This window comes from Prosopis cineraria, unplaced genomic scaffold, assembly GCF_029017545.1.
Source record: "Prosopis cineraria cultivar Desert tree isolate PC_DT_omini unplaced genomic scaffold, ASM2901754v1 PC7, whole genome shotgun sequence".
Lineage (NCBI taxonomy): Eukaryota > Viridiplantae > Streptophyta > Magnoliopsida > Fabales > Fabaceae > Prosopis > Prosopis cineraria.
The window spans coordinates 24876297-24939572 of record NW_026555338.1 but is presented as its reverse complement, the minus strand read 5'-3'; the positions used below and the strand labels follow the sequence as shown (position 1 = coordinate 24939572).

At 29.9% G+C, this 63276-nt stretch overlaps 3 protein-coding genes across 3 annotated transcripts; all 3 read right to left on the bottom strand.

The window, feature by feature from the left end:
• Positions 1 to 16128: 16128 nt before the first annotated feature.
• LOC129316626 (UPF0481 protein At3g47200-like) lies at positions 16129 to 32805 on the bottom strand. The gene is made up of 5 exons (XM_054961035.1): positions 32689 to 32805; positions 25856 to 26344; positions 25208 to 25758; positions 16292 to 16554; positions 16129 to 16214 (listed from the first exon to the last, which is right to left on the bottom strand). The coding sequence occupies exons 2-5, from the start codon at positions 26342 to 26344 to the stop codon at positions 16129 to 16131; spliced, it is 1389 nt and encodes a 462-aa protein (XP_054817010.1). The 5' UTR covers positions 32689 to 32805.
• Positions 32806 to 48751: 15946 nt separating this feature from the next.
• Positions 48752 to 49615, bottom strand: LOC129316625 (UPF0481 protein At3g47200-like). Its single transcript, XM_054961034.1, has one exon. The coding sequence runs from the start codon at positions 49613 to 49615 to the stop codon at positions 48752 to 48754; it is 864 nt and encodes a 287-aa protein (XP_054817009.1).
• A 7818-nt stretch (positions 49616 to 57433) lies between these two features.
• Positions 57434 to 59058, bottom strand: LOC129315101 (UPF0481 protein At3g47200-like). Its single transcript, XM_054958640.1, has 2 exons — positions 59008 to 59058; positions 57434 to 58788 (listed from the first exon to the last, which is right to left on the bottom strand). Exon 2 carries the CDS (start codon positions 58784 to 58786, stop codon positions 57521 to 57523), a length of 1266 nt encoding a protein of 421 aa, XP_054814615.1. The 5' UTR covers positions 58787 to 58788; positions 59008 to 59058; the 3' UTR covers positions 57434 to 57520.
• Between the last annotated feature and the right edge of the window lie 4218 nt (positions 59059 to 63276).

Here is a 63276-nt window from a genome sequence, read left to right as displayed (position 1 = left end):
AGACAAAATCACAAATACTAATAAAGCTTATTCAATACATTTTACAAACTTATTTTTTAAGATAAAAATATAAACTTTCAAAATTTCCCTCCATTTAATAATCCATTTATAAAAAAATATTAAAGAGAAAATATATGAGATTGACAATATTAAAAAAAATATCATCAATGAAACCTTATTTCTATCAAAGTGTGTTATATATTGGAATATAAATTTTTTAAAAAGTATCTTATAATTTGAGACGGCGGCAGTAGTATTTGTAAAACATTTTTCTCATTTTACCCCTTATATATATATATATATATAAATTTAGATTCATGTGCTTGTGAATTTACAACATTTTTCTCATTCACCATAAATTCAAATTAAAAAAGAAAAAATAAGCTTTTATGAGAATATGAATTTTATTGATGTGCGAATTATTTTTAAAATTGTTTATATTTTGAATACAAGGAGCATAACTTTGAATTGGAACGTGAAGAAAGTCCCGCGGGAAAAATGACATTTTTCAGCTTAAAATGTTATTTTTATAATTCTTTGGGAGTAAAATATGACATAAATAAAGAAAATTTACTTGCCAATAATGTTAATTAAAAGAAGAAGATGAGGAGTACAACAAGGATCCTATATATATATATATATAGATGCTCGGAAAAAAAGGTAACATAGGTCTCATTAGAAAATTCTATTTAGGTGCAAGGGCATTTTAGTCATAAAATATTATTCTCGTGTACAATGAGAAGTACAACCTGTTGAATGGCCAAGGGACAGAGGGAGAAAGGGAGACATAAAGGTGTTGGAGGTTGACGAATGGAAGCCCGTTTAGATTTTTATTAGAAAAAATTAAAAAAAATTAATTATTTGATCTTTGATTCAAGTATAACTTAATTCTTAAATTTTAATTTATTATAATTTAATTTTTAAAATTTTAACTTAATTGTAAATTAGTTCTTAAACGTTGCTTTTTACAATTTAGTCTCTAAAATTTTAATCCCTTAAGTATTGATCTCTTTATTTTAAAAAATAAAATTATAAAGATTAAAAATATTTTAAAATTTATTACTAATATCTTAAATTTAAAAATATTTTAAAATTTATTACTAATATCTTAAATTACTAAACTCTTTTAATATTTATAAATGTTAAAAGTTTAAAATATTTTTAATTTTTATAATTTTATTTTTTAATATACAGGGATTAATATTTTATTTTTTAATATTTAAATATAGGAATATTTTATGAATAATTAATTATGACCATTTGTCCCTTCCTAGCCCTCCCTTTCAATATTACTGCTTGCAGTACTTTTTATAGTTTTTTTTTTATTTATTGGGCAAAAAGAGGAACGAAACAAATGAAATGAAGGCCATGTGAATAAAATAGTGAATGGTGATAATGGTGTCTTAAAAAGTCAAGGTCTCTCACGCCATTTTATGTCCACATCGCAAAATGACGAGCACTTAAAATTATACGTTCCGTGGTGGGAAGCGGGATGTCACTTGGCGTGAACATCTGGATTTTTGGGAGAATAACAAAAGCATCGCGTAAGTTAAATTAAATCCTAATGAATTAATTTTAGAATGTCAATAGAGTTTTTCTGGCAGTAAACTACTCCTTCTGTTAAAAAAAATAAAATATTTTTAATTAAATTTCACCTTCAATAAAATAGTTATTTAATCAATAAAAATATTTAAAAAAAACGATAAATATACCTTAAAAAATTAAAAATATCTTATATTTTTTAATATTTAATTCTTCAAAGAATGATTTATATTTTTAAACACGAAGAGTATTAAGTTTTACACCTTCATGAATTTACAAGTTTTTCACTTCTAAGTTTATAATTTTATAATGATACTTTTGTAATTTATTTCTTTTTTAAATTTTGACAACCAATACAAATAAGTTAAAAATTATTAAGCCTAACACCTCCATGGATTTACAATTTCAATTTCATCTCCAAATTTACAACTCTATTATTATGATACATTTACAAATTTTTTCAAAAATTTTTAATAAAAAATATAAATTTACATATTTAATATTAAAAAATATTAAATCTAATAATTTCAGCAATCAGGGAAGACCTGTGTGTATTGAGATTTATAAGTAACGCTATTAATATTTTATTACAAGTTTTGTCCCTCCATTAAATTCCAGTGCGAGAGTTGGCCCAAAAAAAAATAGAGAAAGTGTATTATTAAACTATATATATTTAATAAAAATAAAATTAAAACTTTATTAAATTTTAAAATAAAATTAATAAATTTTACTATTATATATATATATATATATATTTCTTTTTTTGGGGTTACGATGAATGAGGAAATCACGGGCAAAAGACCAAGTAAAGGCCCATTCATGACTCAAAAACAAAGACATATCATCCAATCCTGATTCCTCGGCCATTGGATATATCATCACCGTTGACCCTTGCTACGTGACTGCTGCTCGCCTTGGCAACAATTTTCCGGCTTTGCTCATCCTAGGAAGAGTGTGCTCTGCGCCGGCCCTAGATATGAACCGTTTATATAACATTTAGGGATGATTCAGATTTACTATTTTATTTTTTATTTTTATAAAAATAAAAATTGTAAAAAATTTAACAAAACTTGTTATAAATTTGAATGGTCTAGATTTAATACCAGTGATCTAAATTTAATATTTACATTTTTTATAATTTTTATAAATTGATTATTTATATACACATTTTAAATATTGCCTTAAAAATTTTTATTTTTTTATAAATGCTGTCTTGCGCCGTTATCTTTCTCTATCTCTGTTCCCCTTTTGTCCATTCAATAGGTTGTACACATGAAAGAAAATATTTTATGACTAAAATGTCCTTACACCTAAATGGAATTTTCTCATGGGACCTATGTCCCCTTTTTTTCCGAGCATATATGATCCCTGCTGTACTCCTCGTCCTCTTCTTTTAATTAACACTGTTGGCAAGTAATCTTCCTTATTTATTTTATATTTTAGTCCCAAAGAATTATAAAAATAACATTTTAAGCTTAAAAATGTCATTCTTCCCGCGGGACTTTCTTCACGCTCCGATTCAGAGTTATGCTCCCTTTATTCAAAATGTTTAAAAATAATTCGCACATCAATAAAATTTATATTCTCATAAAAGCATTTTTTTTCTTTTTTATTTTTAATTCTTAATTATGATGAATGAAAAAAAATATTTTAAATTCAAAAATACAAGAATCTAGATTAATATATATAAGGGGTAAAATGAGAAAAATATCTTATAAATACCACTTCTATCTCAAATTATAAGATACTTTTAAAAGAGATTTGATATTCCAAAATATAACACACTTTAACAAAAATAAATTTTTATTAATGATATTTTTTTAATATTATCAATCTCATATATTCTCTCTCTTTAATATTTTTTTATAAATGAAGTATTAAATGGAGGACATTTTTAAAAATTTATATTTTTTCTTAAAAAATAAGATTGTAAAATATATTGAATGAGTTTTATTGATATTTATAATTTTATCTAAAAGTATCTTATAATTTGAGATAGAAAAAAATATTAAGTTACTCATTTTTTGAAACAAGATTAATTAAAAAAAATGTTTGTCCTTTGGACAGAAGGGAGCAAAATTTTATACATTTATTGCTTACCTAACATGTTCTTCGCTGGTGGCAAGTCTTTGTTATTCCCAGCCAGCCAGCTGAAAACATTCATATCTTCAAGAGTTTCAACGAATATCCCCTTATTGAAATCATAATCTTCATTCTCACCATTCTTCAAACCATATTTTCTATCATCAAGAAGTAAAGTATTAGGTTAGTCAAGATAATTAGTGTTAATCAGCTAGTTGGTTGGTGACCTTAAATTCTATATACTTCCTCTTGGTCCTTAATATAAGGTGAGATTTGAAAGCTTCTTTTTTTTTTTTTTGTCTTTAATATAAGGCAAAGTTGTAATACATAATTTTTTTTTCAATTTTATTCTTTATTTATATATTGTAGCTGGACTTCCTAAACAAAAATTTATTATATAGTTATTCATTGTAAAAAAAATTAAAATTTGAATGCTACATATTTTTCTTTTCCAATTTTAAGATTAATAACCATCATTTCTTAATAAGCATGACACTTGTTAACTTTGCTTATATTAAGCACCAAATCAGGGAATAAAAGCAGTCACATTCTTCAAACTGTATTTTATATATCCTTAACTAGTATACATATGATGCTTGTATAAATAATATATAATCTTTTTGTTTAAAAATGTAAGTCATTTTTTGAGGGTCAGATGTTTAAAAATATAAGATATTTTTAAATGTTTTAAAGTATAGTTGTGTTTTTTTTTTCAAAAATTCCATTAATAAACAAACCATTTAATATTTAATTTTAAGTAAAATACCCTATTAAATAAGGCTAAATATGAAAAGATAGTTATTTGGGGTAAATAAGAAAAGTCGCTTGCCAAGGCGTCTGAGTAGATCATAATGTCATATAGGCTAAGTAATTGAAGAGTCAAGCCCAATCAACAACCTAAATGAAAGGGCTAGCTTAGATCTCATTTGACAACAGTGGGAGCGAACTTCCGACGTGCCCTAAATCTCTGTTTGATGTTCGATTGACACGGTCTCGGTGTTTACACAGAACTTTCTCCTAGCTTTAGCTAATGGCACTAGTTTCACACTCAAATTCTTTTTCTATAAAAAGTTGGACATCAAAATTCATTTTTACCACTTTTCACACAAAACACATAACTTTGGTGTCCCAACTCAACTACAAATGTCAAAAGCCTACATCAACCATCCGACCATACTCAATGGATTCTAGTAAACTCATGCAACGCACCATACCCAACCAAAAACACATATTTCTTAAAATCACCATTTAACCTCAATTTTCATAAAACACAAGGGAGATGAAATCATGCACAAAACTATCATTTTCATTTCAAATCATTCAAAATACACATGTTTTTACTTGCACAAGTATTTTGGCTATATCTACAGGTTTACAACTAAAACTCACTAACCCGAGGCACAAAATACACAAGTTGTACACTAAGTTGATACAAGTAGTAACATGTGATCCTAGTTGGCAATTACACAACATTAAAATACACAAAAATAAAGTAAAGAGGCATGAAAGTAGAATTTCACCACAATCCTACGCCTCAAAGTGTTTTTCCCTAACTTGAATCCGATGAGCTAGACCCTAAAAATATTAAGAATTAAGAAGTGAGTACAACCACTCAGTAATCAAGTTTCACCTAATTTATATGCATATCAATTGTAACATATGCAAATAGGCAAACACAATTACAACACGTGAGGAATCTGGCCATGATTCACAATACTAACAACTATGTAACTATGCCCAAAAAAACATACACACACACACACACTCTTTTATCCACACAAAATATATAAATGCACATTCTGGGGTTAAAATAATTCCTAACACTTACCAGACCATAATACTAACAAAGATATGACCGAATTTAAATGCATGATCAAATATCAACCTTATATCCTCTTATTATCTTCGACATGAAAGTGGTGGCTATCACGTGGCTACATCCTTTATGGACAAACCAAGCCTTCTACTTGTGAGAAGCTATTAGGCCAGGGTTAACTCACTCACTTATATAATCTTGTTTTCCCTAATACTAATAACCATGAGGTGTCGTACCCTAATCTAGCCTCCTTATATATCGGTGAAAACTAGTTAGGTTCAAATCCCTCATAGAACAAGTAAGACAGTCCTAAATAAACCATGAGACAAGTGCTACCTCTCAATTCCAACGATCAATGGCAAGACAAGTTTTCAATTTCAACGATCACTGCCAATACCATGTAAATTTTACCCAACTACTCCTCTCCTTAGGTGAACTCCTGCCAACAATCATGCTATGCATATTTATCACATAATATACATTCCAAACAATCAATCAATGGCATATAAACTCACATACTCATACTCAAATACTTCACATGCTCAACACATTACACATCACAATTTTTCACCCACAATAACATACCATAATTAAATTTATAAATCATAAATGGGTGGCATGATAAAGGTTTTCCCTATCCAAAATCATTTCATAAATAAAAGCACATTGTCAAATTGCATCGTTAATTTAAATCATCAACCACATTTCACAAACACAATTAATATTCAATTATAAAAATTAGATTTCTACCGATTATCTCAAACCTTTGAGAAGTCAAAGATTTACCCCTTACACAAAACACTTTCAAAGCTTCTCTTAAGCTTGAATAATGTCAAATTAAATCACACTACAAACACAGTATAAGGATATCATCATTATCCCATTTTATGAGTTTTCCAACATTAATCTCCACCCATTCTATTCTATCAAACCATAAATTACTACCCATTCATATCTAATTAGTTTACTAGATTCTATTGAAGCACATTATCATTAATGAGTCATTAAACCACAATTAATGAATATCAAACTCTCCTAACTACCTTATTAATGACAATTTTTGGACATTAAGTGCTCTACTCAGCAAACTCTTAATAAAATCATTAATATAAGGTTTATCTACCACAAACAACTCTTACTATATCCATTTTAACCAATGGGTTTGGACTCATAACTCCTATGGATTGAACATCACCATCAATGCTTAAACCTTAACTCAAACATTCAAAAATGAGAAAGAGAAATGTAGAAGACAATATATAGATTGTTTACCTTGGGTGTTTGAGAGCTTCAATATATCACCCAAAATGCTTCAACAACAAGCTCTACTAGAGCCAAAGTCGTGCTCTTTGTTTTATCATTCCTCGTTTCTATTCTTCGCATATATAATCGTATTTGATTTATCAAATTTTTTGTCATGTTTTGCAATGCATGATGCCTTCCATTGTAATACATGGCATAAAGAGGCTTGTTGCATTTAAATTTGCCCCTGTGTGTCACGGTGGATTGACTATATGCCACAGCATGCAGTACAGAAGGCTTCACCTTACCTTTTATTCCTCTTTCCTTGCCCGAGTGGCCTACCATCAATTCATACCCACTTCTAGGGCTGTAATTATAATAAATTACACTAAATAAGCCCCTCTAACCGCACACCTCATTAAATCACTAATCACACTCATTAGGTTAATGAATCATAATTAAACTTTCTCGAATGTTACAACAGGGGCTAGAGCCATGAGGGATAAACGGGCTAGTACCATAGGGGTTAGAGCCACAAGGGCTAAAGTCAAACAGGCAAGCTCTACATGGCCCCCAATCTTCAACCATAAGAGTGTCCTTCTAAGAAAGTACCAGATCAACCATCAATCAGAATGGAAACGAGCCGATCCTCCAAGACATACTACTTACACAATGCTTAGAAGTAGGCTTAATAGAAATATCTATACAAAATTGGCCTACGAAGGCTCTAACCAATTTGTATGTAGGGGCATTGTTTGTACTTAAATTGTGAATTTAGAGACCTAGGCCCAACTTAACTTAATCGACTTTAAAATAATAATAAAAATAATATTTATGAAGCCTTAGCTAATAAGTTAAGACCATCCACACTCCACTTATGATGAGTGACCATGATGGAAAAAGTGCTTTCTAAATTTAAGAAAAGTGACAATCATAGGGTTTGGGTACCAAGCTAGGGTCATCTATAAATACAGGAGCTCTCTCTCAACAAGAAGGAATCATTAGCATTAACAAACCATTAGTCTTAGACTCTGTGTTTGCTGTTTTATTTTATTTTTCCTTTTATAAGGTAGTTTTAGTATTTATTTTTCTATTATACAGCTGACATAGCCCATACCTCTTTTTTTAATTAATATATCTCTACTTTCTTACATCTACATTAATTTTCTTCACTTTGTATTCTCATATTTGGTTGAACTATGGTAAAGGAGCTTGGGTTCCTCACGTTTGATCAAAATTCAAGTTTTTTCTTTCTTTTAAAACCCTGCATCTCTAGCACACCTCGTGACACCTCTTTTTATTTTTTCCTCATAATTTCTGGCACACCTGATAAGACCTCTGTAACAAGATGCTGAGGATAAGAAAAGACAAAAAGATTAATGAGACAGGTGTTGGTTCTCATAAGCCAGAAGGAAACTCTACACCCATAAGATTAGAACCATTGATGCTTGAAGCTAAAATGAATGGCAATCGTGAACACTTAATGCCGATGACTACGAGTGGCAGCAGCATAAGCCCTGGGGTAAAATTAGGAAGTGAATAAGTAAATTCACTGATTATATCCAATGGTCCAGTAGCAGAAGTGCTATGAGGAATCCAATATCGTATAGATAGACAACTGAAGGAGAGTCAAAAGTTCTTTGCTATCTCCCTAGAAATGTCAGAGCACAGGGAGAAGGAAAGACAGCAACTCATGATACATGCTTTGCATGATGGAATGAGAAACTTAGTCGCATCACTAAGAAGGAAACCTCTTGAGGCAGGCTTAAACTTGAGACCATACAGAGGACTTTAGACAGGGGCTAACATAAGCACAGGCCCTTGGGGGCGCATGAATGTAATTGACTATTCTATTCCTTAAATTTTTTCTAATATTAACCCTATAAATAATCCCTTATATTATCTACAAGAACTTAGCATGAGTGGCCCGGGGGGCATAGGATTAGTCTCAGAATGTCAACACAAGCCACGAAATTAGCTAGTGAATATGGAAGCTTTAAGGGATGCAATTCAATACATATACAACCCGGGATTGAGGCCAATTGGCTGTCCTACTTTTTCAAGGCCTTACTCTGAACACATTATTGGAAATTGTGCCCTAGGGCTAATCATTATACTATGCACATTGTTATTTAATGAATTTTTCTTTTGTCATCAAAACAATTGCATGTTCAATATGATAACTGTATCCTTAGACAAACTATAGTGATTGTCATAAATGTCTCTGATCAGTCATCTATGAGGGATCATAGATGAAATAAGACTAGCATGACTTTGATTAATTATAGAGATACAAATCAAAGTCATAGACACTTGAAAGAGTATAAGGTGCTAGACCGACCCGCTATGAGAAAGCTACATGATACAATTTATAAGCTTATCTCATATGTAATTATATTACTAAGCCCTTTGACCTGAGATCATCATGAATTCCTACATGATGATTACTAAACTTTGACCTAGTCAAAAGTCACCTTTGATGTCTCATACTTGATCGAGATTGAGAAAGTAACGGTCAAGTAAAGGAGAATGATAATTTTATATCTCATACTTGACCAAAATATCACATGACAAAAGAGATATGATATGATTGCATGATAGGTTACATTAAATCATCGATGCTGGTGTGAATTGGGTAGTTGCAATGTCTTATTAGAAGCCACTTGTGACTTATGGGCTAATAGCGTAATTAGCCTATTGCCAATTTTATATGGGCCTATAAGGTCGCACACAAGAACAGCTCAACTCGAGCTATAATGTCTAAGTTTATTAAATCTAGAATATGTCTAGATTCAATGAATGTAATATAGGGTAAATGAATTATATATATATATATATATATATTTGAATATTTATTTGATAAATATATATATTTTTGAAATATATATATATATGTATATATATATTCATATATATATATATAAATAATATAATATGTATATGTGATATTATATTATATTATATTATTTTTAAATTTAATTTTATATGATAGATTAAATTTAATAACTAACATGACATGAGAGAATATCATGTCAATTTTATAATTTAAATTTATAAGATAAATTTCAAATTAAATGTGATATCATGGATTAAATTTATGAGATAAATTTAATTAAATTTTTGTGGGCTTTTAAGTAGAAGACGAAAACCCTGATCCATATATTATATATCGATAGGGACGTCCTTTATGAAGAAAGAGAGACTTAGAAAAATTCTAACGAAAAAAATATTTTGAGAGCCACAAAACACCCTATAGAAAGGAAAAATAACATTCAAAGAAGAACGGATGTTGGGAGCGCTAGCACGTTGTTTAAGTTAGAGAGCTGTTCGTGTGGATATTGGTAGAGGGAGCAGATCTATGTTGTTAGCTCCTGAGATCCAAACACTTAAAGAGAACGTGCCCTAAGTTCAAAGAATTAAAAGGTAACTCTTCTATCCACCTTGACTTAAACGAGTTCATTCGGTCCATATCAGGATAGGGGCTTTAAAATTTTAATCTTCTACCATGCCTCCTTATCCGACACACGTAGACAGAGATAATCTGTACCCTCAAGGCTACAGGATTTCTAATTTCACCTTCTTCTCAGGAAATGGCACACAGTCCACATTGGAGCATATTGGAAGATTTACTATCTAATGTTGAGATATTTCTACCTACGATAACTTTACCAATCTGAAGCTAAGACTGTTCCCAAACATACTCATAGGCCTTGCATTCACATGGTATACATCATTGCCCCATAATTCAGTACTTAACTGGATGGAAATGGAACAAAAATTTCATATGCAATTTTATAAGGCAAAACCAGACGTTAGTATAGCAAAACTCTGTAAACTCACTTAAGGGGCTGGAGAGGAGAGGTAGTGGACTAATACTTGGTAAGGTTCAAAAGATTGAGAAGTAGGTGCCATGTGCCACTTCCAGAGGGCAAGTTCGTCAAACTAGCTCAAGTAGGTCTGGATATAGAGATAACAAAGAAGTTACCAGGAATGGAATTTAGGGACGTCTATGAGCTTGTAGCCAAGGTTTATGGGTATGAGGAGCTGTTGAGGGAAGAAGACAATCATCAATGAACTACTGTAGGAATATACTTTGGCGAACTTGACATAGCAATTGTAAAGTTAAAGAAGCAGGTAATTACACGTGCCCAACCCTAATAAGAAAGGCCGTAAAAGCCCTCAAAAGATCCAACACAGTGCAATATACCTCTAACACTTTGAAAACAAAAGAAATCTTTGATTTCTTACTCAAGGAGAAGTTCATCTTGCTACCTATAGACTAAAAGATTCCCTTTAAAGAAGAACAAAGAGGGAAGGAGTATTGAAAATACTATCACTCTTAGAGCCAAAGTACTAAGCTTTATTAGGGCTTTAAGAATATTGTACAAGACATGATCAATAAAGGCATCCTAAAATTCTTAAAAGAATAATCTATGGTTGTGGATGAAGATCCATTTCCTTCATTTTCCATGGTCAATATGGTGGACATAGACTCTAACAAGCAGTAAGCTAGGAAAAACAATGATAGACAAGGCAGACAAAGAAATAAATAGCTTGAACATTTAGACCAAGAGAGAGGCAAAACAAGAAAACACAAGGCTAATATAGGATTTCTTAGGAGAACCTACGAGTAAGTTCGAGTTCACTAATTAGCACAAAATAAAAAAGGGCAAGAACTAACCTTTGAGATGGGACATTAGTTCAAGGGGAGAATATATGAAGAGCTCAGAAGGGTTTAAGGTGGTTTGGAATCATTGGTTTAGGGGGAGAACATATGAAGAGCTTAGAAGGTCTAAAGTAGTTTAGGACTATTTAGGGGAACCATCTGGTAAGTTTGATTATTTCATGAAATACTCAGCACCGCCAGGAGTAAGGAAACCATTCACAAGGACACCTTGTGGTGGGATGTAGGCTCTGACAGACTACCTTTAACCATATCATAGGATACTACAGAGCTCCCTTTAATACTAAAGGTCATAAAAAGCTTAAGTAGGTTTGTTACTCTACCTAGTAACGTACCGTCCCTATAATAGAGAGTGTTAAGGCATAAAAATTCTCAGGTGTCTTAACAAGAACCCAAGAATGATGCCTTTAGCACAAAAAGGCTACACAGTGGTACATCTTATAATAAAAGTCTGAGGCCTAAGAAAGTACCAACGGACAGGTTCTAAATAAGTTTAGAAGAAAATCAACAAAAGACTAAGACAAGGAAAATGAGAATGAAAGCCAACATAATAAGAGCATTCATATCAGAGAAATACCTCTAAATGTTTATTGTATGATTTCATTAATACTCCCCTCTTAATTCAACTCTACAAATAATAGGACCCTAGATCAATTTGATAAAACAACCTAAGGGCAATACAAACAAGCTTATATCAATATTGTCCAATGGAACCTAGGGTGGATGAAGATCCTAAACTAGCAAAGATGCAGATGTTAGCAAAGAAAGCTAAAGTAGAGCCCATATGTAGGGTCACTTTATAGGCTATAAAAGGAAAGATGAAATAAGGTATTTTAGAAAAGCCTAGCCTTAAAATGACTCAGCATTTAAAGCCCTTATATATTAAGGCATATTTCGATGGGAGGCCTATGACTAAGGTATTACTAGATAATGGCTCAATAGTAAATATACCGCCAGCTCATGTAATACTCAAATGGGAAGGGAGGAACGAGATCTGATGCCAACAAAGGTATCCATGGTGGCATTCACTAGGACTGCCTTGAAAATTCTTGAGGTAATACCATTACAAGTTGATGTTAAGACTAAATCCTCTCTCATGGCCTTCTTCGTGATTAGTATAACAGCATAATACTAGGCTAGATACATGCAAATGAATGTGTCCCTTCCTCCCTCTACTAAATGCTTCTTATGTGAAAAGGAGAAGAAGTAGAAGTGGTCTGAGCCAAAGACAAACTTTTCATGACAGTCATGGACTATGTTGATACTAGGTACTATAATGTTGATATAAGTCCTTTTACATTTCAAAAGGTAAATCAACAAAGGGCCCTAAGCAGAGTTCCTCCATATAACTCAGCAATATACGCTATCATACATCTAACACCATAAAGGTGTGAGCCCATCATAAAACTGATGGATGACTAAATCAGAACATAAAAAGGCCATAGCAGCTACAGCCATTCAAAAACTATGATTGCAAATTATGTAAGAGCGATTGGAAGACTACGAGCCTGAAACTCTTAGGGCCAAAGTCATTTATGAAGTTGAAACCTAGGGAATAATGCAATTGCACAAGTTAGACCCTGCATCTTTGAAATTTAAAGACTTAGCCCTAGAGGTATAGGACCCACTAGAAAAAGTAAAACTCAAATTCCTAGAGGAACCTAGGGTCACTTTTATTAGCTCATTATTGGATTAGGAACAAAAGAATGCCTTTAAATAGGTACTACAAGAATTTAAGGATTGCTTCACATGGGACTATAATAAAATACTAGAGTTAGAAAGACAACTGGTTAAACACAAGTTCCTTATAAAGCCAAACTACAGACCACATCAATAGCCCACTCAAAGGATGTGAGTTGAGGTAGAGTTATGGGTAAAGGAGGAGATCAAACGCCTCCTACGAGTTGGCTTTATACAGCATTGCAAGTATGCTCAGTCACCCTCGAACATCATCCTAGTAATTAAGAAAAATGGAAAACTATGAATCTATGTAGATTTTCAAAACATAAATATAGCCACACTTAAAGATGTGTATGTAATGCCCATTGCAAACAAGTTAATAGACGTTGGGGCCGGGAATGCATTATTATCGTTTATGGACTACTTTTCAAGGTATAATCAAATATTTATTAGGGAAGACATTCACAAAATTGCTTTTAGGCATCTGGGCTCCATTGGAACATTCAAATGGGTGGTCATGCCATTCAGACTGAAAAATGTTGAGGCTACTTATCAATAGGTTATGAATGCCAACTTTCATGATATGATAGGAAAACATCTAGAAGTATACATAGATGATATAATGGTTAAGTTAAAAAAAGCACAAGATCATATTGAGCATTTAAGGACAAGCTTCCTTTGAATGAGGAAAGTAAGCCTTAAATTAAATCTACTTACATATGCATTTGGTGTGACTGCAGGTAATTTCCTTAGATTCCTGGTCCACAAAAGAGGGATTGAGTAGACCCAAAAAAAGCACTAAGTAATAAAAAAGAACAACAAAGATTCCTAGGCCAAGTTAATTATGTCAGGCATTTCATTCTAAATCTAGCAGGAAAAATGAAGGAGTTCTCTGAGCTTTTGAAATTTAAGGATGCCGAAGAATTCACCTAGACTAAACACCATTAGGAGACCTTAGACAAAATTAAAGAACACTTAACAAAGGCCCTGATCTTAGCAACTTTAAGGGAGAATACACCATTTATATTGTATTTAGCTTCTGTTGCCACATCCATAGGATGTATGTTAGCCCAAACTGTTGATAAGGGACGTCAGCAAGTGGTTTATTATTTAAGTAGTTGTTTAACTCTTATAGAGACTAGATACTCACCTATGGAAATAACAGGTCTAGCACTATACGATGCTTGTACCAAATTAAGACACTATATAATAAATGCAGTAGTGTATGTGGTTTCACATTCTAATTTAATTAAATACATGCTTAATTGGTCAATCATGATAGGCCATATATAAAAATTGAGCTTAGCCCTGAAAAAATTTTCATTAGTATTTCTGTCTTAAAAGTTATTAAATAGCTAAGCATTAGTAAATTTCTTGGCTGATCATCCCTTAATCAAGCTTCCTGAAGATGAAAAAGAACTACCTGTGTTCTTAGTAAATCCAAGATCCTAGGTACTTCAGTTCGATAGGTCTAGTATAGAACAAGCATCCAGGGCTGGAGTAGTAATAACATCCCTTATAAACATAAAAATTATACCATGTCTTCAACTAGACTTTGAATATACTAATAACCAGCCTGAGTACAAAGCACTACTCAGAGAGTTTGAAATCCTTAAGAAATTGAAAGCCTATAAGGTAGTAATAGAAGGAGACTCTCAATTGGTCATCAAGCAATTCACTAGTGAATACAAGTGCACGAGTCTGGCTCTAATGATGTATTACACATAGTCCTTTCAAATGTTGGAAGATTTTAAGGAAGTAATATTGACACATATTCCCCGAGCTCAGAATTGGGAGGCCAATGAACTAGCACCAAATAGCATCAGAGCTAAGGCTTTTGCCTAAACTTACTAAAAAAATAATTGTGGTATAAAGGAAAGAGCATCCTTCAATATCTCAGTAAGGTTTGATGGTACAATATGGTACAGTCTCATAAGAATTAGCTCAAGATTGGCAATGTGATTTTAAAAGTTATTTGTAAAATCCTAGCTAACGTTACCCTTCTAGAATGAGAATATACGCTCAAAACTTCATTTTAATTGGAGAAGAGTTGTATAGAAAAGGCTCGATGTGTTATTACTTAAATATTTAGATTTACTAAGGACATAGAGGTTTTAAGATAGGTACATGAAGGAGTATGCGGTGCCCATCAATTAGGGCCAAAAATGCAATAGATGGTTCACAAATACAGATGTTACTTGCCCTCAATGACGAAAGATTGCATTGAATATGCTAAAAGGTGTAGGAAATGCCAGACTCACAGACCAGCTCAAAGAATACCAATATCAGACATGAATTCCATCATTAAACTATGGCCCTTTAGAGGATGGGCCATATATATAATAGGGAAGATCATTCAACCTCATCTAAAGGCTATTCTTTTATCTTAGTAGCCATAGACCATTTCATAAAATGGATAAAGGTCGTCCCCTTATTATAAGTAGCTAATAGCTTAGGAAGATCCTTGGAAGAATATAATGAAGCCATGATGAACAAATTAATTTAGTTAGATGAGATACATTTACAAGCATTAGATCACATGATCACCCAAAAGAAAGAAATTTCAAAGATATACAATAAAAGCATAAAAAAGAAGCAGTTTTAGATGGATAAACTTGTATGGAAACTTATTTTACCACCTGGGGCTAAGAATCAGATGTTTGCTAAATTTTTACCTAGTTAGGAAGGAACATTCAAAATTGGTGAAGTACTTAAAGGAAATCTGTATTGGTTATCTAGTCTTAATAGGATTTCACACAGACAAGCTATGAATAGAAAATACTTAAAGAAATATTAGCTGTCACCATGGCAACAAACAAAGGGAAACAAATCTACACAACAACCCTAAGCTTAGAGTGGCTTCAGGATCACACAGACCAAGTAGAAACCTTGAGAAAAAAAATCAAAGTATACTTTTATTTATAGAAATATGATACAAGGGACAACAGAAGTTATTATGTACCATAAGATGGATGGTGTCCCACGAGTCCACCGCTATATCCAACTTAGTGGTTAGTGACCGATATGGACTAAGAGTCATATCCAATTCAATCACCAAATGAAGCTTTTTCTCATATACGACCTATGCCTCATCCAAAACCTTAGTAGCGGCCTCTAGGTCAGACTTTGCATTACCCTCTTCAGCCCATGCCAGCTCCTCCTTAACAGCTTCCAGTTGTCATCTTAAATCAGCCACCTTAGTTCATAACGAATTAAGGTAGGCTATAAATTAAGGTAGGCCATACGTGGGGTAATCTCCTTGACTTGATCGTTGGTAGCAGTCACCTGGGCCATGGCATCACTATATTCATCCCTAATAGACCAACTCTTAATGAGATGATCCGAAAGGGATGAAAACTCCATACAACAACAATTTATGGTGCCATAATACTCTAGGACTTGGACACAAAGGAACTCTAGCTCGAGCAAGAGAGTGACTCTCTCCACAACATCTATGATCCGAATCAACTCTTCATAGCCTTGCTCAGAAAGCAGTAGGGGATTCCAACTAAGTTAGAACAGAATGACCTTCTAAGCATCCAAGACCACTTCCGTATTAGGAATACAAAGATGGGCTAAAAGGTTGTCAATGGGGGTTGCCATCATTGAAATAATGGTGTTGGTTGAAAGAAAGTTAAATAATTTATTGAGAATAAAATTCAAATAAAAATACCATACATTTTTAAAAGAAAAAGTATTTAAGTATTGTATTTCCTCAAAGTTTGTCATGTTTAGTGTCTAGTGTTCAAATGTTGTTCTGTGATACACATATACACACAGAGTAATTTTAAAAATAGGAAAATTATTGATAAAGTAGTTGTAAATAATAATTATTAAACTTTTTAATAATGCATTATCAATTTAACTATTAAATATGTAAAATTAATGTTATAAAAAGTTGAAGTAATAATTGTAAATTATTAATGAAGTAGTTGTAAATTATTTGATTGATGTAATGCATTTTTAATAGGGGAATTATTGTCTTTTAACCTCAATTTTAAATTATACTGAGGTCCCAAAGAACATGGCTATAGTTTTTGAATTTTATGGAACTTATTTGCAAATAATTTTGCTCCATAGAACTTATACATAATATTTACTTAAAAATATGCATTAAATATATTAATTATATTAGTATAATTTATTCTTATATCAATTATATTAATAATAAATTTTATTAATTATAATTTCAATATTTGCAATTCCTATTCAAATTAAAAGTTATTAATATTGATAATTTTAATGACACAAAGCAAATAATATAAGATAATCTCTTTTTTTACAATATATTAATTATGTTAGAACAATTTATTATTATATCTATCTATTTAATAATTTTTATTTATATTGTATTTCTTATTATATTTTTGAAAGAGTAAATAGCTTCAAATATCTTAATTAAAGAAGAACAATATTGACTTAATGTTCTACTTGACTTGTCCGTTATTGTTACTTTTATAGCCGAGAGGTCACTTATAATTTCTATTATAATGTATTATGTCTTTTGTATACTTGACTTTAAATTGTACATTTATAGTTGTGATTAATATAACTTAATAATTAACTTTAAATCATTGTGATTTATATACTTGTATTGTTTTAATTTTAAATTTGACAAGTTATGTGATTTAATATTTTAATGAATATTATTATCTAAATCTTTTTCCTGTATTGTTTACTTTATTGGGACATCCTAATCCTATCTCAATTCATAATAGGATTAAAAGACATTTAGGATGTGATGAGATGCGAGATAAAAGTTTATAATTTATAATTTTTCTTGATTGTCGTTGATAAGGATACACATCATCCGCTCCTAATTTCATGGCCATTGGACTGGCATGGGGTCTCTCCATTTCCCCCACTTCATTTCTCCTCCATTTCCTTAAAACTACACTTTTTTTTTCCTTACTAAAAAGATACCCAAAAAAATAGAAAGCAACAAAAATGAAATTATCGTTATCCGATCTGACCCTGCACAGTTTGTATGTATATTAAAAATTATGAAAAATTTAATAATATGTTTTATTATTAATTTAGTAGTCCATATTTAATATATATGGTCCAAATTTAATATTAAAATTTTATTTATAATTTTTATAAATTAATTATCCAGATATATTTTGGACAGTGCAGGTTCAATAATAAAATTATAAAAATTTTTAATATTAAATTTATACTACTAATATTAAATTTGAATTGTTCATATTGATAATTAAATTTAATATTTTTTAATTTTTATAAAATTAACTATCTAGATATAATCTGAATAACACAGATAAAGTTTTCAATATTAAATTTAAACTATCCATATTAAATTTGAATTGTCCAAATTGATGATTAGATTTAATAAAAAAATTTATATTTTTTATTTTAATACATATAAAATTAAAATTAAAATATTTAATTTGGATTGTGTGCAAGGGAGGGAGGGTGGAAGGAGATAAGCTTGGTCTTTTATTTTCATTTTTTGTTGCTTTCTATTTTTTTGATACTTTTTTAACAAATAAAACAGTACAGGTTTAAGGAAATGAAGGAAAAATGGAGAGGGAAAAAATTGAGATAGGAGAGAAGTCTTTTCATTTTTTTTTTCCTTCATTTTCCTCAGCTTCTTCCATCCTCACCATTCAAATTATTTTATTAAATAATTTTTTTAAATAATAAAATTAATAAATAATGGGGATAGGAGAAGTGGAGGAAAATAGATAGTAAAAAAGTGGAGACACTCCCTGGAGACACTCTACCCCCTTATTGAACATACCATCACCATTGATTCTTGCTACTTTCCGCTGCTAACAATAGCAATAATTTTCTAAGTCTTATTTCTTTTTCTCTTTGACTTCTTTCACTTTCTTTCATTCATGCTTTCTTGTCTAGGAGAATTACAAACGTGTCCTACACAAGGGTGAAGAGAGAGGAACCGATAAGAGCCACAACCCCCTTAACTTTTAATTTTTTTTAATAAAATATATAAATTATATATTTTCAGCTCTTCTAAGTTAATACATTATAGAAGTTATAAAATATTAGATGAAATTCTTAGTTTAATTCTATATGTAATCTTTTATACATGTATAAAGCAATTATTTCAATAGCTTGAAAATATAGTTATTATAGGATCTACTCATTTTTAACAAGATAATGCTATATATGCTCTTAAAGTATTGATATCATTTTCATTTTGCTTTCGTTTTATATTTAATGAAAGAAATTGTGAGAATTATTATTAACAAACTTTGTTAAGCATTGCAAGAAAAATTTTAAGATATATTAAATACTATGTGCTTAATATCTATCATAAAATCACTTATTTAAAAGTCAAGAGATTTGATAAAGATGTTTTTCTAAAAAAAATTACTTTTTTTAAAATAATCAAGCTATTGGAATTTATTATATGAATGATTTTTATTTTGATATAATTTGATCTTATTGACATAAATATTTTATGACAATTGTACATTATTAATATGTTGATATATTTATTTACTACAATTATCAATTAAAAAATTAAATAGTAAATTTAATAAGCAAGTAATATAGCTTATTACATTAAATAGAACTTTATGTTTTAATGATGCATTTAAATCATTTAATGCTCACAAGGATGATAAAATTTTTATCAAATCAATAATAATTCATTTTGAGAAGGAAATTATTAAAATATTTATCATAGATATAATAACTAATGATTTTTATACCATAAAAATTAATGAGCAAAACTTAACATATATATATATATATTGTTATACATGTGTAAAATTAAATATAAATATATGTTGAAATATTTATATTATGTCAGTGACATATATATCTATTTATTTAAATTTTATTTAATTATTATATTTATTTTATTATCTCAGTCCTTTAATAAAAATTCCTGACTCCATCCCTGTCTCTTCTCCCATCGATTAATTTCCCGCAATTCTGTCTTTTAGTTTTATATATATAGGGGAATGTATTTTTATCATCTACGACCAAAATTTCTTGAAGAAATGAATGGTTTTGAGTGTCAGTTTACAACCACGGCGTTCGAATTAATTTGAGTATTATCGAGTAGATTAAATAATAAAAAATGACTGGTTGAAATTTGAACCAGGATAAAATTCAGGGAGAATGAGAGTTAAATCCCAAAGGGACTAAATTCAAGTTAAATCTAAATTAATTTTGAAGTGCCAGCAAAGTCTATTGGTCATTTAGTGATAAATATCAAGTCTAACAGCTTCAAGAATTTGTAAATTTAATGCTTAATTTTATAATTTTATTATGATAAATAAGTAACTTGTTTTTCAAGTTTTAAAATAAACAAATTTATTGAGCCTTTTATTTTTTAACATTAAATATGAATCATTTGTGTTTCCTGTTAAAATTAAAAAATAAGTGGCAATTGCATTACAACAAAATTATAAAATTAAAAATCAAACTTGCAAATTTCTAGAACTGTTATATTTAATAGTTTTTCACATTAAATATGAACATTTATATTTCTTGTTAAATTTAAAAAAATAAATTACAAATGTATCACAAAAGAGTTGCAAATTTAAAAGCCAAACTTGTAATTCATAGTGTTGTTAGACTTAATAATTTTTAATATAAAAAATAAATATTTGTATTTACTGTTAAAATTTTAAAAAATAAATTATAAATATATTACAATAAAGTTGCAAATTTGTTGACAAAAAACTTGTAAATCCACGAAAGTATTAAAGTTAATAGTTTACTACCAAAAAACTAATAAACTCTGTTGAGCTCTAAAATTTACTGAGATTTAATTTAAATTAATCAATTCTCTTTAAATTTACTGTCATCCTCTCCCAAAAATTCAGATGTTCACACCAGGAGCCATCCTGATCACCACCATGGCACGAGAACGTATAAATTTAAGTGCTTGTCATTTTACGATGTGGTTATAAAATAGCGTGCAAGACCTTGACTTTCTAAGACACCGTTATTATTCACGTGCCCTTCCTTTGATTGGTTCCTCTTTTTGTCCAATAAATTTAAAAACTATAAAAAGTACTGCAACCAGTAATATTGAAAGGCTGGGCTAAGACTAAGAAGGGACAAATGGTCGTAATTAATTAATTCATTAATAACTGTGGGCGGTTCATGGCGCCATAACCCACGCATTTCCTATTACAATAAAATAATTCACACTATAGATACCCCTAAATTGTAGACTGCTCCGTTTTCAATGCTCTCTTGGTTCAAAAAATAGAGACATTTTTTAAAAGATTACTTGTTAAAAAAATATAAAGTATTTTTATTAGGGTTAATTAAAATATATTTTTATTTCTGAATTTTTTTATCAGTAATTTTATTTCTATATTAATAAATGAAATAATTTTACTTCCTAAATTATTTTTTTGAAAAGCATTAAGTACTTTGTAGAAGGGTTTGTTTCTCAAAAAATAGTTTAAGGATAAAATTATTCACTTATCATTAGAGGAGTAAAATTACTTTTTAAGAAAAAATTTAGAAATAAAAATATACCTTAAACCTTTTTAATATTTTAAAATATATTTAGTATAGTTTTTAAAGTATTTATGATAAATAAATCACTTTATATTTATTTTAAAGTAAAAAAATACAATATTAAATAAGTATAAATATGAAAAGATGATGTTAGTTTAAACATAATTAATTGCTTTATTAAAAATGAGATTTGGTTAAAAGTATTTTATATTTTTTAACAAATTGAGTGTAAGAGAAATTACCTTTTGTTTCTTTATTTTTTTATTAACAAAAATTAATCATTTGGTCTTTATAGTTTTGATTTAATTGTAACACGGTCTCTAAAATTTGGTTTCTTATAACTCAATTTTTGAAGTTTTGACTCGGTTATAAATTAATTTTTAAATTTTATCTCTTATAATTTAATCCCTAAAGTTTTAATATCTTAAATATTGGTCCCTATATTTTGAAAAATAAAATTATAAAGATTAAAAATATTTTAAAATTTTAATAATTTGTAATATTTATAAATATTAAAAGGGTTTAATATTTTTAAATATTAGTAACAAATTTTAAAATATTTTTAATCTTTATAATTTTATTTTTTAAAATATAGGGACTAATATTTAAGAGATTGAAACCTCAAGGACTAAATTACAAGAGGCAAAGTTTAGGGATTAATTTACAACAAAATCAAAACTTTAGAAACTAAGTTATAATAAGTTAAAGTTTAAGGATTGTATTACAACTAAGTTAAAGATCAAATGATTAATTTTTTTATTTTATTATAAGCAACACTACAATTTAAAAAAATATTAATTATATTTTTTCAAATTGTCCCTCACAATGAATTGTTTCATTAGATTTGAGAAAAAATAAACATTAATTACATTGGCATTTTAGTCTAAGCTTTTTCAATTTTAAATATCATTGTTATGATTAAATAATTTTTTAAATTATGTAAGTTGATTGAAATTATCCTATATTAAAAAACGAAAGAAGTATAAGATTTCATAAATAATAATTATTTTAATATTATTTTTTATTTTTTGACACTTTAAATATTTTTTTCTTAAAAAATAATATTATAAATTATATTTTATGAATTTTATTAATGTGTGTAGATATTTTTTTTTTTGAAAAAAGCAGCTTATAAACTGAGATGGGCATCAAAATTAAAAGTACCGTCTGCCAACAACTTTGTATAATAAAATGGGGCCAAATTGAAATAATACATAGATTCCACCCTCTCTTGTAACACAATATAAAACATTTTTTAAAAATCATGCTTGATTCAAGATATAAGGTACACGATAATTTTTATAATTATTTTTTAACTATATCCTTCATTTATTAATCTTTTTTTTTTAAATAATGTATCAGAATTTTAATTGTTATAATTAAAGCACTTATATAAAATATTTAATGAGGATAAAAACAATTTCACCTAATTTTTTTTTATAACTGTGAAGCAGTTTTCAATATCTTATGTTATAATTCAAAAAAAGTATATATTTATTTTATATTTTTCTTCACTTCGCAATATAATTAGAATGGAAGGGATCGGAGTGTTTAAAAAGTATTTTTTCCCCATTATATGGCTATGTATCCTAAGCCAGTTGAACTAAGCACTTTCGCTAGTAGTGCTTGAAAGTTTTTTTTTTTTTAGATAAAACATAATCATAAATCTCTATAATTTTATAAAGTTTTATTGAGTCTCTATAATTTTTTTAATATTTTCAGTCTTTATAGGGACCTAAAAACAAATGTTTATAGTCTTTTTGAAATTACAGAAACTGAAAATATTTAAAAAAACTACACTAAAAGCAAAACACAATAAAATTATAAGGATCGATAATTTTGTTCTCCTTTTTTTACCACACTTTATTATTTAAAGGACTCACATGGAATAGAGTAAAATTAAATGACTAAAATTTTATTCTTTGATCCTCCAGCACAATTTTGACACTATGGAAAGACTTACTAGCAATTTTCCCAAAATTGAATTTTTAATGGAAAGATGTAATTAACATAGATGCAAGAAAAATGTTGACTGGAGTTATATAGGTGTTAAATTCTAAATCATTTAAAAAAGTAATTTATATATAGGGTAAAATAGAAAATTGATCTCTAAACTAGAAGTTCAGAAGCGTCTAAGACTGTAAACTCATTTTTTATTTAATATTTCATTTCAACTTTTGAAAATGGTGAAATTTGATCTGTACTATTAAAAAAATAACTTTAACAATTAGTTTACCATAATTTTTATTAGTCATTTTCTGTAATTTTTGGATCCTCTATTTTAATTATTTATCATTTTTTATAATTTTTATATTCTTTTCTGTTATTTTTTTGCTAACTAATTATCAAAGTTAACTTTTGTTATGATAAAGGTTTAATTATATTATTTTTTAAAATTAAAGATAAACATTATACTAAAAATAAATATAAAATTACAGACGTTCATAAACTTATAATTTAGATATCAATCCGCTCTTTTACCTTCATGTGCGTGTATTTTATAGTGTGCGCGCGCACATTTGTATAGACATTTGACCCTGGAGATGAAAGTAAAGAAGACAATTAAAGACCATCAGATTTCAGCGTTCTCGGGTGTTGTCTTTTTGAGTTTAGATTGTGTTGCTCCGCGCATTGGACTAGTGGCTTCGGCCCAATAAATTATGTTATGACTTGTGTAGGCAACTTCACAATCACACAGAAAAGCTTTATCAATCACCAAGATATTGGTGAAAGTAGATTAGGACCTTCTCTTAAAATTATATTGGAGTGTGTTGTATATATGGTTGAACTTTGTTATGATTGGAGAGTTCTTAAAACTCTCATTTAATGACAAACTTTGAAGTATATCATTGTGCCTTTATGGATACAGAAAATTAAATTGCAACATCCATTCATAGGCTAATTGTGCTCTACATGATTCCATTTTTTATTTAAGGTTTAAAGGCTATTTTTTTCACTTAAATTTCTTTTTTAGAAGTGTTGGGCACTCTATACCGAAAGATGAGGTAATATCCCTCCAAAATAATTTTTTTCTAAAGCAAAATCGCCCTTCTATTAGAGTACTTATCATTTTCTCCATTATCCACTGACATGAAATAGTTGTGAGGCTCACGTACAACGACAACAATACATTCCGACCCATTTTGACCATTTGATGTGGGCTAAAGGGACTGAAAGTGTCATTGGCATTGGCAGGAACTAGGCCTGATTTTAGTATTGAACCAACAAAAAAAAAAGATAAAAATGCCTTGCCATCATTGTACGTGGGCTCCATAACTATTTAACATTAGTAGATAATGAAAAAGGTCATGGGTCTATAAAGAAAGCTTTTTGTCCTAAAAAATTTGTTTAGGGGAAAATGGTCTTTAATCCTTTATTTAATAAAACATTGTCCTTTGATAACTGCACAAGTTTAAATGAAGTTGAAAATACCATGCAGCATTGCTTTATTTCACAGTTGATTTTCATCCAAAAGATTTAAACGGATGCAATTATCACAGAACAATATTTGAACACAACATGACAAATTTTAAGGATACAAACACTCAAATGTATATACAAGCTTCATATGTATGCTACCTGATGATAGAAAATATGGTTTGAAGAAGGGTGAGTATGAGAATTATGATTCCAGCGAAAGAGGCCACAGTTTGCCAAGGGGTCTTGCAATAGCCACCTCTCAAAGTTGCCTTACCCGGTTCAAAGGATTTTGGCGGAATTGATTCAACCTTTTGAAGATGTCAATGTATTCAGAAATCATCCTTGGTTCAAAGACATTCTGTCCCATGATTCTAAAAAATGAAACAACCTCAGTATCAGGTTCGAAGCTGCGCATTATTTTCGTATCAATGAGAACATTTGCATCTTCCTTTGTGTTGATTAGGCATCCCCACATAGTAGCATAGTTAGAAATGTAAGTGGTAAGAGGACAATGGATCTGTTCAAAAGCAATCATGTTATGAAACAAAGTTCCAGTTAATGGTTCTGCTACCAAAATCTGTGGAAGCTCAAGAACATGCCCTGAAAACTTGATGTCTAACAAGCTCTTGCTCTTGCTAGTCTTGAACTTGACTCCAAATTCTTGCAACTGTTTTGCACCGTGTGAAAGAATGTCAACAGTCCAAAAATATGGTTCCATTTTTGGTGGTGCTCTTTGCAAGAACAAAAGCCTAAGCAAATCTGTGAAATGCTTTATGCTCCCGTTACAAGGATCCTGAGTTAGCTTCTGGAGATCAAATGCCTAAGCAAAGAACTCACAAGCGAGAACACAAAATGAAGGGAGGTCCTTGCTATGGATAAGGGGGGGAGAAAGCTTTATTGAATAGCTCTTCAATAACAAAGAATGGTAATTGATTCTCAAGTAAAGCCAAATCAACTTGTATGGTTCCATTTAATGTTGGGCTTGACAGCATAGCATCACCCAATAATCCTCCTCTAGTGAATGAGTAGAAAAATTCGATGATGAAAGTAGCATCCCTTAATATCAATTTCACGAGTTCGCTATCACTAAGGTTGATGTTCTCTAAGTAAGAAGCACGCACTTTTGGCACTAAACGTCTCACAGAACAAACCAAATCCTCCAAGCTTGTATTTGTTCTTTGTTTAAATCTTTTCAAGAAGAATTGTTTATGCCTTTCCATACCTTGAAGCCTCTCTTCACCATAATGAAAGGGACCAATTGAAATATATTTTGGGGCGTAAACTTTTGGTTTTATATCACGCAACGTGTGAGGCACCCTTGAGATACAAAAATCTGGATCCAAAAGACCATCCCCGCTTTGTTGAATAATTGCTTCAATGTCAACCATCACATCATCTTGGTCCATCTACAAAAGAGAGAACAAATAAATGATAGGCAGCACAAGGCCCAACTTAACTAAAATTAAAGCTTTAAAGTATGAGTCCTGTCACTTAGTATATATCATTCATTAGACTTAACTTTATTTAACGTGAAACTTTATCTTCACATCAACTTAATGACACAAGACCAGATTTGTAACTTTACAATCTTACAAAGTAATTAAATCTTTTTTATAACTAAAAACTAAATGAAACACTATATACAACAATTCGTTACCAAATAGACCATCTTCGCTATATTGAATCATTGCTTCAATGTCCACCAGTACATCATATTGTTCCATCTATCAAAGGGAGAGAACAAATAAACGGTAAGTAGTGAAATTGATGCTGCAACTTAACTAAAAGCTTTAGAGTTTAGGTTTATATGCCTTTTTACTTTATTATATATATTATTTACTAAGTTCAATTTTATCCAATATAAGACTCAGTTTTTTTTAAGTACTTAATAACTATAAATAAAGCAGTAGCAAAGAAATGACACTCCTAATAAGAGAAAACCAAAGGCAACATTTCATCATCCTCCAACTCAAGAGGCTACAGAGTTTGGAGGATAATCAAAGATTTCAAAATCAGAGCAAAGACTATGACCTTTCTTAGCAAGAAGGTCAGCAAAACAGTTAGAATCCCTACAGCCTAAATTAACTTATACAAGCCAATCTCTATGAATAAACAATTAACCTAGATTCACTTACAATTGAATATCCTAACAAAACAATAAACAATTACTTATATATACCAAATAAGTGGAATTAATGATACAAGCACGTACTTGTATAAGTTGAAATCTTACAAAGTAATTAAATCTTCTTTATAACTAAAACTAAATGAAAAGCTCAATACAATAATCTGTTACCAAAAGATTATCTCTCTGCTATATTGAATCAATGCTTCAATGTCAACCATCACATCACTTCCATCTATCAAATTTGTTTTAGAAAACAACAGTAATTATGTATGCAACAAAATAAGAGGAATTAATAAGAGGGATGTGAATCCTCTCCATGCTCTCTCTTAAGTTCCACAGGTACCATGTCACTAAGGTGGATGTCCTTTGAGCGAGAATCACGAACTTGTTGCACTGAAGATATGGTGACATAACTAACCAAATCACTCCAGCTTTTCTGAGATTCACCGGCAAATATTATAAATTAGATTTCTTCGTGCCTTTCCATATCTCGTAGTCTATTATCACTATAATGAATGAGGCCAATTGAAATAAAATTTAAGGAATAAGCGTTTACTATCGATCACGGATCATACAAAGTCACCTTATAGCTAGATACAGCATCTAGGTAACAAGACACCCCTTTGGTTTCGATGAATCATTGCTTCCATGTTTATGATCACATGATCTGCCAACTATATTTTGATTTAGAAGAGCAATCAGCAATTTTGTATAAGCAAAATAGGAGGAAAGAGGTGTTATATATATGTCAAAAGAGTGTGTATCAAAGTCCCACATTAACTAAAAGAAGGAATCTCCTAGTGTATATATACTAAGGAATGAAGTGGGCTAGTAAAATGGGCTTGGAGGATAAGTGGCCTCACGCACATGAGACAGGCCAACTTAGGGCAATCGCAGTTGAAATCAGCCGATTCGCCCCCCCTGCGCGCCAGTTCAAGAGGCACTAGGTTCCTTTTACCGGGTTATTTTTACAAAAATGATTAAATAAATAATTATTTTTAACTTACCCGAAAAACATTTGATTTTGCTGTTTTGAATTTAAACTTGAGGCTTTGGCAGTTTCTGGACATTAAACCTCTTCCGAAAATTGAATTTTGAAGGTTAATGTTTTGTTTGCCAAACGTCTCCAGATTAATGAGTGCTGAACGTTTTTGAATTAATGGACATGCACGTTTTGCTGTTTGAGGCGTTTGTAACTGAAGCGTTAAACACTAAACGTTCGTTGTTTAATGTGTGTATAACCAAACCATTAATCGGTAATTATAACCCAACGTTTGTGTCTCCTTCCTCGGCCAATATATACCCATGGGTGAAGACAGAACAAAGTGCAAGCCTCCACAGTTTTCGGGGCAACTCTCTCCTCCCTCAGACTTCTGTTCGTGTGTGTTTGCTTTAGTCTCTGTTATTCTGTTCCCTTTCTCTGTCGCAGGAAGTGCTTGTTTAATTCTGGGGAGCTACCGGCCCGTCGTCTAGGTGTGCCAGAATAGTTCTTAAGGACAGTGTCTTTCCGGGCACGACTCAAGCAATCAGAAGCTCGCTGTTCACGTCTGCCGCCGATGTCGCCTATATTCTTAAGAACTATTCAGCCCAATAGCGACCAACAGTGCTGAAAATGTCACTCCCGAAGGTGTGCCAAGTGGATCGGCTGCAGGTCAGTACGTCCCTGCCGCTGTTGCTGTCCCCCTACCGAGGCCGTTCTCGGACATATCGAAGATAGAAGTCTTTGATGGCCAGAACTTCAAACGCTGGCAAGAACGTGTCTTCATCGTCCTTGACATGCATGGTGTGGCTGCTGCTCTTGCTCAATCTGAGCCTCCTGCTGATACTGATCAATCCCAGCAAGTTGCATGGACTCATGCAAACAAAGTAGCCGACACACTATCATTAGCACTTTATCTAATGATTTGTTCGATGTCTACTGTGTCTACAAGGAAGCTTGTAAGATATGGGAGTCCCTAGTGACAAAGTACATTGCTCAGGATGCCGGCAAACAAAAGTTCGTTGTGGGCAACTACTACAAATGGGAGATGACCGAGAATAAGGATGTGAAGGAGCAAATCAACGAATATCATAAGCTGCTGGAGGAGCTTCGTGCTGAAAACATCAACCTTCAAGACGAGTTCGTTACTGGGATACTGATTGAGAAGCTGCCAGAATCATGGTCTGACTACAAACAGCAGCTGAAACACAAACAGAAGCAGCTATCCTTGACTGACTTGATCACTCACATCATCATCGAAGACACAAACCGTAAGGCAATACGTGCAGCATGTCATTTTTTAGTTTTAAAAAGTGATGTTTTAGACCAAAACACAATTGTAGAGACTAAAGATGCTGAATTTTTTAAACATATTTTTCCCTTGAAAATTAAGCATGTTTCTAAACCTGTTGAGAATTCAGAGTTTGAACAAAATTTAAATGAGGATTTGGTTTTAAGGAGAAGTAAAAGACAAAGGAAAGAAACAAGTTTTGGGGATGGTTTTTACACTTATTTAGTACAGGATGAACCGTTAAATTTTTATGAAGCTATTTCTTCTCCTGATGCCAAATTTTGAAAAGAAGCAATTGAAATTGAAATTGATTCTTTAAGGAAAAATAAAACTTGGGTTTTATCAAATTTGCCCCAAGGTGTTAAGGCTATTGGGTGTAAATGGATTTTAAAGAAAAAATATTTTCCAGACGGTTCAATTGATAAGTATAAAGCAAGGCTTGTGGCTAAAGGTTTTACTCAAAAAGAAAATATAGATTATTTTGACACATTTTCTCCTGTGACTAGAATCTCTTCTATAAGAGTTCTTATTGCTTTGGCTTCAATTTACAAACTTTTTGTTTACCAAATGGATGTTAAAACTGCTTTTTTAAATAGTGATTTAGAAGAAGAAATTTACATGGTACAGCCTGAGGGATGTGTGATTCCTGGGCAAGAAAATAAAGTTTGTAAACTTGTAAAGTCTTTGTATGGCTTAAAACAAGCGCTTAAGCAATGGCATGAGAAACTTGATCAAGTTTTGACAACTGGTGGATTTTCTACTGTTGAAGTAGAAAGATGTGTTTATACAAAGTTTGTGAATAATGAATGTGTGATTATATGCTTGTATGTGGATGATATGTTGATTTTTGGCTCTAGTATGTGTGTTGTTAATGAAATAAAAAATTTTCTTTCTTCAAATTTTGATATGAAAGATATAGGTGAAGCCAAGGTAATCTTGGGTGTAAAAATTATAAGGAATGAAAATGGAATCTTGCTTTCCCAAGAACATTATGTTGAGAAAATTCTCAGAAAGTTTGGACATCTTGAAGATGCTCCTCTAAGTACTCCTTATGATTCGAGTATGCAATTAAAAAAGCACAAGGGTGACCCAGTTGCTCATTCTGAGTATGCACAGATTATTGGGAGTCTGTTGCATTTGATGAACTTTACTAGGCCTGATATAGCTTATGCTGTAAGCAGATTGAGTAGATATACTCACTGTCCAGGCAGTAAACACTGGGAGGCTCTGGTGAGAGTCTTGAGATATTTGAGAGGTACCATGAATTATGGTATATTGTATAGTGGATTTCCTGCTGTATTGGAAGGATACAGTGATGCTAACTGGATTTCAGGTTCAGAAGAGACAAAATCCACTGGTGGTTATATATTTACTCTTAGTGGTGGTGCAATAACCTGGAAGTCTGCAAAACAGATAATCAACATAAAATCCTCAAGGGATTCTGAGTTCATTGCCATGGAGCTGGCTGGGACTGAGGCTGAGTGGTTGAAAAACTTCTTAGCAAGTATTCCAATAGGTGAAAAGCCCACACCATTAGTGTCTTTACATTGTGATAGCCAGTCTGCAATAGCAACGGCTAAAAATAAGACCTTCAATGGCAAAAGTAGACATATTCGATTGAGATATAATATTATAAGGCAGCTGCTCAAAGACGGGGTCTTAATCGATTATATGAGATCAGAGTTAAATCTGGCGGATCCGTTAACTAAATTCCTAGGGAAGAAATTTATTATTGAAACGTCGAGGGGAATGGGACTTAAGCCTGTTTGAAATTAACAGTGATGGCAACCCAACCTTTGTGATTGGAGATCCCATGATGAAGGTTCAATGGGTAAGAACAAGTCACTTGTTAGTTCTACTAGCACTGAATTTTGTCCCTTCCTATGGCTTGAGAAAGTGCTAGAATGCATTGAACGGAGGCTGAGCGATAGCTCTTAATATTTTCATAGTCCTTACGGATGGTGTATTCATTGCAGATATACTTGATGAAAATACCTATACAAATGTGGAGTGGGGCCGCTCCTATGAGATCGTGGTGAAATCTCTAGAGCATTTGTTAAAACCAAGCGTGCGCATGGCCGATAACATGCAAAACCATCGTTAATAGCAGAGACTGTGGGGGTATAATCCGATTAATAAGACCTCTAGCACAAGCTCAAGATCTGTTGGTTCAATAACGAAGTTACACCAACTTTTCTGTGTGCTAAGTTTTATTAGTCTAGGTTTGGTTCAAGTCAACAGACACCAAATTCAAAGTAATTATCCTCCGTGTGAATAACTCAGATGAACATAGATCCTTTTGACACATGTGGGGGATTGTTATATATGTGTCAAAAGTGTGTGTGTCAAAGTCCCACATTGACTAAAAGAAGGAATCTCCTAGTGTATATATACTAAGGAATGAAGTGGGCTAGTAAAATAGGCTTGGAGGAGAAGTGGCCTCGTGCACATGAGACAGGCCAACTCAGGGCAATCCCAGTTGAAATCAGCCGATTCGCCCTCCCTGCACGCCAGTTCAAGAGGCACTGGGTTCCTTTTACCGGGTTATTTTTACAAAAATGATTAAATAAATAATTATTTTTAACTTACCTGAACAACATCTAATTTTGTTGTTTTAAATTTAAACTTGAGGCTTTGGCAGTTTCTGGACATTAAACCTCTTCTGGAAACTGAATTTTGAAGGTTAATGTTTTGTCTGCCAAACGTCTCTAGATTAATGAACGCTGAACGTTTTCGAATTAATGGACATGCACGTTTTGCTGTTTGAGGTGTCTGTAACTGAAGCGTTAAACACTGAATGTTCGTTGTTTAATGTGTGTATAACCGAACCATTAATCGGTAATTATAACCCAACGTTTGTGTCTCCTTCCTCGGCCAATATATACCCATGGGTGAGGACAGAATAAAGTGCAAGCCTCCACAGTTTTCGGGGCAACTCTCTCCTCCCTCAGACTTCTGTTCGTGTGTGTTTGCTTTAGTCTCTGTTATTCTGTTCCCTTGCTCTATCGCAGGAAGTACTCGTTTAATCCTGGGGAGCTGCCGGCCTGTCGTCTAGATGTGCCGGAATAGTTCTTAAGGACAGTGTCCTTCCGGGCACGACTCAAGCAATCAGAAGCTCACTGTTCACGTCTGCCACCGGTGTCGCCTACAAGAGGAACATAAGCTTGGGATGAAGGGATGAGATCTAAACTGAGAAGAAACTAGAGAGCGACTACAGTACACAATTGATCATTCAATAGCACTGATTTCTTGTAATCTCTCACAAATCTTTTGCTAAGTAAAAATGAAACGAAATGCCAAAGAATCTATAATACCATACATATATCTAAGCATCAAACAGTAGCAATCTTACTTGTTGGGGAGGTTGTTGATGAATTTCCTCCTGCTCTTCAGTAATATCCAACTTGATCGTTCCTTGCGGCTCAATAGTGGGTCGCGTTCCTTGATCTTCTTCACCGAAGCAGCTGGCTGATACATGAGACTCGAATCTCTGTTAACTTTGACAGTTGACTAAAAAATTATAGAAAAAAATTCAAAAATAAAAAAAACAATTTAAATTGAAATGCTGGCAGTAGTGGAGGCGACTTTATGCAGATGGTGCAGGGTTGAAATGGAATAAGATAAGAGCACAGCTAGCCTGGCTTTTATAGAATCTAATATTATCTAGGGAGAACAAATTACTATTAGTGCTATAGATGTGATTTAATTAAAAAAATATATCACAAATTGTTGAGACTAAAATGAAAATAATATTGTAAGGCAAATCACTAAATTGTTCTTAATAAAAATAAAGAGAAAATGTAAATTAGTGATTACCATGACTTATTAAATGGTATGTAATAGGCTTTGTTAAATCCCTGACAATTCTCATCATGCTACTTTTTCAACATGATGAAATGTTTCTTTTTTTTACCAAGTAAGCTAATGGATTTTACAGCCAAGCTATAAGTTAATAATTTATAACAAGTTGTAATGGATTTAACTGACAAGCTAATTGAGTTTTTTCTCACTAAATCTTATTTTCAGATAGGTATTTGGAGAATGCAGTAAAATTTCATATTTTTAAAATATCTTATTAATATAAAAAATCTCAAGGAATTCTTAGAAGATATTTTCCCATATATAAACTTAGTGGCTTTTACAGATATAACACATGTCATAGCAGTTATCATATGATAATGTTTAAATAAAAAATGGATGATGCGATCAGATTAAAATATTCAATAGGTTTTGTGCATTCAAACTCATTTTTCTAAGGAAAAAAATAAACATTAGATGTTGAACAGTTTTGTACTAATCTTTTAAGGCTATATCTAAAAAATAAAATCATTAATGCAAAATTAAAATTTACAACAGTTGATACCCTTCATATAAATGGTATAATTGACCTTTTAAATATATAAATATGATATATTATAAGGATTTGAAATTTTGAATCATTTGTCTCTTATATATATATATATATATATATAAATTCATCTTACATTAAGAAATCAAAATAGTAAGCCTAAAATATGAAAAAGTTTCAATAAAAAAAGCTAATTAATGATATTTATGTTTTTTAAAAATAATTTTTTTAAAAAAATAAATTATAAATATCAATTTAAATCCCTACAAATTTAAAAGTTGGGTAAAATTTAAAAAGTTAAAATTAAATTTTTTATTTTTTTTATTTTTTCACACTTCGTTATTATTTTTTAGTTATCATATAAATAGAAGTTATCATAACAGTACATGTGACATTGTATGTACATTAATAATTACCTTAAAATTTTTTCATTAATATTTTTTTATTATTATTGCCTTGAATGTTACGTCAACTACCACGTGGCTAGTAATTAGAGGAGCTAATATTTATGCTATCCACGTGGCTTAGCAAGCCCACCATATTATTAAATTAATAAAAAAATTAATCATTTAATTCTTATAATTTTAATATGTCAATCAATTTCTGAACTTTAAATTATTATAAATCAATTTTTATAGTTTTAATTTAATTATAACTCAGTTTTTAAACTTTATCTTTTTACAATTCAGTCCCTATAATTTTAATTATTTAAATATTGATCCACATATTTTAAAAAATAAAATATAAGGATAAAAATATTTTAGACCTTTAATATTTATAGTATCTAAAGATTAAAAGATTAAAATTATAATATTTAAATTTTTAATATTTATAATATTTTGCACTTTTAATATTATAATATTAGTAATAAAATTATAAATATTAAAATTATGTTAAAATTTATTATTAATTCTTTAAATACCCTTTAAATCTTTATAAATATTATAAATATTAAGATTTAAAATATTTTTAATCTTTATAATTTTATTTTTTAAAATATAGAGATCAATATTTAAATGGTTGAAACTATAGGAATTAAATTACAAGAGAAAAAAATTTAAAAATTGAGTTATAACCGATTTAAAACTATAAATATTGAATTAGAATGAGTTAAAGTTTAAGAATTGAATTACACAATTGCATCAAAACTATAGAGACCAAATAATTATTTCTCCCTAAATTAATTGATATTGATTTTATGTGATCTTTTCTAATTTTATTTCTTTATTACTCATAGATATTATTTTATTAAAAATAATCTTATGCGAGATAGAGATTCGAATCATTGTTGCTGAAGCACGTTGTGAGTGATTCCATGGCTCTCTCGTCTCACCTGTTATCTGTGTATCCATTTCTCTGAAAAATCGAAGAGGAAAACCAAGATCCTGACATCTGGTGTCCTCCTGCTGAAAAGATTTTTGACAGGTTCAAAAATGTTGTCGGTTTTCTTGATTTTTTGCTTTTATCATGTGCCATGGCTCCTCATGTGAGTAGTCCTCATCTCTTTTATTTATTCACTTTCAATTCTTAAACGACTTTGCGTTCACTTGCCTGCCCTTGAATAATATTGTTTTATTTTCATTTTATTATTTTTTTATTATTAAAAAGCAATCATATTTAAAACATAATCAAACACTAAATATATATATATATATATATATTTCTTTTTCAGTAGAGATTTAAACCTTATTTTACCGTGTAAGAGACTAATTATATTATTATTATTTCATATCATTCTTTTTTTTTACCAGCATTATTTCATGTCATTCACTTTAAGTCGCTTTGGGATCTTAATATTTTTTTTTTTGCTAATTTATATTAATTCTTTCATGCATCCTAAGTAGGGCTGGTTAAAAACTGGAGGGCCGTAGTTGATTTCTGATGCTTTGATATCTTGCTTGGCTTCTCGTTTCATCCTCTGCTTAAAAATGCATTGGCTGTAACTTGCAATTAAGAAGCCTAGAAGATCCTGTATATTACTGGCTAAGTCTTCCAAATAGCTAATAATTTTGTATGATATGGAGGACCATCCGGTGCATTTAATCTAAACTTTAATGCTTAATTAGGCCAATAATTATACTAATTGTAGTTTTTAAGGCCATTAATTATCCTTGTTGTAGTACTTAATCTAGAATCACTTTTCTATGAAAGTCCCTTTACATTCCCTCCTTTTCTGTGGTTCCATCCAAACATCGCGTCCATTTACGACTTTTCTTCGTTCACCAAATTCTTTTATTAGCTGTCATTTGTGTCCATGTTGAGAGTGACAGCAATAAGGCCAAAATAATAATAATAATAATAATAATAATAATAATAATAACCAATGAATGAATGATAAAATAATAATAATAAAATATCTTTAAATTATATAAATAATAATTTAATTCTTAATATTATAATTTTATTAAAAAATTTTAAATTTTTTGTTAATAAATTTTAAATTAAAAAAATTATTTTATTTTTATTGACAAGTTATAATTTTTTGTTAATTTTTGCAATTCTTTAAATAAAAATTATTATTTTTTAAAAAAAATTGTAATTAAAACTTGTTATTTTAAGAATTTATTTTCAATAATAGAATTTACATTTGATATGTTATGATTTTTTGTTCAACTTCTGTGATTGACAAAACAAAAGTTATTATTTGTTAAGCAAAAGTTGTAATCGGGGCTTATTATTTTGAAACATAAATTACACTTGATAAGTTATGTTGTGATTTTTTATTTAATTCTTATAATTCACAAAACAAAATTTATTATTTTTTAAGTAAAAGTTGTAATTGAGACTTATTATTTTTAATAAAGATAAAATAATTTTTTCATTTTAAAATTTATAAATACATAATTTTTTAAATATTTTAATAAAATTATAATAATTTAAGAGAATAAATTATTATTTATATAATTTGAGAAAATTTTATTGTTATTTTCTCGTGAAAAAAAGTGGAAGAAGTAAAAAAAAAAAAAAAAATGAGACTGAGTCAGAACCAACGGTAATGGCATGTCTCATGGCCAGAAATAAGGAACGGAGGACCTGTCTTGCTTTTTGGCCCGTAATTTTTTTATTTACCAAAATAAAAAAAATTAAAACTCATTAACTTAATTTTAAAATTTAACAAAATTTTATTTTTATTTTTATTAAATATATGTACTTTAATAATATACTTTTTTTACTGGAATTTAATATAATAAAATATTAATAATGCTACTTATAAATATAAGTAAAAAAATTTCTCACTCTCCCCCTACCTTATGTTGGATTATCATTTTGCAAATTTAAGGCGGCTGATTTTTTATTACGTTCCCACCATGGAGTGGATCGGGACGTCTCCTTGTCCAAATCTCAATTATCCTTTTTTTTTTTTATTATTTGATCCAATAGTTGATACTCATATTAATTCAAATGACGTCCCTTTGAACTGGCAATCAGAGTCGTGTTTAATTCATTTTCACAATAAATCCTAACCGTTCAGTATTTTTTTAAAAAAAATTAATGTCATTTTCTTTCCAATCAAACGCTATGAGTGCTGTGTTAATCCCTAATCCTCTTCAGGAGGTTGGGAGGAAGGGCTAAAGGACAAAAGTATTCATCAATTTTTTTAGAAGTACTTAGTATCCATAAATAAATAAAGGTATAAGAATATTCATGAGTATATTATAATAAGTGCAATAATACTCATTCTAATAAATTTCACTAACGTTGACCATTAAAAAAAACAGTAAATATAAAGTACAAAAATACTTAAAAAAATTTTCTTTAAGAGCTTACAATATTATAGAATCAACAATAATAGTGTATGAGTATCCATTAAATTCATAAAAGAGGCCATATGACTATGCTCGAACCCTAACAACTTAAGTTTTTCAGGCTATCTTGAATATCTAAATTATTAAATATTAATTTATTTTATTTTATTTTTTCAACCAATTCCAATTTTTATCTTAAAACTTGAGATTTTAAATTTTTATCTAATTTTAAATTTATTTTATTAATAATAAAAAATTTGAGTATTTGAGCTAAGTTTTATTCAAGGTTTGGATTTGGCTTGAATTTCTTTGGGCTTGTTCTGATAAATTGAACGACCTTGAAATTTAAAAAAAAAAATCTAAAGTCTCAAGCTTGATTCTAAGATTTGTCAGGCTTATTCAAGTTGACTTGTTAAGCTTAACCTAAATTATTAACTTTAACATTTTCCAATTTGTTGAAACAACTTGACATTGATCATAAAGTTTTAAGAATCGAACCTAATGTATTGATAAATATTGGCCTGTTTTATAAAATTAATGGGTGTGACATACATTATTATTGTTGACTTTAGGATTTGAGAAGCTTCGAGATGAAAAGTTTATGAGTATTTTTGTATCTTATATTTACTTCTTTTTTAATAGTCAATATTAATGGACATTGATCAAATTTAATAGAATGAAAACAATTGCACTCATTATAACAAATGGGTATTCTTATACTTGTTCACTTATAGATACTAGGCAAGGATGAATACACAAATTATTTTATAGGGGGCTATAACTGAAATTTTATTTAAAAGTGAGGGTTGATTAGCTTTAGGTAGTTGAAAGGATTTAACGTTCCTTTTTCTTTTGGAATGCGGGCTGTCAGCCCAACTCATCCATTACTTCTTGAATCCTTTTCCTTCCTTATGCTCAAGTCCCATACCTTCAAGAGGAGCAATTATGAGGAGGAAGGAGACTCACTTTGAGGCATCATCTTCATACGAACTCCTTAAACTTCTTTGTCAAGTTTAAGCACACCTTCATAGAAAATACAAAATGCCTCTGGATTTGAGTCGATAATTCAGACTAGCTTGTATCAGTCTAAAAAAAGTTATGATTAAGCTTGATTATATGATTTTTTTTAAAGGATAGGTTATCTTAAGCCTGACTTAAATTGAGCCTTTTTTGAATAAGGCTGTCCCACCCAAATTATCGGCTCTACTTTAAATAGCATGATGCCCCAACTTTATGAGCAATGGGTACACTTGCATAAAACGGTTTGAGCTTTCCATTTGTGGGTCAGCACTTATTCCCAAGAACATCATGAATTATACTGCATCTTATAGATCTTGTCCACCACTTCGTTTTATATTTATTAGCTAGAAGCATCCTCACTTCCACACGATAATAATCTCAATGCACGACAACATAAAATCCTCCATTGTTCAAAACTTTCGACAATTACAAGAAAAAGATTGGTGATTGTTTTCACTACATTCCATTTTCCTTTCTTACTAATTGTTATGACATACTGGTGCCCATCACATGCTTTTATACAACTCCATGCTCATCTACTTCTTCTATATGAGCAGCAATTTGTTCATCCCATTCATGTTGGAACAAGTCCAAGGAGAATGAGAGTTAAGTCTTAAGGGAACCAAATTCAAGTTAAGTCCTAATCAATTTCATAGTGCCAACAAAGTCCATTAATTCTTTAATGGTAAATATCAAGTCTAGCTGCTCTAAAAATTTGTAAATTTGACACTTAGTATGTGTTTAGATTAAAAAACTTGTAATTGAAGTTACGATTTAACTGAGGTTAGAAGAAAAGTCAATTAATATAATGTGATTTATGTTTCGATGCCTTTCTTTTAGAAGTTAGTTAGATAAATTGAAATTTGTTTGAATGATTTGATTTAAAAGTCAGTTGAAATATTTAATAATAAAAATAAGCATAAATTTTTTGACTAAAAATATTAAATTTAAAATTACAACTAATAAGTAAAAAATTTATAATACTCCTTGACTATATAAAAAAAATCTTTCTATATGCTAAAAAATGATCTGCGAGTCTGAAGCGATAAAGAAAAGGAAGAAGAAGCAGTGATGAAGGCGAAGCTAGAATGATGATGGCAAGCTAAGCAACAACTTAGACCGACGACCAGGGACAACCATCAATTAGCTATGCCCAATGACTAAGGACAACTAACGACAAGTGACGACTATAGCAACGGTGAACACATGCTCCCAGGCGCAAGGTAGAGGAAAGAAGCTAAGAAAGATTGAGAATGGGTGGATAAGAGTGCAAGAGAGATTGAGAGAGACTCAAACTCGAAGAAGAAGGTTGAGGGTTGAGGGTGACTGCCATTGGTGAGCCGTGAGTTTGCAATTGTGAGCAAGAGTGAGAGAGAGTGCTCGAACTCGAAGAAGAAGAAGAAGGTTGAGTCTGAGGGGTGAGGCTATGAGGGTGACTAGTGTGGTGAGCCTAAACCATGCCGTGAGCAACAACCATGACTCCGTGAAAGGGTGACCAAGAGTGCAATTGTGTGAGGGATGGAGAGAGTAGAGATCAAGACCTTAGACTGTGACTGTGTGAGCAACGTATCAACACTAGCACTAATGTGAACGCAAAAGCTAGATATAATGCCTTCGGAGAAAAATCTCATTTTGACCTTAACTGAGGTTCAAATATTTTGCTAATTCAAACAATTTTTTTTTTGGCTTTTTTACATCCTAACCTCAGTTAGAAATTAATCCAAACACACTCTTAATTTTACAATTTCATTATGATAAATTAGTAATTTATTTTTTAAATTTTAATAGAGTTAAAGAATAAACAATATTTATTAAAAATTTTATTTTTTAACATTAAATATGAACATTTGAGTTCCTATTAAAATTTGAAAAATAAATTGCAACTATATTACAACAAAATTGTAAAATTGGGAGCTGAAATTGCAAATTTTTGAAACTATTATATTTAATGTTTTTCAACATTAAATATGAACATTTGTGTTTCTTGTTAAATTTTGAAAAATAAGTTACAAATCAAGGGAGTTACAAATTTAAGAGCCAAACTTGTAAATCTGTGACGCTGTTAGACTTAATAGTTTTCAACATTAAAAATGAACATTTGTGTTAATTGTTAAAATTTAAATAACAAATTGCAAATGCATCACAATGAAGTTGTAGATTTGAAAGCTAAAGAACTTACAAATCTATGAAACTATTAAACTTAATATTTCACTATTGAAAGACTAATAAACTTTGTTGACACTATAAAATTTATTTAAACTTAACTTTAATTAATTAATTCTTTTAAAACTTAACTTTGATTCTCCCAACAATCCTCATCCAATAAAGTTATAAAATTGAGAGTTAAATTATAAATTTTTAAAATTTAACACTTAAAATTTAAATTAAACTAATTAATTCTTTTTGAACTTCTATGTCATTCTCCATAAAACTTAACTGTGATTTTCCCAATAATTCAAATGTTTACACAAGGAGCCATCCCAAACCCCCCCCATCAAACGTCGTATAAAAATTTTAACTTGTCATTTTAGGATGTGGATATAAAATGGCGTGCAAGACCTTGACTTTTAAGACGCCATTATTACCATTCACTTGGGGCATTTACAAGACGAGATTGAGACACTCATATTCCATACCTTGTCTTTTATTTTAAAAAAAGATTAAAACTAAATTTTGATCCTACATCCCATCTCATTCCGTTAGGAATTAGGGTTGGACCAGGATGAGATTGGGATGTCACGTCATCCCGATAAATTGAATAATGCAAGAAAAAAGTTTGAATAATAATATTCATTAAAATTTTAAATCACATGATTGATTAAGTTTAAAATTAAAACAGTATGAGTACATCAATCATAACAGTTTAAAGTCAATTATTGAATTATATCAATCACAATTATAAGTGTATAACACATTATGATAGCAATTATAAGTAATTTTTAGGCTATAAGAGCAACAATAACAGATAAGTTAGGCATAATATCAAGTCATTGTTCTTCTTCTTTAATTGAGATATGAAAATAAAGCAACAAACACAACATAAATAAAAGTTATTAAATAGATATATATAAGAATAAATTGTATTAATATAATTAACATATTATAAAGAAAGATATTACCCTGTATTGCTTACTTTATATGTCTATATCATTAAAATTATCAATATAAAAAAATTTAGTTTTAAATAATAATTGCATGTATTGAAATTATAATTGATATAATTAATATAAATATAAATTATATTAATATAATTAATATATTTAATGTATATTTAAAAAACAAAAAATAAAAATAATATACACATATATATAATACAAACACACACATATCCATTTTATATATATGTATTTTAATGTTTGTGTGTGTATATTTAAAAAATAAGAATTTCTTTCTTGTTTTGATTGTTTTTAAATTGGGATGAGATTTATCTTGATATGGTAAGGACAAAATTAAACTAATTGCGATAAATATAAGTTGAACACTCCAACCTTTCGCCATTTTATTCACGTGCCCTTCATTTGTTTAGTTCCTCTTTTTGTCCAATAAATTTGGAAAACTATAAAAGGTACTGCAAGCTGTAATATTGAAAGGGAAGGCTAAGAAGAGACAAATGGTAAAAATTAATTATTCATAAATGTGTTGGTTCATGGCGCCGCAACCCACGCGTTCACTGTAAACTTATTTTTAATATAATATTTTTTAAAAATCTTTAAAAATGGTACAGTATATTTTTTTTATCATTAATTGATTAAACAATAACAAAAAATAATGTAAAAAATGACAGAAAAGACTAATATAATTTTCTTAATTCTTTTTCTATAATTTTCTAGATCATTCTCATCTATAATTTTGAAGTCACTTATTGTAATTTTTTTGTTATTTTCTATAATTTTTGAAATTTTTTATTATTTTTTAACCGACTAACTGTTAAAGTTAATTTTTATTAAGAGTATGGGCCAAAATATATAATTTTTTAAAATTGAAGGAGAACATTATATAAAAATGAGCTTAGAGTTCAAGAAGCCCCTAAATTGGTAATTTGGGGATCAATTTATTCTTCGACCTCTTTTTTTATTTTATATTTTACCGGCAAAAATTATAGAAACATCATTTTTTTATAGAAATTGTTTTTTTTTAAATGACCATCAAAACTTTCTTCACACTTTCAATTCAAACGAGATTCCACTTGATATAAAGAAAAGAAATCATTTTCTATATATTTACTGTTCAGCCAATATGTTCCTCATTGGTAATGTTGGATCGAAGTCTTCGTCAATCCAAGCCAGCTGCATTCATAATGACTAACAATTTCAAGTCATCTCCCCCACCCCCCCCAAGCCAGCTGCATTCACAATGACTAACAATTTCAAATCATCCTCCCCCCCCCCCCCCCAATTTAATAGGTTGTATTATACTTCCTCTCTTTCAAATTATAATATATTTTTAAATAAAATTTTATATAATAATAAATCTCATTAAACACACTTAATACTTTATTTTTTTTAAAATAAAAATATAAACTTTTAAAAATATTCTTCATTTAATAATCTTAAATCTACAGTTAATTAGTATTAAAATAGAGAGAAAGAAAGGGTAATATTAAAATAAAGTTATTTAATGAAACTTTAATCTTCTTAAAGTGTTTTATATTTTGAGATGATAAATCTTTCTCAAAAGTATCTTATAATTTGAGACGAAAGGAGTATTATACACATGATAAATAATTATCTATGACTGAAATGCCCTTGCACCTGGATCAAATTTTCTGAGACCTATAATCCGTATTATATATACTCCTCCCTCTCCTCTTCTTTTCATATTCTAAACTTCAGTATCATATTTACCATTTAATATTATGAGAAAAGAACGGAAATATTACTCCATGTTTATATTTAATATCATAAAAACAATACTAAAATAAAAAATGGACTAAATTAGTCAACAATTTATTTCAAAATATTTAATTTTTGGCTGCTATATATACTTAAGACAATAATATTAATGAACCAAAGCATATTAAACCTAAGAATTTGAGAGAGATGGCGGACATGGCGGGGAAAGAATTGAGAAGTGAGGGTGATGAAGAAATTGTGGAAATGCAACCACTTGTGCTTACACCTAATTCCACAGATTATTTATCATCCAATCATTTGGGACAACAAGTATGTGTGTGTATATCATCCTCTTCTTTTGTTCATTTCTAATCTCTTTGCTTTTCTTGTCAAATTTACTAATATTTAATATCTCAACTATATATATATATATATATATTAGCCTTAATTACTTGGTCATTAGCAAGAACATGATTTAAATTTCACAAGCTTAATTACAATCGATGATTTTTTTTTCCTTGCTTTTATTTTTCTTTCTGTAATTGTTGATTGCTTTTAGAGTGCATTTGAGAGTTTATAATTGAATGAAAAGGAATGGTCATTAATGAAATGGAACAGAATGGAGCGGAGTAGAGTGAAATAGAACAAAATTTTTCATTGTTTGGGAGTTTTATGATATGAAGGAATGGTTTTACATAACCATTGTTTGGGAGTTATTATAAAATAAATGGAACAAAACAATTTAAAACTTTCTTCTTCCAATATTACACATATGACTAAATTTAAAGAAAATAATAATGCCCATTAAATAATTATAATATTTATCCAATTAATAATAATAATAATAATTAATGGTTAAACAAGATACTCAAGGATTAAGAATAAAAAGAGAAAGCAAGTAATAGCTATTTAAGCAAAAATTCCTATTGCACAAGAGGAAAACACATCAAAGTCGTAGTGTTGAAAGGTGCGATAGAGAGAGATAGCAAGAGCAAGAGAGATATGGCAGGAGGTAGGGCTATGCACTATGCCTGAATACCCGATTAGCCTTGTCTTGTTCAAAGCATTAGGGAACATGGGGCCAGGCATTGGTAGGGGTTATTGCTCAAAAATATGCAAGTTTTTTTTTTAATTTTTTGTGAATAATATTTATCTTATGAAATTATTTTTTATTGAAAATTATCATGAATTATATTATTTTTATGATCTTGTAGAAATTTTTTATCATTACAATTTTTTAAATCTCTTTCAAAATTTAAAATTTGTTTTTAACTTATTATATATAAAAATAATTTGCAATTGTTGTTCATTTAAACCTTTAAAAAATTTCTTTTGATTCTAATATTAATTTTATGAAGAATATATTTTAAATAATAATAATAATAATATTTTTTCAAGGAAAACTTTATTTATTTATTTTTTAAAAAATATTTGTAAAAATATCTTCAAGACAATCGGGTTAGCCTGGTGCCTAAGTGCACATCGGGTTGGCATCAAGCTAGGGTGATACTTGGCTTGACCTTGCCCATGTGTAACCCTAGCAAGAGGTGAAATAGATATCGAATGAGATTTTTTTTATTAGGATAGAAGATTGGGAGTAATTTTGTAAACGAAATAATTACACTGTGTCACTCCATCCTTAACCCCCCAATTTGGAGGGATAAAAAATATTGAGCTATGGATGGAAAAAGAGGGCTTTAAAGGCCCTTCCTTACTATTCCATCCTTCTTTAAAAATAACTCACAAACAATGTTTATATCTTTTAGCCATCTCACTCCATTTTATTCCCCCTTAAAAAGATCTCCCAAACATAGTGTAAAGGAATACTAAAATAAGTTTGCTTGGATTTGGATTAAATCAAGATCCATGTATTAAAATAATGTATTTAAATCACCACTCATCCAAACATGTTAGATCATATGTTTTGATAATTACAAAACTAAGAGATGAGGTATTTGTTATGTGTACAGATGTATAAAAAATCATGGATGAAGACAAAACCTCAAGAGCATGAAGAATCAAGAGAAGATGAAGAACTTTAGGATAAGTCATTTTAATTCTCTTAGATTCAATATTGAAAACTTTGAGAGTTTAATCACTTTTCATAATCATTAAAATGAATGCATCATCTCTAGCTTATAAGTCTCATTTGTGTACATCAAGACTCATCTAAATATACTCAAGCTTACAAATTATGTCATTTTAGAGTGTTGAGGTTTATAGAAGCTGAGTTCTGTGTGGACTGTAGAACCACGCGTGATTCTGCTTAGTTACTTATAAGTTTTAGCATATCGGACACACTAACTGACGTTTCACGCAAGAGTTAAAGAGTGATTCACGTATAATTTATAATTTGTATTATGTGATGCCTAACTTTGCTTCTGTGTTCAAAATCACACAAGTAATCCACTAGTTTGTGTGCAAGTTTTAGCAGTTGTGTTCTTTACATTGCGTCATGAGCCATTTAACCCGTGAGAATTGATAGTAGTCATGCGTGATTTGTTACTTATTCTTTGAACAAGTCTTGCTATATTAAGTTTTAAGTCATCTCAAGCCAAGTTTAGTTTTCTCACTTGTATGATCTATAATTCATATATTTATATCTCTTGATCATGCCAAATCTTGCTTTAGTGCATTGCATTTTTACACGTGATTTATAACCAAACTAGTTTAAGCCTTACTAAATGCTATTTTACGCATGAATAATGTTGGGTTCCATGTGTGATTTATCCTCCTAAATGGACTAAATCTAAAGCTGGATATTTCACGCGTGATGGTATTTTGCTTCTGCGTAGGTTTTATCATACAAATTTTAGCTCAACTTTCTGTAAGCATTTTCACATGTGATGACTAGTTGTCTGCACGCAAGATTCATCGCACAAAACTAGTGTTGGCTTTCTGTAAGCTAAACCATGCATAAGAGCAAGAAGGTTGCACGTGAGTTTCTGCACATAGAATAAATTGCATATTCATATAGTGCAAACCATGCATGAGACACCCTAAGAATCATGCGTGGTTTATCACATATACATATTTGGAACATGTTGAAGGCAATTTCATGCGTGATTCAACAGGCCTGTTGCAAGAAATTGCATTAATGGCTAGAAACACTGTTCTAACGGTCTGACAACTACCAAAACTATATATGTGATATAATTCAAATCTAAAGTAGAATTTTTGATCCTTGAGCGAACTTATCTTTATATGTGCATTTAAAAAGTTTTCAAATTGTACTTAAACATTTAGCATTCATTCATTATTCTTAAAAAAAATTGTGAAAAAGATCTCACAAATTTATAAGCTTTTAACTGTAATTTCATATACTCTTTAGGAGAGTTTCTGTAATAATTTATCTTCTACATATAACATCTTGAAAAGGTATTTTTTTTAAATGTTTGTAACAACTTGCTGGATTGTAACAAGATTTGTTGGTTAATTCAAGACAAGTAAAGTCTTATGAGTTGTATTGTGATGACAAACACCCATTGAAACTTATGTATTTAGTTGAAAATCTCAAATGTGATCTTGAGGACTGGACGTAGGTCAAGTTTGGGGCTGAACTAGTATAATTCTTGTGTGTACATCTTTTTTCTTCATACTAAAGCATATCACTCTTTTAATTTTTTGAAAGTTTTTAAATGTTACCCAATTCATCCCTCCTTGGGTGCCACCCTATTCTACAAAACGTAATAATAGTTTAAATTACCTTTCCTCTAATTAAGTATTTCGTATATAATCTAACTATCATTAATTTGAGTTTTCTTTAAAAGATTTACCTATCATTCTCTCTTAATAAATAGATAAAAAATTGTTTAGCGTTTCTTTTTCACAATTACATATTTTTTTTAGAATAAAGAAACCGTCCATTAATATATACCTTGATAAATAATTCATTAAAATGAAATATAGTATGCCTTCTTAACAATATAGTCATTCAATGAATATTATTTCAATATATTATATTTTTGGCTTTTATACATTTATACATACACATGTATATAACACGTATGCTTAGCTTCCTTTAGTTCTCTCCCTACATTATAGTATTATTATATCCATATCAATTTATAAGAACTTTTAGATAAAATCATGCATATTAAAAAGGCTCATTAAATTTTAAAACCTTATTTTTAAAAATAAAAATATAAACTTCAAAACAAATGCTTCTCATTTAATATTTCAATTGTGAAAAAATATTAAAGAGAGGGAGAATATAATATGAATGATAATATTAAAAAAACATCATTAATGAAATTTTATTATTGTCAAAGTGTCTTATATTTTTGGGTGTCAAATTTCTCGTGAAAGTGTTTTATAAATTACGATGGAGGGAGTGCTCAAAAAAAGTTAGTTAAAATATTAATCGCTTAAAATTTCTTTTACATCTTTTCAATTATATCCTCATTAAATATTCTATATAAGTATCTTAATAATGATAATTAAGATTGCAATGTATTATTTTTTTAAAAAAAAGAGCAATCAATGAAGGAGGGTTATAGTTGTAAAAATAATGATAGGAACTATCCAATGCCATATATTTTAGATCAAGTATGACTTCTAAAAACTTCTGAACAATGTTACATTGTGGTTCCATGTTTTAGCCATTTAGCACATGAACCGCAATAAATACTAAAAAATTGAGTTGTAAATTTTCAAAGATGAATTGTAAATTATTTAAAAACGTTATTTAAAAGTGATTTGTAAAATTCACATGATTAGTCGTAAATTTCAAAAAATTAAGTCATGCGATCTTTGGATAAGAGAATGAGTCACTTGACAAAGACTTCGATCCACATTGAATGAAATGCCACTGTTGAGGAACCTATTAGCTGAGCAATGAATGTACAACAATTAACTTTATTCTGTTAAGTGAGATCAAGTTTTATTAATTGATGGGGGAAGAAAGATCTGCGGAAAAAGTCTTTAAACTTATGCAGCTTCCACAGACAAATGCGAAAAGAAAACGAAGCATGAGGATTGCGATTATTATTATGTGGTTACATATGATGCCGTAGAAAGGCTGAATATGGAAACATAAATTCCAAGTATAGAACACTAAATTAATTATACAAGATTCAAATCTAGCTAGCTATGCTTCTATGCTACTTGAAGGATAGAAAATATGGTTTGAATAAAGGTGAGAATGAGAAGTATGATTCCAGCAATAGAAGCCAGTGTTCGCCAAGGTGTGTTGCAGTCATCTCTTCTCAAAGTTGCCCATCTCTTGTGACAAGGATCTTGACAGAACTCATTCAACTTTCTTTCCGCAAGTCTCAAGGTATTCATCACTGAAATTGAAGTTATAGCTTTCCCAAGACCATTAAATAATGTAGCAACCTCATTGGCATCACCTAACCAGTTGTTGACAATCTTTTCACGAGTGAGAACCTCCACATCTTTAGTTGTATTGACTAGGCAATCCAATACAAAAGTATAGTCCATGGTAGAATATTTATAAGGATAATGGCACTATTCCAAAGCTACCATATCACAAAATGAAGTTTCAGTGTCATCTCCGACATAAATTTTAGGAATCTTTAGAATAGGAGGTTTTGAAAATTTCAAGTCTAGTAAGCATTTGCTTGTGCTTGCCTTCAACTTTACCCCTGCTTCTCGTAACTCATTTTCACTGTATAAAAGAATACTAGATCCATCCATTTTGAATGGTTGCCTTTTCTCTGGTTTTGTTTCTTTCGGTAAGTAAAACAATCTAAGAAGATCTGTGCAGTGTTTTATCCTGACATCAGGGTTAGGTTTTAATGTTTGAACGTTATGATGGCCAAAGTAGCAATATGTAAGATCAAGAAGTGAAGGGAGGTGACCTCTAAGCTTTGGTGGAAATGCTATATCATCAAATAGTTTTTCAAGAAAAAAGAACGGAAGTTGATTCTCAAGTAAAAGGAAATCAATAAGTATAGCTTCCAATAACCATGATTGTGACAATTTAGCATCATTTTTCACCTCATCGTCGTCTTCATAAAGCATCCTAAAGAGCTCAATGATAAACACAGCATCCACTATTATCAATTCCACAAGTTCCTTCTTGTTATGTTGGATGCTCTTTGAATGAGAAGCACGAACCTTGGGCTCTAACTCCTCCTCCAAGTAGTTGACCAAAGTGTCCAAGTCTGTCATAGCTCTTTTTGCAAATCTTTTGAACACTATTTGTTTGTGCCTCTCCATTTCTTCCAACCTCAGATCACCGTGATGGAAGGGACTAATGGAAACAACCTGTGGAGTGTAAGCATCAGGTTTTAGAAGACAAATCATTAGGGGCACCTTGTAGATACAACACAGGTCCGAGGATAAACCATCTTCATTGTTCTCTGTCATGTTAATAATGAGTGAATATCATAAAATTTCATGGGTATTTCAAAAGGAAGTATTATAATTTAATAAAATTGATTACTATAACCTCCTATTTAAATCTATTTATTTAGCCTCATTGTTTTTGCAACGAATTTTGTAATTGTGATTAAAGTGATTTTATTGCCCAGTATTACGAGATCTACCTATAAAAGGTAGTGCTTGCCACAAGTTTTAAAAGAGCCTTTGTGCTCTTGGCCTTTCTCTTCTCTTCTAACACACTGCTTCAGTGCGTAGTTAGCTGAGTTTGTTTCGTAAATTTTTATTATTCTGTGTCCCTACTTTTAGCAGTAAAAATTTGTTTAATCCTAGAGAGCTATAGTGCAATCAATCTGGTGTGGCAGGATAGCTCTTAAGGACAGAGTCTTCAGGGACAACTCAAACTATGAGTTTACTCACTTTTGCCTGCAAATAATTAGTCAATTTGAATTAGAAGGCACGCAGCAATTACACATTAGCAAAATAAAGAAGGTGGTGATCATAAAGCTTGGGAAGTATGGATTGTGTTTTTTGTAGGTACTCAATTGAAATCTTACGGTTTCATGAGAAGTAATCTCAGTGGTCTTGATGTTCTGCTTCTTATCGTCCATCTACCAAATCTTTCTTGGAAAATAATCTCAAAATGTGCTTATTTCTTCAAAGGAGCAACACTCAAACCATTATATGAGAGGTAAATGGCAAATCTGTCTCTAAACTATGGGTTCATAAGCGTATGGGGCTCTAAACCTGTTTGCAATGTAATATTCTCCTTCGATTTTTGAAACTAAGTGCAATATTTTCCCCTTCCTAGAATAGCTAAGGATGAAAGCAGCATCCACTAATATCAATTTCACAAGATCCTTCTTGCTATGTTTAAGGCTCTCTGAATAAGAAGCACGAACCTTGGGCTCTGACTCCTTTACAAAGTTGACCAAAGTGTCTAAGTCTGTCTTGGCTCTCTCTGCAAATCTTCTGAACACTATTCCTCTGTGCTTCTCCATGTCTTTCAACATCTTATCACCATGATGGGAGGGACCAATGGAAACAACCTTTGGAGTGCAAGCTTCCACTTTTAGAAGACGAATCATTGGAGGCACCCTGTAGAGACAACGAAAAGACGAGAAGAGACCATATTCTCTATCATTATTGCTCTTATATCTACCACGATCTCCTTATCTAAAACAAACAAGGTGCTTGATCATAAAGCTCGATCGGGAAATATATAAATTGTGTTTTTCGTAAATTGTGATCTCGCAGATCTTTTCATAACCTAAACAGGCTATATATATAATTGAGGTACGAATTTCGCTAAAAATCGTAAACAATAGGAAAGTATAGAATTTAAGAAAAGCCATAACTATATTAAACAAGAGGACGTGATGCTTACTTGTTCCAAGGGATCGGGGTTTGACGATGATGAGAAGTTGGTATTGTTACTTCAAATTAATGTATTCATTATGCTTTAGATGATCCTCCGCGTCGGCTATATATAATAGTCAACTGCGTAAGCCAGATGGAAGTTATAATTAAAATTATAATCATAATTATGTTGGACGTGAGTTTTCTAGTATAATTAATTGCTATTTTTGCTGCAAGTTGTCAAATTAATTAGCTGGGTATCACGTTCACCCTACAATTCACAATTAGAACCAGAACAAGAGATAGAGTAAATCAAATATGTTATTCATTCAGAAAGAAAGGAAGAACATTCAGAAGGAAAAACTTTGGGCTACGGTCTCTAATAATGTGTCTTTCTTTAATGCCTTTTGTAATATCCAAACTTTTCAATTTCATTTTTATTTTTTCTTTGAATTATTGTCTTCTATATATAAAATAAGAAACATTTTTGTATTTATTTACATTTTTTTAAAACAAAAATATCAATATTTTTTGAAAAATCCTTAGACTGACTTACGGAGTTACGGTTTATTAATCAAATATGAAGACTGACGTTGGCCAAATATATATATATATATATATGAACACTGACAAGATATCGTAGCATAAATCTTTAAAATGCAAACCCTATAGTTATATTGGATAAGTAAGAATAAGATTGTATGTGTGTCTATATATAAATATATTTATTCGGATTTGGCTATGATTGGTAAAAGTGTGTGTGTGTATATATATATAGTCATGGAATAAAAAAACTATTGACAGTCCCTCAATTGTAAAATACACACACTAAGAAACAAGTGAAATGAGACACGCATATTAAGAAACAATTTAATATCAAAAACATATTTCATCTTTTCCACTTTATTCTAATAAAAGCAAAATATGTAGTCGGATCAATGGCAATTACTCTTTTTTTTTCCAATAATGATATTTTTCATTGAGATAACATTAAATAATGGGTGTCTTTATATTGGTCAACCATAATGTTATGACCACATTTCCCTTAGGAGAGAACGACAAAGAGGTTTGAAAAGAATCAATTAATTTAAGTTAGATTTTAAGGGTTAAATTTTAAAAATTTATAACTCCATCTTTCAATTTTACAATTACGTTGTAATGAATGCATAACTTGTCTTTCAAATTTTACAATAGTTGAAGAATAAAAAAAATTATTTTTCCTGTTAAAATTTAAAATACAAGTTACAAATTCATTACAACAGAATTGTAAAATTAAAAAATTAAATTACAAATTCATGAAATTTGACATTTAAAACCTAACTTGAATTAATTTATCCTTTTGAGACCTCTCTAACATTCTCCATTTCCCTTAACACTTTGTCTGGCTTACATTAATAAATTAGTCAGTCACTTCATAATGAATGATTACCCTACCTCTGATTGATTTTAGTGAAACACTCTTGATTTGCTTGTTTAGGATTCAAATTTACTTCTAATAAATCATCTCTCATTGTCAAATAAGCTTTCTCCAATTGACCTTTTGTCACGTCATCTCCAATCGTGCCTTAGCTTCCTATTGCATTGCTGCGTTATCTTTTTGGCATCTTTTGTCTCAACAACCTTATTTGCATTCGAATAAATTGTGTTCGAATTTGTGCTATTGATAACTTGGTTGATTATTAATTATAATATCTATGTAACATTTTAGAAATGCTTGTTTGACACTCAAAAAAAAAAAATATATATATATATGTATGTATGTATGTATGTATGTATGTATGTATGTATGTATGTATGTATGTATGTATGTCTCATACGCATCCTAAAAATCTGACAATTGTATTCCCGAGTCTTAGTGTATTGAATCCAATATATACACACACACACACATGTATTGGTAAATGTTACGTTCTTTTGGTTCTCCCTAATTTAATTAATTGTATATACTTAGGGCCTACTTAGGGCAGACTATCAAATCAATATATGAATTGCAAATATCAATATAGACAGCTGTAAATTTGAGGGTCTTATTTGCAAAATAAGGCAAATAGATTTTAAATGTTACTTTCAATTTACAATTGAGAATTCTATTTATAATTGCCTAAATAAACAGTTATAACTCATCTTTTAGAATTTTTATCATTAAATTAATTTTTTGAGACCTAACTGTATTTTTTTCCAACTAATCTTGAGATGCATTACTGTCATTAAAATTAGTTTTTATAGTTTTTGATAACTATTAATATTAATTATTAGGGATAATGAAAATTTTCATCCTTCAAGTTTGCTTAAATTATTAATTTGGTCCTTCAAATTTAATTTTAATTAATTTGATCCTGTACATTTTCTAATATTATTATGTTAGTCTTTTAAGTTTTAAAGTACAAATTATCTATCAAATTAATCTAATTTATAAAGTATATTAATGACTTGACATATATATGCAACAAAGTGAGCCCTCAAATCAGCTTAATTTTTGTTAATATAATCCTTTTTGTTTTTTTTTTTTTTGCTCTTTTGTTTTTTAAAATTCTTGAATATGTTTTTTATCTAAATAATTACACTTCTTTTCATTAATATACATGGTTGCCATCAATATTCCTTTATATATGTCAGTGAATTTTAATCATGCTGTCTTCTCTTTAAATAATGAGGAATAAATTAATAAATGAGGTAAATTTAAGGGATGCAATCGATAAAAGATAAGTTTGAGAAACCACATTGATAATTAACACAAATTTGATGGATTAAAAGTACTATTATCCGTTAGCACTTTGTCTTGCTTACATTAAATTAGTCAATCACTTCATAACGAAGAATTACCCTATCTCTGATTGATTTTAGTGAAATAATAATGATTTTACTCCTAATTAATTATCTGTCATGCTCTAGTAAGCTTTCTCCAATCGACATTTTGCCACGTCATCTCCAATCGTGCCTTGGCTTCCTATGTAGCGTTGCTGCGTTATCTTTTAGAAATACTTGTTTAAAACTCAAAATGCTTGTACGGTTACCCTAAATAATTTAGAAAGATTAAGAGGCCAACATATTCACCAACTTTTTCTTTAGAAGCACACAATATCTTCTAGTGAATCATGGTGCAAGAATACCCATAATCTTATATTTTAAAGGGTGCATCCTTCCCTAAACCATAAAAAATGTCTGACATCCATTGATTTTCCACCGTAAGCCATATACTGTTTGCCATGTCACCACCTCCACTCTCTTGCTCTCAACTTGCTGCGATGCACTTATTTTTTGCCTACAAGAGCACTTCTAAAGTTAGTATTTGCAACTCGATCAACTATGTAGCTAGTATTTATGTTAAATATTTGTAAGTATTACAAATCTATCTTTTTCTTTTGGAAATTAAGAATCTTAATTCTTGGAGATATCTATCATTTTTGCAAATTTGAGGCACCTGATTGTTATACTGTATTCCCACTATATATTTTGTAAAGACGCCTGCTTTGTTTGGTTTCATTTCTCCAGTATTGTAGATAACGGTATGAACATCAAACCAATTTTCGGTTCTAGTCATATTTAATATTATTATATGAAATAGAACGCAAAGTGTACTTCATTGTTTTGTATTTAAAATGTAATTTCATAATAACAATATGAAACATCTTGAGAAAAGTAAACAAAATCATTCAAAAATATTGATTTTTGGGCTATCATATATGACCGAATCCCATAATGAATTGGAAGCATATGAATAAATAAATTAGAGATCAAATTTTTTTCAACAAAATTAATTTAAATTTTGATATTCTATAAATAGCGAGAGACAATGATGAATCTAAAGCATATTAAATCCTACAATTTGAGAGAGCATTGAGATTACTGGGAGATGGCAGGGAAAGAACTGAAAGTGAGAGTTCTGGGGAAATGGTGGAAATGCAACAACTTGTGCTAACACCTAATTCCACAGATTTATCATTCAATCATTTGGAAAAGCAAGTGTGTGTGTATCATCCCCTACTTTTGTTCATTTCTAAAGCTTTTCTTAATCTCTTTATTTTTCCTTTCAAGTTTACTAATGTTCAATATCTCAGCTAATTCAATATATATCAGAGCCTGACTTAGTTTTAGATATAAATTAACAATTTGTGAGATGCAAACCAATCAAGAACTTAACTAGAACATGATTTAGATTTTAGAAACTTAATTACAGTCTACAATTTGTTCTTGCTTTTATTTTTGCTTCTGCAATCTCTGATTGCTTTTAGAATCAAATTTGATACCTAGATGGAAGATAAAGTGACGGTTGACTTTAAAAAACTGATACAAGATAGCAGAGATGGTCGCTTGCTTCCGACATGTTGCATGTACAAAGTGCCCACTGCGATAACATCCAAAAATTATAGCCTCATCCCAATGTTAGGATAGAGCACTTTACAGATCTTCTTAGTTAGACTAGCTTCAGGGGCGCAACTACGTTATTGTTGGAGGAGGCCGTCCCCGGGGGGGGGGGGGGGAATTGCCGCTAGAGAGGGCAAAATATCAGAATTTACACCACTTTTATGTAACTTCTCCCAAATGATGCATCCCATCAAATATACGTGGCTGTGCCTTGTAAGCTGTAACTCATTATGGTTCACTATCACAAAACGTCTTTTATAAAACAGATAATAATAATGATAATAATAATAGCAATAGTATCTTGATAAGTGTTTTTTAAATCTAAAGACATATCTTGATTCTAATATATAAGTTTTTAGAATCTAACTCACCTAAATAGTTTATTACATATTTTAGTATAATTTTACATACAATGTAACAATTGCTAATATGCCTATATTTTAGGAAAAATGACAATAAAATTTCTCTAAAATATATAAATGATAATTTGATCCCTCAAAATGCAATAATTCTCCTAAAGTTTTTAGGAACTTCTCTATCATTAATAAATTTATATAAATTATTAAATTATCCTTGTTGAAAATAAATGATTCATAAACTTTGTTTAAATATTTACAACTTTTCTTCTTATATTTGTAATAATGTAATAGCAAATCACAACTTTGCATGTTAATTTCTTATTTGCTATCGTGTTGTTATGAATATAAGAAGAAAAGTTGTGAATACTTAAACAAACTTTGTAAATCATTTATTTTTAACAAAAGCAATCCGGTATTCTATATAAATACATTAATGATAGAAAAGTTCCTAAAAACTTCAAGGGAGTTATGATATCTTGAATGATCAAATTTTTATTTATACATTTCAGAGAAATTTTATTATCATTTTTCTTATATTTTAACTTCACTTAGTTTTGAATATTTGATCCCACTCGCCCTATGCTAGTTGGCAGGTTTTAAAGGCATTTGTATGATGTAACTGGTGGAACTGCATTCCCTCCTTATCACATGGATAAGCACCATGTGATAAGATCTAGACCATCTAAATCAAAATTTGGATGATCCAGATTTAAAGTATTATTATATATTATATTTATTAAAATAAAAATAATAAAATAATTTTAATAAGTTTTTTATTTTTAATGTGGTCTAGATTTAATTTAGAGGATTCAATTTAATATTAAATTTTTGTAATTGATGTATATAGTATTGATTATTCAAATGAACTATGTACAATCCAGACTAACACCAAATTAAATCTAAATTGTGCAAAGTACATTTAGATAATTAATATATAATAATCATAAAAAATAATATTAAATTGGACCCTCCAAATTAAATTTAGATGAAATTAAAAATGAAAAAAATTATTACTATTATTTTATACTTTTTGTAAATTTTTATTTAAATAAATATAAAATAAAAATATATAATAATACTTTAAATCTGGACCATCCAGATTATAAGTTGGATGGTCCAGATATCATCACAGGACCAGGTCCTGTAACTATTTATAGTGCAGATAAACCTTTGGTTACCCTCTTTTTTTTCCCCCTTAAATGTGACCAGGCTCTCATCATTGGTTCTATTTACCATATTGTAATGTGATGTGGCAGCCACGTCGCATACTTAACTGCCACATCATCCTATTTGTAACACGTTTTGTCCACATCCGACTATACGCTTCCAATTGCAAATTATACTATAGGAACCTATTTTAAAATTGTTAGAAAGTGTAGGGACTAAAACTATTGTTATCCCATATTATAACTGTATGAGATGTGAAATATAAAAACCTAGGGTATTATTATGTAATTTTTTTTTTGTTCTCATTTTTTCTGCTGATTAAGTTAACCCACTATCTATATATTCTATATAAGCAAAAGTTGAGTGAGTTTAACTTTTATAACAACTTGTCATTCATTTAAAAAAAATCACATATCTTTACCAAAGAAAACTTCAAAGGATTTTATTAGAAATAATATTAAAAAAAAATTAAACCTGTGCGGCTGACACAGACAAATGTGTAAAGAAAACAAACCATAAGGATTGAGATTATTACTATATTGTTACACATGGTTTAGTAGAAAGACTGAATAAAACTAGCAAGGGAATATAAATTTAAAGGACAAAACACTAAAATACACAAGCTTCAAATCTAGCTATATTTCTATACTACTTGGAGGATGGAAAATATGGTTTGAGTAAGGGTGAGAATGAGAAGTATGATTCCAGCACTGGAAGCCACCATTCGCCAACGTGTGTTGCAGTAATCTCTTCTCAAAGTTGCTTTTCCCTTATGCCAACTATCCTGATAGAACTCATTCAATCTTTTGCAAATGTCAAGGTATTCAATACTGAAATTGTATATACTTATATTATTCCCAAGACCATTAAATAATGTAGCAACCTTATCGACATCACCTAGCAAGTTGTGGATAATCTTTTTATGAGTGAGAATCTCCACATCTTCTTTTGTGCTGACTAGGCTATCCAATACAATAACATAGTCAATAATATAAGATTCATGAGGATAATGGCACCGTTCTAAAGCTATCATATTACGAAACAAAGTTTCAGTGGAATCTTCGACAAAATTTTGAGGAATCTCCAGACAATGTCCTGAGAATGTCAAGTCTAGTAAGCACTTGCTTGCTCTTACCTTCAACTTTACTCCTGCCTCTTTTAACTCTTTTGCGTTGTATAAAAGAAAATCAGATCCATCCTCTTTGAACTGACCCCTTCTCGATTTTGTTTCCGGTAAGTAAAATAATCTAAGAAGATCTGTGAAATGCTTTATCCTGATATTGGAACGAGGCTCTAAACTTTGAATGTTATGATTGTGGAAGTAGAAATATGTAAGCTCAAGAAATGAAGGGCGGCCAACTCTAAGATGAAGTGGAAATGCTATATTGAATAGTTGTTCAAGGAAAAAGTACGGAAGTTGATTCTCAAGTAAAAGCAAATCGATACCTATAGCTTCCGTTAACCATGTTTGTGATAGTTTAGCATCACTGTTTCTGCAATGAAACGTTTCATTGAAACTCATCCTAAAGAGCTCAATGATGAAAGCAGCATCCACTAATATCAATTTAGCAAGATCATTCTTGCTAAGCTTGATGCTCTCTGAATAAGAAGCACGAACATTGGGCTCAGCCTCCTTTACAAAGTTGACCAAAGTGTCCAAGCCTATCATAGCTGATCTTTCTACAAATCTTTTGAACATTATTTTTTTGTGGTCTTGCATGTCTTGCAGCCTCACATCACCGTGATGGAAGGGACCAATGGAAACGACCTGTGGAGTGTAAGCTTGCTCTTTTAGAACACGAATCATCGGAGGCACCTTGTAGATACAACGCAAAGGCGAGGAGAGACCATCTTCTCTATTATCTGTCATTATTGCTCTTATGTCTATCATGATCTCTTCATCTTCCATATCTATTAGCAGAACAAACAAGGTGACTGATCATAATTAAAGCTCGATCGGGAATTATATAAATTGTGATCTAGCAAATCTTTTCATAACCAAAACAAAAAGGACCAATTAAAACAGGCTAATATGTAGTTGAGGTACCGAATTTTACTGAAAACTGTAGGCAATAGGAAAGTATAGAATTTATGAAAAGCCTTAACGATTAAACAAGAGGAGATGCATACCTGTTCCCAGGGATCAGGGTTCGACGATGATGAGAAGTTGGTATTGTTTCTTCAAATTAATGTATTCGTTATGCTTTAGATGATCCTCCGCGTCGGCTATATATAATAGCCAACTGAGGAAGCCAGCTGGAAGTTATAATTCTAATAATAAATATATTGAACATGAGTTTTCTAGTAAAATTAGTTGCTATTTTTGCTGCAAGTTGTCAAATTAATTAGTTGGGTGTCACGTTGACCATCCTATTCACAATTAGAACCAGAACGAGAGTAACCGAATGGATATCAGATGTATTATTCATTCATTGAGCAGCCATGGCTGCAAGTCAATAAAATTCCACAAAAACGATTACAGACAAATATTCAGAAAGAAAGGAAGAACGTACAGAAGAAAAACTTTTAATTTGATGAAACAGTATTCACATCGAAATGACACAATGATTTTAGTAAAAATATAATTGTAAGTCATGTACTTTGAAAGTATATTATTTTTAATCCCGATAATTTTTTTAATTATTTCTGTTGTTTTTAAATTTAATCGGTCTTCAACAATAGTTTCTATAATTTTAATAATACACATAAAGGCCAAAGCGACCAATAGTTGTGATATTGAACTTCACTGAAAATTTAAGCAATGGGAAAGCAAAGAATTTAAGAAAAGCCTTGACGATTAAACAAGAGGACGTCATTCTTACTTAGCAAATTATTGTGTTTAGTACCTACTGGGTTAAAAAATGAAAGACAGTTTTTTAGTGGCCGAGTATTCAAAAATGTAAAAAAAAAAAAAATTAGTGTTTCAAGATGTAATTAATATACTTTTTTAACAATAATGTCCATAATAAATAAATCACTGTATATTTTTTTTAAAAATGAAACACTCATTAAATAGTTAGCTACTTTATTGAAATGTAAGAGTCGATTAAAAATACTTTATATTTTTTAACAGATGGATTATACTTTAACATTAGTGGTCAGTAAATTTTCTTTATTTTATATTTTACTCCCAAAAAATTACTATAAAAATAAAATTTTGAGCTTAAAACTATCTTTTTTTTCTGCAGAACTTAAGAATATATAAAGGGCAAGATTTATATACTTAATCTCATATACTTAATATATGTTAATCAAAATAAATTAAGACAAGTGGATTTACTAATCATATAAATTTTTCCTATATAAAAAAACAAATTGTATATTTATTCTCAGCTAACATGTTCTTCGCTTATGAATCTAAGGACTTGTTTGACAACCTATTATAGAAACAGTTTTTTACTATTTAGAATAAAAAATAAAAAAAATATATTTAGTAATATATTTTTAAAAAGTATTTCAAAAAATAAAAAAATAAAATATTGTCATGGAGAATAAAAAAATGTGTGTTCTTATGACTCATAATGCGATTCCCCCTTGATTTTAGTGAAACACTCTTGATGTGCTAGTTTAGGATTCAAATTTGCTTCTAATTAATCATCTCTCATTGTCAAATTAAATAAGCTTCTTCCAATTGACCTTTTGCCACGTCATCCCCAATTGTGCCTTAGCTTCCTATAGCATTGCTGCGTTATGTCTTTGGCATCTTTTGTCTCAACAACTTAACTTGCATTCGAATAAATTACGTTCGAATTTGTGCTAAATAATCCAAAAGTAAAACTGTTTTCCTTTTTTTTTTTTTGGGTAATGCAGAAACTATATTCCTTCCTCTCTCTCAAATTAAATTTTCAATAATTTGCATTCGAATCTGTGCCAAAAGAATAATGTCAGAAATGACAACTAAATGAATTGCTCCCTTCGTATATTATAATATAAGTCATTAATAACTATTTTATGGTTGTTAAAAAAAAGTTAGGTAAAATTTTAATTTTGTTCAAAAAAATTTATATCTTTTCAATTATATAATCATTAAATATCTTATATAAATAATTTAATAATGACAATTAGAATTTTAATACATTATTTTTTGAAAAAAGAGTAATAAATAAGTAGGGATAAGTTGGAAAAACTATAATGAAAATTATCCCGTGTCTTATATCAAGTAAAACTTCTAAAAAATACCCTATACTAATATTGTGGTCCAAGGAGTACATAATCTGAAATGAAAACTCATAAATGAACCTATACCCAGTATGTATTTGATACCAAATACAATGTTTTTGGTAATATACATATCATATATTTTATTATTTGTATTACCAGATTTTTTTGTTCAAAATATTTCTACGTGACTTGAAATTTTAAACAAGATTAATATATATTTTGGTTGATTATTAATTATAATATCTTTGCAACATTTTAGAAATACTTGTTTAAAACTCAAAATACTTGCACTCATCCCCTAAAATACTTGTTTAAAACTCAAACTTTTCAATTTCGTTTTTATTTTTTTCAATTATTGTCTTCTATATATAAAATAAGAAACATTTTTGTATTTATTTACAATTTTTTTAAAAAATATCAATATTTTTGAAAAATCCTTAGACTAAGACTTGCGGAGTTACGGTTTTATATACTGAGTTATCGTTGTAATCAAATATGAAGACTGACAAGATATCGTGGAATAAATCTTTAAAATGCAAACCCTATAGTTTTATTGGATAAGTAGGAATAAGATTGTATGCGCGTCTATGTATAAATATATTTATTCGAATTTGGCTATGATTGGTAAAAATGTGTGTGTGTGTGTGTGTAGTCATGGAATAAAAAAACTATGACAGTCCCTCAATTGTAAAACACACACACACTAAGCAACAAGTGAAATGAGACACACATATTGAGAAACAATTTAATATCAAAAACATATTTCATCTTTTCTACTTTATTCTAATAAAAATAAAATATGTAGTCGGATCAATGGCAATTACTTTTTTTTTTTCAGTAATGATAAGTTTCGTTGATATAACATTAAATAATGGGTGTCTTTATATTGGTCAACTGTAATGTTATGACCACATTTTCCTTAGGAAAGAATGACAAAGAAATCTGAAAAGAACTAAATAATTTAAGTCAGGTCTCAAGAGTCAAACTTTAAAAATTTATAATTTAATCTTTCAATTTTACAACTATGTTGTTATAAATTTGTAACTTATTTTTCAAATTTTAACATGATTAAAAAAATAAAAAAATTATTTTTTCTATTAAAATTTGAAATATAAGTTGCAAATTCATCACAATGGAGTTGCAAAATTGAGAGATTGAATTACAAATTCATAAAATTTAACATTTAAGACCTAACTTAAATTAATTAATTCTTTTGAGACCTCTCTATCATTTTTCTTTTTCCCTTAGCATTTTGTCTGGCTTACATTAATAAATTAGTCAGTCACTTCATAATGAATTATTACCCTGCTTCTGATTGTTTTTAGTGAAACACTCTTGATTTGATTGTTTAGGAGTCAAATTTGCTTCTAATTAATCATCCCTCATTGTCAAATTAAATAAACTTTCTTCAATTGACCTTTTGCCACGTCATCTCCAATTGTGCCTTAGCTTCTGACTGCGCTGCTGCGTTATCTTTTTGGCATCTTTTGTCTCAACAACTTGACTTGCATTCGAATAAATTGCGTTCGAATTTGTGCTAAATAATCCAAAAGTAAAACTGTTTTCCGTTTTTTTTTTTGGTAATGCAAAAACTATATTCCTTCCTCTCTCCCAAATGAAATTTTCAATAATTTGCATTTGAATCTGTGCCGAAAGAACAATGCTTGATATGACTCCTAAATGAATTGCTCCCTTCATAAACCATAATATAGGTCATTGATAATTACTTTATGATTCTTAAAAAAAGTTACGTAAAATTTTAATTTTTTAAAATTTTTTTATATCTTTTCAATTATATACTCACTAAATACCCTATATAAATACTTTAATAATGATAATTAGAATTTTAATGTATTATTTTTTAAAAAAAAGAGTTATAAATAAAGTAGGCCAAGGGTAAGTTTGAAAAACTATTATGAAAATTATCCCTTGTCTTATACCAAGTAAGACTTCTAAAAAAATACCTATATTGATATTGTGGTCCAAGGAGTACATAATCTGAAATGAAAACTCATAAATAAACCTTTATCCAATATGTATTTGATACCAAATACAATGTGAATACATATCATATATTTTATTATTTGTATTACCATATTTTTTATTCAAAATATTTCTACATGACTTGAAATTTTAAAAAAGATTAATATATATTTTGGTTGATTATTAATTACAATATCTTTGTAACTGAGGGCTATCAGAGATGAGCGAGAGAGATAAACTAGAGAAGAATTAAAA

What these genes read in the sequence shown, in the direction of transcription:
- LOC129316625 (XM_054961034.1), bottom strand. Translation starts at nt 49,615, where the DNA reads ATGACAGAGAACAATGAAGATGGTTTATCCTCGGACCTGTGTTGTATC.
- LOC129315101 (XM_054958640.1), bottom strand. Translation starts at nt 58,786, where the DNA reads ATGGAAGATGAAGAGATCATGATAGACATAAGAGCAATAATGACAGAT.
- LOC129316626 (XM_054961035.1), bottom strand. Translation starts at nt 26,344, where the DNA reads ATGGACCAAGATGATGTGATGGTTGACATTGAAGCAATTATTCAACAA. An exon ending in AGAATCAATTACCATTCTTT is followed by an intron (nt 25,759 to 25,855) that starts GTTATTGAAGAG and finishes TTCTTTGCTTAG; the next exon opens with GCATTTGATCTCCAGAAGCT. An exon ending in AATCCTTTGAACCGGGTAAG is followed by an intron (nt 16,555 to 25,207) that starts GCAACTTTGAGA and finishes GTTCTAACTTAG; the next exon opens with TTGGAATCCCCTACTGCTTT.